We start from the raw sequence: 72,089 nt of genomic DNA, 5'->3' as shown, positions 1-72,089 counted from the left end.
AACTTAGGATCTGGAAAATGCTTGATTCTCTGCATTAGTTGAAGGGGGGGAAAGGGGGAAGACAACACAGATCAAAGTGTGTGAATCAAGTAGAGATAGCGGGGGCTGAAAGGGCATGGAGAGTATAAAAAGAAGAGGCAAAGGGTTGGGGGTGTGCAGGAGGAGGAAACGAGGAGGAGCAGCAGAGGAGTGGTAGGAAGGGCAAGCCAAGTAAGCAGTTTCCTGTCCATTTTTCATCAGGCGGGCTAAATTAGGCCAGGCTCGTCTCTCCTTCTATGCGTGCGAGCATCTGCTCCCACATTCTTGACACGTCTCTCCTCTCTGCAACCCAGAGCATGGGGCAGTGTTGCTCCGAATACTCTCCTCAGCATCCTGCCTTTTCAGTGCGTCTGATTTATTAGTCGGTGGGTGCCGTCCATCACACCATGACGCAGGGAAGCATCATGTTTTCTCTGTGCACTTCACCACTCTCTTCCAACCCCTCCTCTCCCTGCTTTTCTCTCCTGCCTTTCTCCCCTTGTTCTCTGGTTGCGAGGGCATCTTTGTCATCTCGTTTGCTGTTTCATTTGGTGACCCGCTGACTCTTGCTTGACTTCTCCCCTCTGAAGCCTGTCATTTGTAGTCCCATAGTGTCTGCCATTTATATGCCCTTACATGAACTGACTAGGTGCTGACATTTAGATAAAGGAGAAATACTTTGGTCTCGGTGCAGTCTGGAGAGGCCCAAAAGGCTCCATCATGTTTTTTAAAGCAACAGGTAAAATGTTAAACCAGTGACAAACTGGGCAGCTTTTTGGGAGTCCAAAGAGAACATAAATTAAAGATGTGCCTCGCAAAAAGCCTGCCAGATTGTTTCATCTTTGCTCGGCTTGAACAGTTCTCTGCTGGTCAAATCAAATCAGAGACTTCACAGAGGCTTCTGAGCACAGTTCTTGGGACATTTTCCATATGTACTGGAACTAAATTACAGAAACACTTTACTGCACTACCACAACTTTTTTTTTTAAATCAAGTCTTACCTGCAAAGTTGAACTTTTCTACACTACACTGATTTTTCCACTGCACATGTTCCACTCTCTTTCCAGTTTTGATTCTTGTTTGTCTTTATGAACTTCGAGTTCTGTAGAAAAATCTCAGCTTTATTCTACTGAAATAATTCGCTAGTCCTTTTTGGGGGCAGCCAACAGAGGTACAACAGAAAGATTTCCCACTTCTTAAACTATTCACTTGAGTGAGAAGCATAGCAGAGGTTTAAATCAACAAAATTTTCCAGACTGAAGGACAAATTCTGTGGTCTGAATAAGAGAAAATAGTGAGTGAGTAGCAGTTCTCAGGGCAAAAATGCCTTTTTGATGTCAGAGGTCAGAGGCGAGTTATAGAGAAAAGCGTCTTCGAATGTCCAACATGTCCAACATTGAAGCAGATGGACAAACAGCAGCTGACAGGAGTGGCATTCACTGTGGGTGCCACTCCTGTCAGATGATAAAAAACACATTGAGGCTACAGTTTATACATGCTCACTAAAAAGTCCCCTGGCTTGATTGGTCTCAATTTCTACTGTGACATTCAGACAGCAGGGTCAAAATTGCAAAAATATGAAGCCATACTAACTTGTATCAAGTCTTTGTTTAAGCACCTCAGCCTTGCTTAGTATTGTTGCTGACCATGTCCAATGTAACCATCTTCTAATACCTGCAAGATAACACTGGATGTCACAAAGCTCAAATCATCTCAACCTGGTTTCTTGAACATGGCAATGACTTCACTGTACTCAAATGCTCTCAAATGCTGTCACCAGCACTTCATAGTGAGTCTAATTTGGTAGTAGCAGTGTGTACCAACAAATACAGCAATATCCTCATTTTATTCTCCTTAACGTTGATTACAGTACTGCATTAAATATACCCGACAGCTACGCTGTACTTTGATGTGCACCTTCCCATCCATGCAACCCCAACAACTTTGTTACTGCCTTGTAAATATACCATACTTATTAGCAGGAGGACGACAATGCCTCAGTTAACAGGGTGTAATTACAACTAACTTGCACACAGTGTTAATGCACTAGCATTGTATCAGTACAGCCTTATGTTGTTTCTTTTTATTCAAAGATCTAACAATTTTGGTATATTCTCAGTGAGTGTGAAGTAAAATAACTGTTTAACTAATATGATCCAGTTGGAACTGGACAGATCAACCACTTACCCCTATGTTAAAGTCATATGTCCTGCTTATCTAGCCAACTAGCCTGATCTAGTATGTCTACAAACTATGTTGCTCAGTATCATATTTCCTCGTTTGCACTCATAAGACAAGAGAAATGATTCTGTCATTTTGGGGGAGATGAGCACTTATAAAGGCCAAAAGCAATGACGTTTAAACATTGTAAAAAGGTAGTTCCTCCGAAAGTAGCACGGATCAAAAGATGGGGACCTAAAGAACAAAAACAATCATTATTTTAAAATGAAAAGGCCCGGTGTAGTTTGTTGAAAAAAATAAAGTGAGGAAGGTTATGTGTAAGTGTTTGAGTATAGTGTTTGAGTCCAAGTAGTAGTGAGTAGTGTGGAAAAATTGAGGGGCTGGACCCAGGACCAATAAAAGGTACATCGTTTTTTTTTTTTTTGTTGTAAAATCAAAAGGTGAAGAGTCCCATGTATTTAAAACCCTAGTTGTGGTTGTCAGTTGACCCACTGTTGATCATGTGGGTCATTACATAAGCCAAGGTGTGCACAAAAGGTATGGGTGATTCCCACCACAGCTTTCAGGTGAATCCATCATGAGACCTTACCCTGTCATGTGACTTATTGAGATCACCTGATCCAAGGTGTGAGTGGGTGTTGAGGTGCCTAGGAAGTGATCTGCATTGTAGGCTGCATTGTAGGTGATTTTGACCCAGGTGTCATCAGCATATCTGTACCAGTGGCTAGGTACAGTCCCTTTGAAAGAGCAAAGAGATCCTGCGGCACATCTATGCTTTTGTTTCTACAGCAAGAAAGCTCCTTACACAACACAACCTTTGTTACCACTGATCTGATTTACGTCTCCACTGCCTCATTTGTAGGTATACAAGTGAAAAATGAGACATCAAAAGACACGAATCAGCATAGGTTTGCAGGCCTTGTTGGTAAAGTCAATAGAGTTTTTTAAGTGATAGTCTGTGTTCCTTACAAGCATGGTGCCAAGAATAACAGGTCATTTTTAAACTCCCTTTCCTTAACAAAGCACTGATTTCACCTGAACAATGACCCTTCCAGAAAACTGACAGGCATTAAAGTCATTAAACCTAATGAAATCTTAAAGATCAGCTCTAAACTTCTTCAAAGATTAACAAAGCCATTCTGCTCTAATAATGCTTTGTACCTGTTATGTTTTTTTTTCTCCAAAAGTTCAATTATCTGCTTATAAATTCTTGAAATGGCATCTACACCTCCTCCTCTTAGAAGAAACTAGAATTTATAAATATGAAATTATCTTCTACCACTTGAACTCTGAAAAATGAGTCATTCTGAGCATCTGAACATCAAACATCCATCATAAACACATTGCTTACAACTGAAATTTTGGCAGTTTTAACAGTTGTAAGAGGCATATATCAATTATGCTTTGATAACAGAGCTTGATCCTTTGTTGCGTAGTCCAAGAGGTGATAGAAAAATAAAAAATTTTTTTGGGTAATTGGAAAAACTGTTGCCTCTTTTTTTGGCTGGCAGAATTTTTTTTTGATTGTTATTAACTGCTGATTTTAGATCTTATGTTGGCTTCTTTCTCCCATGGCATTAATTAGATACGTACATAGTAAGTTTTGTCACCAGTGCCCCAATGCACTGCTTGTGATACTTGTATATAAAGAGAATGGTCCTCTTTGGTTCTTTCTTTGGATTTCATGCAATTCCTTCAGCTGACACAAACCATACAGGCAAGTCAATTGTCACCCTCTCTCATGTTATTCTGCTTTAAAGCAACTGTTTGTCTGAGATGAGAGAATTACATTACAGTAAGCTTAATCATTCCTTTTTCCTGGTTTGAATATGAGGTTAAAAAATATATGAATGAACATTTCTGGATAAACGTTAAGTAGGAACTGAAATGCTCATTCACTGTTCATTCTAAATAAACCCTTAATATGACAAGTTGTTTAATTTGTTATCACGCTTCTCTTTTACCAGAGGTACATGCTCTGAACTCAGCTCTGATTGCACTCCTGTCATGTCCTTTTCTACATAGGGACTCCCCCATCCAATGAGAACAATGCAATTACCTAAATGAATGAGGGACGCCTCAACTGGCAGGTTACTCCCCTCAATTACCAACATGCTTTCCAGCTGACACCTGGGAAATAAGATAAGCAGGTAAATGTGCTTAGACTAAGTGCTAACAACAAGGTACTCTTGGTGATGACTAAATGCTGCTTCAGGCTTTGGGATAAAGGAGGATTGGCAGCGACTGCAGAGATCTCCTGCCAATGCTGCTTGCACACAGTCAGCATTGGTTTTTAGTTTGAAGTGAATGCAAATTGGTGGAGAAAGTAATGGTACCCTCTCCTCTGCATTATGAGGCAGACTGCTTTTTAGCAGGGTCAAAATCAATCAGGAGCAATACAAAATTATTTTAAATAATGCATGTGAGAGACCTAAGTGTTGCTAATAATAAACTTTGAAAGAGCGTGATTACATAAATGATCAGAGAGGTGTGTGAAGAGATGAGGGAGACCCATTTAAAGATGCTACTCCTGCATTGCTCCCTTAACAAGCCAAAAACATTGACAAAACTCACAAATTATATTCTGGTTGTTATATTCTTTAGATTAGATTCTGGTCCTCTGTTATAGGAATCATCTTTTTTTCTGGTTTATACATGCTGTGCCTTTTTGATAATGTGGCCAATTTCCTAGCATCAGGGGCATTGTTAAATCTGAACAGAAAATTGCATATGTTTGTAAGAAGTAGTTAGGTGTGATGGTTGGAGGTAACTTCTACTATCTTTCTTTCTTTCTTTTTTTTTTACCCCGTGAACATTACCTTGCCCCTTGTGAAACAGGAAGTTCAGAGAGACCAAGTTCTACTCCATTTAGAAATTCTCTGGGAGTATCAAGCTACTAGCCTCAATCAGAAATGAGGCCACAGAGGTCTGGTAAGTTCACTTCTTCTCCAAACCTTCTGATTTTTTCAATTTCACTTACATCACTTTAGGCAATTTATCAGAAGTTATCAGAGCCAGCCTACAAAAAGTGCAAATCAGAAAGCATACTGCCAATTTGCTTTGCCTAAAAAATATTTTCTTCTTTTATTCTCAGGGAATGTAGCTGGTGCCTGGATTAAGGGTCTATTTTTGTGTGCAAGTGAAAAAAGTGCTGAATCTTTCCACGTGTGGTTATAGCAAGTCAAAGCAATGAAAACATCTGAGGTGAAGGTAACTATTAGACTATTAGCGCTCCTTTTTTTCTATACTTGCACTGTTCTAGAGTCACTTTGTATAGTTCCCACCTCTATGTAATCACTGTTTAGCTTACATTTGGAGTTGGTTAGGCTCTTAGTTCATCCTCTGTGAAACAAGCTGCTTTAGCTCCCTTCACTGTCTTTTAAGGCCAACAAGAAGTGGGAGGGACAGCAGCTCTCACTGACATCATGCAGATTTAAGATTAAAACAAAAAAAGAGTAATTGAGTGTTTAGAACAGTCTGAAGCTTGGTTTCTGATTAACAGGGCTTATCTGTTATTATGCTCAATTCATTATTTTTGACTTAATTCCATCATAGCAGTGTGTAATTGACTGAAAACCAAAAGCAGACATCTTTAAACATAGTTTTCTATTGTCGTTGTGTAGTTTCTTTGAAACCCAAACTTAATGTATTAAATTTCATGAAACCCTGAAAAGCCTTCATTTGCCACCTCCATGTTTCCCGTGGTCTTCCTCTGCCTTCCATTTCAGTGTAATGTGACATTTCTATGCACATAACAATATTTGGAATTATTTGAATGGCAACAAAGGGTATTTTCTGTTTCAAAAAACAGACGGAATAGACAAAACATAAATGTAGGAAATGCTGAGTAACTAGCAACCTCTTTTATCAAAATCAAACAAACAAAAAGAAAACATTAATTTTGGTATCTTTGATTGACGGGTTATGAATACAAGTTATCTGGAATGAATAGTGTTTTTCCTCAAGTGCAAGAAAAAGGAACTAAAATGAAAAGAAGGCATGTGTGTCATTTTTTGTTTTAATTTCAGTCCTGTACAACAGCGTTTCATGACTAACTGGTAGCATGGGTTTCCTTGGTGAAAGGACTTGTTATAAGAAATGATGAGTCTTCAGCTAAAATAATTTAAAAACATTGAAATCTCCCACTTCTCCCATTGGCCCTGACTCTTTCTTCTCACCATTTGAAATCAACAACTATTTGAACAATGCAACTATGTGTCAATGAACCTAAGAGCATAAGATCATTCAGGTGATGGGCAAGGACATGAACTATTCTTTATGAAACACGTTTCAGAGCAGACATCACAGTGCCCATTTGCTATCATTAATAAGGACCTCTTTAAATTCCTGTCCATTCTGTCACATATTCTTAGAGATTTGCAATAGTCTGAAGGACAAAGTTCTTGTGTACCACTCAGCTTGGAGCTGTGCGACATGTGTTTATACCTCAGCTTTTACCCATGAACGGCCATGAGTAAACACACATTATTTCCCCTCCCAATGCCCTGCAAGAACTTTTTTCACCTTAAAAAAACAAATGATGAGCATGCTCGTTTGAGAGGAAGGTCAGCTTTAAAAGCAGGCCTCCTCAATAAACAGTGCAGGGGGCACAGAGTGAATCAGTACATAAGAAATCTTCGTTATCTTTGTCCGAGACACATTTTCACAAGAAATATCCAAGGCTAATAGTTTGCCCATTTGCCCCTTACCTTTGTTTTAGGAAGTGTTTTGGATGTATGGCCTTTTATAAAAATTCTGGTATTGATTTGTAAATCAGGTTTTTTGGTTTTGTTTTGTTTTTGGTTGAGGCTTTTGATCTGTTATATTCTTGAAAGATTGTTCCAACTCAAAATTTAGCAAGTCTGACACTATGCAATTCTACCCCCTCAGAAATGGACAGTAAGTTAATATGTTTTATAATAGATATATTCCCTCTTGGGTTTTGCATTGGACAAGGTAACTATGTATTTTTATAGAAGTATTTATATGTTTCCAAGTAGTAAAAAGTACATATTTGCACAGTTTCTTCAAGATTTTATGGTCTTGTATCAAAACATAGAATGTCCTTACCTTTTAGGAAAAGGAATCCCATATCGTCTTATTATGTGTTACCATGGCTTACCAGTCGGGAGTTTGTTTATTTCAGCTGTTAATGAGCCTAGTCTGATACAAATTATTATGCTTATATGAAATGAGAGTGAAACGCAAACACGTTTCGAGGAACATGTACTGCTGTCAGGATCATGTTTTCTAACAGTCAACAAATGTTGTTGATGAGCTTCACAGTTAAAAAATGGTTACCGTCAGTTGCTCATATTTGATCACCCATTATGGCAGCTGATTGGAATGATTACCCTGCCATTCACTAAAGCTGCTTACATGCATCTCATTATAAAGCGAGCCCTCAGTAACAGAAGTCTGTAAATTTAGAGTGAACATTTGATGACTATCTATTCTCAGCCACTTAGTATTAGTAGTGAAATTGTTTGTAAATCAACCATCATCTGTCCATTTACAGTTTATTAATTTTTTGTCATCTATGTTGGGAATGTGTATAAATAAATATATATATGGCCGCAGGTTGAACTCAAACCATGTGGCCACCCGCTCATGCCACTGAGCCACACCTGGACGAGTTTTGAGCAGGTAAATATTGTCAGTGTTTGAATCATGTTTGCTGGATATTTGTAAAGAGGCAGCATGAAATGCTAATGCCAATTCTCACAATGATAAGGAAAGTTTATGCAAATCCAGCCTAAATAATAATAAGCAGATAATCTAAAACATGTAGAAGCAGAGTGAAATAACAACGCCTATCTAAACAGATACTTGAACATATAATGTATATATTGTTATCTACAGACTTGTAGATCTACAAATGAACTCTAAAACATTATTTCCACTGCAGAAGTAAGCAAAAGTTAAATGTCACCCTTCAGGAATATGAAGCTTTGTGTACTTTTCATCCAAGGACATAAGAAGAGAAATATAGAGATTGTCAGACTTTATTGTTTGCATGCAAATCAAGACTTGCTATACACAACAAGTATTGAGTAATTTATAACTTGCAGGTGTACCTAACTGCTGTACCTAACTGGTCACTCCTGACCCTTCTTACTTGATAATGCAATCCAAAGGAACAAGGCCAACTTATATTGAACTAAACCTAATATGTCAACAATAGGTGGGACAACCTATAAGAAGGTGCATTTAGAACCACTGGCATTCAATGTAAACAACAAAAGCTAACTCCTACCACACTCAGTGAGTCTTCATTATCCAACGCCTAAGTTGCCAAGCTTTTAGGCCTATTACTGTAGGCAAACAGGGACAAAAGCTCTCTGTAATTACTCCGCTTCCCCAGTGGGTAAAGCCAGCATTCTTAGGGAGCTGTGCAATGGTTTTCCACGTAGCTCTCACCATGTCTCAGCTGGGGAGATCCAACACATGCTGTTCTTTGCCTTCTTTTTTTGCACATTGCTTCTTTTTCTCCCTCTTGTTCTCTCAGTCCTCTGTCTATTGCATTTGTCCACTGTCTCATCCCTACAGTCATTTAAAAAAAAATAGATAAAATACTGAAAACAAAACAATTTTTATCATTTATTTTTCCAATTATATTTAAAAATGTACATAAAAAGAGCAATTCAACTAGTTACATAAACATTTTTTTTACAGGGCATAAATTATTCACAACTCAATGACAAGATTCAAAGTATGGAAGATAATTTTCAGCAGCATTTCAGCTCTTAATTGTTGCTTCAAAAATGTTCAATATTGAAGGGTAATTAAGTCACTAATGTGTTTTAAGACAGGAAAAAGTAGAGCCAGGACACTCTGGAGAGGTTATTTCACTTAACTAGCTTGTCTTGGTCTCCCCCTGCATGCATTGGAGGTGGTGTCTGGGGAGGAGAAGATCTTAGTCTACTGCGCCCTCAACCTGAACCCAGATAAGTGGCAGAAAATAGATGAATTCATGGGAACGTCTTAATGTCTTGTTTTGCATGACCAGATTTTAAACTACTAGATACTTTACCACAGTAAAGTATCTAGTAGTTGCTCAGGCTGGGACATCCTGCGCATTAGTTCCAAAGATTAATAAATATATAACTAAATATTAATAAAGATTAATTCTCGCTTTTACTATGGTATATTTTTATGTAACAAAACACTAAAGTGTAAGTATTAAACATATTCCAATAACAAAAGGAAGTCTAAATCAGAACATTTTTCTGTTCAAAAATATGTTCTTTCTTCTAATATATTATTATGTTTAACATCTATTAATCAGGTTCTCTATTCTAAAGTTGCCTACACTTCACGCTTTACTTCATATAAATTCAATAGGGCCAGGATTACAATTAACAGACTCTCCTCTTGAGTGCCAGGTTACACCTTGAAAAAGCTAGACATCTTTTGAGATGCAGATGTTGAATTAACATTCAGCTTGATCCTTTTTATTTATGGACCACTTCAAAGATTTTCAAATGCAGCAATTTTTATTTCCAGTTACTGGCCAAGAGCAAATGTACTGACTAAACTTGCTGTCCGGCTCTCAGATCACAAAGCTTTTTTTAAAAAAATGTTATTCAATATTTTGTTCCAACAGTCTCGCTGTGTATTTTTTTTTTGACTGAGTATATAATAAATATATAGTAATCAGATATTACTTCTCAGAAATATTTGTTAATAATAATAATAATAATAATAATAATAATAATAATAATAATAAGAAGAAGAAGAAGAAGAAGAAGAAGAAGAATTGTTAGTATAAACTCTCGCTGTCTTCCCCTTTTCCAGTATCCACTGTGCTATTCTGCGCACTCCTACTGAAAGGTGACTGATGTGAAAAATCTTTGGTGGTGACTCCAAAATGTAGTGGCTCCTACATAAGTTAAAAGAAGTTTAAAGTTGGTCACATTAATGGTTTTACAACCAAAGGTAGGCTGGGCAATATTATTTCAGAAATCTGAGATGGTTATTTCACAGTGTGACTGGTGCTGCAACCTACCTATGACGCCCTAAGGTGGTGTACTTACAAGCACAACACCAGAACGCAAACACAAACTCAAATGGAATAGATGGAGGCAAAATGTGCAAAACAAAATGTTTAGGTTTCCATTACAGCCAGTATAATATACTGTAAATAAAATATCTACGTTACCACCCACAGCAAAGTCCCTTTGTAAAGTTTCAAACAGAGCATGTTTAGTGTTATATTGGTGTTTTGAAACTGGATTGGTTGAGCAATGACAAATCTGGCTGGTTGTGTAGGTTCTCAGTCATGTAGGTCATGGTAGCCTTAAGTACATGAAATGCAGGGAACTTGACTTTGTTTGTGTGAAGATGTTTGACCCCTTATATCCAAGGGCCATCTTCTGCTCTTAGAACTGCAGTTTGTGCTGAAGTCATCTGAGTAATTAAGAGTCACATAAACCAAGGTACTAGTTATTACCATAATTTGGGCCAAGGTGTGAATCCTTTGTGACACACTGGATCACCCTACCATTACATGAGTTATTAAAGTTACATGGATCAAGGTGTGAATGCTGGTTGAACTGAATGAGAAAGGCTCTCAAAATTGCATTCAGCATAGACCTATGTTATACAGACCCATAATGGATGAGAGGTGAAACATCTTTAGAGGAAACGAGATTGTCTTGATCCACTTGAGATAATCTGATAATCTGAGGGATACTGCATGCTCATACGCTGTTGAACTCCACAATGGTCAAAATTTAAAAGATGAAGGCTTGATTCAGTAAAAGGACTAGATGCTACAATCCCTGATAATGTGTTGCTTTAAATGGAGAACATTTTGAGGGATGGCTGTTATGAGGAAAGGCAGCCCAGAAACTTTACCAGTTTGGGACACATAGTCCGTAGTTGACCATGGATTCATCGAGTGTTTTGTCCATTATCATTAGACACCCTCATCCAAGGAGGCCCTCCGAGGGTTGATTAGGCCCCGGAGTGTGTCACTGGTTTATTTTAAATTGTTATTTCTCTTCTGCTTTCTTCTGTTTATTTTTCTACAGTTTATTTTATTCTATCTATTCACTGCAACTAAGAAATAATACTTACCTATTTAACATTTATGGAGCCTCACTTCTTCAAAGGGATAGAAAAGGTGATAGAGAGAAGTAAAACAAAATGGACAAGATAGGAGAGAGCAGAGAGGAGAGCCGGAAGGGGGGTGCCCAATCTGGCTTCCCACACCTCCCCGCCGGATCGGGCTGTACGCTCTACCTCCCCACTGCCTCCCAGAAAAGGGAATAAGAGCAGAGCGGAACACTTTTATTTTATTTTATTTCACTCCTCCTTTTGGTTTCACTACCATGAGGTTAACTGCACAGTCCCCAGGAGTCAACCAGAGAAATTTCGAATGTTATGTTTTACCCTTTTGACGCCCCCTGTTGAGGCAGGCCCACCACGGGTTGATCAATCCTGGGCGTGTGTCTCGCGGTTAGCTAGCTGCCTTATCTGCCCAAGTGATGTCAGCCCTTTTTAGTCATAGCCAGTGACTGGTCCTCTCGGAATTGTTAGCTAGTTCTCTTATAGCCTGCCATTGCGCCTGTCCTCTGATCCCAATCTCTCTAAGCAGTTAAAGCCCCTGCACCCCACTTCCACCGGGCGCACCTTGATCTTCCAGCCTCTGTCCTCTGCCTCAGCTGCCAAGTTGGCATACCGCAGCTTCTTCCACTCAAATGCTTCCTCAATTGCTTCCTGCCACAGTACCGTCAGCTCAATGACGTACGCAAGTTTTTGGGAGATAGACAAAAGGATGAGGTCTGGTTGCAGAGTAGTTGTTACAATCTCTGTGGAAAAAGCCTCTGATCCAAGTCCACTTGCATCTGCCAATCCCTGGCAACCTTCAGCAGGCCCAGGTCCAGGTTTGAGGGGCTTGTCTTCAGCTTGTCTTCCTTACAGACAAATGCTGATGAAAACTGGTTGACCCTCCTCTTGGTTCCTGAAAGGTTGAGCATTGATGGATTTTCTTTTGCACTCAATTTTCTCGGCTAGACACCTGAGGACCTTGTTGTCTCTCCATGTGTATCTGCACTGAGTAAGGCTAGTCCTACAACCAGCCAAGATGTTCTTGAGTGTGGCTGGGACTATACACAGGGGGCAAGATGGGTCCATTCCAAACCACAGCTGCAGATTTATTGGGGAAGATAGCACATCGTATGTCACTATGAGAGTTTACTCTTTTCAATACTCTCCCAATTCATCCAGTGACCCTGCTTGGCCAGTGCTCCTCCTGTTGAGGCACCTCCTCCACCACTATTTTTCGACGTTCAGTTACAGATGCCTGTTGCCACCGAGGTGTTACTGCTCCAAGACCAAATCCTCCTCTGCCCTGTTGGACGTGACCCACCATGTCACGATGCCAAAGAGTAGATTTGGCCTGTAGCACAGATGTGGGCTCTCTAGTCGATTGGCATGATTGAGTGAGACCTCGTACATTGTCAACCGCCACAGTAGTCTGGGTAATAACCCAAACTTGAAGTACCAGAGCTTCAGTTTCCCTGGGAGTACTGTGTTGTTAATCCGCTTGAGGTCATTAGCCTTATTTGTTCTAGTTGCCATGCATCATTGAGGTCTGCATTATACCACCGTCCCAGGCTGTTTATGGGATTCTCTAAGACTATTGGAATTCATTCTCCAGTGATATAGAATTGCTTGGCTGTCAGTTTTCCTTTTATGATGGAGATGCTACGAGATTTACTTGGCTTGAACTATATTCTTGCCCATTCAATATTTTCCTGGAGCTTCTGTAGCAGTCGCCTAGTACATGGTTTTGTTGTTGTAATGATGTTCATGTCATCCATGTAGGCGCTAATGGGAGGAAGACGAAGGCCACTCTTGAGTCTCTCTCCTCCCACTACCCACCGAGATGCCCGCACAACGAACTCCATTGCCATGATAAATGCCAAGGGGAAAAATCGTGCAATTCCCAGGTGTTGCCAGGCTGTGGTGGTGTTCTCAGCTGCCACACAACACTGTAAATCCCGAAAGTAGGTCTTGACCAGGCCAGCAATGTGGTTTGGTAGGCTGAAATAGTTGAAGGCCATCCATAAGATCTCGTGTGGAACTGACCCAAAGGCGTTGGCAAGGTCTAAAAAGACAACATGAAGGTCTCTTTGTTCTTTCTTGGCAGCATGAATCTGGTTTCAGATGACGCTGGCATGCTCCAGACATCCCAAGAAGCCTCGGATGCCGGCCTTCTGCACTGATGTGTCAATATAGTTGTTTCTTTGCAGAAAAGTAGATCGTTTTGGGCCAAGACACTGAAGAAGATCTTTCCCTCTACGTTCAGCAGGCTGATCTGGCGAAACTGGCTGATGGATGAGGAGTTCTTCTCCTTAGGGATCAGAATACATCCTGCTCTTCACCAAGCCTTTGGAATCATTCCTTTCTGCCACGCTACCTTCATCAGCTTCCACAGATATTTGAGGACTCGTGGGGTGTTTTTATAGAGCCTATATGAAATGCTATTAGGTCCTGGGGCCGATGCTACTCTTGCCTGTTTCACTACCTTCTCCACTTCACTCCATGTAGGTCGTCTTATGTCCATTTGGTGTTCAGGTGCCTGGATAGGCGGCATATCACTCGGAATGGTAACTGGCTCATGCCTCGGATCCTTAGAGTAAGTTTTCCTCAGATGATCTTCCAGGTCTTTTATGGGGATTTTGAGGCACCCGCTCTTCTCTTCAACAAAAAGGCCCTTAACAAAGCTGTATGGGTTGTTGTAGAAAAGGGTCCTTGTCCGTTCTTTATTCTTATGTTGTCATGTGAGGTGTTCTGCTCCTTGCAGCATAGTACGTTGTTGCTTTATTTCCTCCTGCCGGGCAGTAAGTCCCTCCCTTTCTGTCTCATAGGCTCTCCTTCACTGTTTCCTCAGTTGTCTTCTCTCTTTCACTAATCTGTCAATTTCCCTCTGTCTCCTGGACTTCAACTGGTTTAAAGGGCATTTCTGCTGTCTCTGAGTCTTGTTCTTTACCCCAAACCACTCGGCCCCATAGCTGTAGATGATGGTTCCCAGGTTCTCCAACTTCCTTTCAAGTGGACCCTTTTGTTGACCTAGTATAAGAGCCAGTTCCGAGTCAATGGTTTGCCACTTTCTTTTCTCACTGGATCTCGGGCAAAGAATCTGATCTTTCCTACCTTCCATCTTCCTTTCCCTTGCTGGTAGTGGTTGCCTAGACTCAGTGTTGGAAGATTCTGTCAGCTGCTTCTGGATGGGCTCTGGGCTGTAACATGGTGTTGATTGTGGCTGGCTTACATCCATGCACTAATGTGTTGCTAGCTGTTGGTGGCTAAACTCCAAGCTAGGGGCTGATATTAAACGGCTGGGCCCTGAGCTAGAATCTAATATTGGGTGTGGCTGGCTAAGCTCTAGACTGGGAACTGCTACTGGCTGGATTTGATGGAGTTCCAACCTGGAGACAATGGGAGGGTCTGTACGACAATGAACTTCAACCTGGGTGCTGATACCCTGAGGACAGTGGGGATTCTCCTGCCTCTGGGCTTCAATCAACTGATTTGACTTCTTAAAAAGTATGTGTCAAGGCTAAGGCCCCTTTCTCAGCTCGCTCAGGCACTTCTTGCAATTGAGACCAGACACCCATCGAGAAAGTATTTACTGATGCCAATGCATAAGCAAAACTGTTTTTTTGATAGACTTTTATATAACCAGATGTTGTTTAGCAAACAAAGAAATAATTCCCTGTGGGCCATGAGAAAGAATGCAGGTTTAAGGCACTTCCAAAGTAGCATTACTTTTTAGACTCAAAAGCTACATCTGCCTTTTTGCATCCACTCTATTGTGGATTGTGGTATTCCAAGTCGATTTATACGTTGTGTCATGACTGAGCAAAAAACTGACATAGCACGAAATACATAGAGGAATACCAGCTGTACATAACAGTTACTGTAAATATGTCATTGTATTGGCTCTCATGGTTTGGGATAGGGATCATGGCTGGGATATTTCTCTGTGTCCACATCGGGTTGGGCTCCTCCCTCCAGGCAGAGTTGGGTTCACTTACCAAGCTTGTCTGTTCCTGAAAAGCCAACAATCAAGGAGCACCATTTAAGAACAAGCTCGAGCCTCCACTCCCCGTCGGATTGTTTTCTCATCTGCAGTGGTAAATTGATTCCCCATGTTTCGGTTGCAGCATCCAGTTGTCCTATATATTAACTATGCTGTCTCTATGTGTTCTCGGCCTTTGTCCAGGTTTCACAATTCACCTGTTCAGTCATGTGATGCTGGTCTGCTCCACCTTGCTCTTCCAACTCAAACCGCTGGACCTTTTCCTGCTTGCGCCCCCCCTTCCCCCGTGTCTCATGCTTCCCATGTTTCAGAGAAAGAAAACCAGAACCCTCTTCCCTCTGGGACTCCCCATATGGAAAAGAAATAGGAAAAACTTATGAAAGACTTGCATCAGCTTTAGCTTGCTTCATATAGTAAATGGTAAATGGCCTGTATTTGTATAGCGCTTTTTACTAGTCCCCCCTAGGGACCCCAAAGCGCTTTACACACCCAGTCATCCACCCATTCACACACACATTCACACACTGGTGGAGGCAGCTACAGTTGTAGCCACAGCTGCCCTGGGGCAGACTGACATATAGTGAATCATATAAGGCTTATATGATTTACTCATGAAAGTGGCCACTTTCTCATTATTTTCATATATTGTTTTAGGAAGTATCCAAAACATACAAGTTCCATTTATATAATTTTTCAAGGGATCTTATATCTGTTTTCACTCTTTTCATACACGTTTCACACAAGACAGATACAAACCTTTATAAGATTTTTTTCCATATGGGTCAACTGGCAACCTTCACCTTAACCTGAACCTCACCTCTCAAGTAAGCTCTCCTTTTGCATTACCACCAACTCCCCAGCAGTAACCTTCATCCCCACCTGTGTGAAAACCCTGGATTAACACTACTGTCCTCTCTTCTTAGAAACCCACTTCTGGTGATGTCCACTCCCAGTGCTTCCTTCTATCCGAGTTCGAGCTGTAAATAAACTGTGTTTTAAACTGTCAATTTTTGTTCATGTGTGCATTCAGAACCCAGTACTGGCCTAGTAGCCCTGTGACATTAGCTGCATGAATTAAGCTGTCCTGTTTAGTTTTATTTGTATGCCTTGAAATGAACACATAAGATTGCTGTAGTCTAAGTCAGTAGGCATCCTCAGACTCTTAGTATTGTGTATTACATTTAATATGGATTGCACAAGATGTGAACACAGGTATTGACTAAGAGCAGTTCAGAGTGTTTGACCTTTCTGTCTTCATTTTCTTTCTGAAACTACTTACTCAAAAACATGTCTGATGGCTGTATAAACGCTTTGGCTTCTGAAGGAAGAAAGCTTAAGCTTTTGTTCAAGTGGAAAAGTTTCTGTCCGACATTGCGGAAAGAGTCTGCTTTTAATATCTCAGTAATTTGAGGGTGCTATGATTTAACCCTCTTTGTTGTCAGCACTTGCAATTCAAACCCACACTGCTGTGGATTTAGACACAATCATGACAACCTCAACAGCTGGCAACACAAATGAGAAACACATTTCTTTTCTCTTGACTGAGGAAGTCATTCTGTTATTCAAACACTTTCTTTCCATGCTAAGCAAATCTCCAAAGTGTAATTTGTGCAATTTCCTGGGTGGGCTTACCTTGGTACCTGTTTCTTTTCTTTTTTCTTTTTTTTAATACTGGGTTAATCTCAACCGGTGGGATTTCTGTGTATGCAAGCAATGGATACAAATAACCCTGGCTGGCTGGGTAATGATGAGGACTTACAATATCGGAAGTAAAGCCACCGTGACGACTCTCCAATCTAGGGGAACCTTCAAAACCTCTACCATCTGTGTCTCTTCTCTTCATGAGCTGTAGTTTCATCTGTGAAATGAGAATGCAAATCATATTTAGTAGTGTTTGAGTGTGAACTGGCAAGGCAGAACATTCAATTCAGTCAGATATTACCAACATGGAAAAGGGAGTGGGAAAAGTAAAGCCTTACGCTGTATACTTGTCACAAGTCCAACAGTACAATGTCTATAAAACAGGATGTATAAAAGGTTTGTTCTGCCAATTCCCACACTCATTTTCCCCATGAAATCATGTTGAACAAAAAAACCTAAAAATTTATTTGCCACTACTTACACTGTAATATTTTGTAGGACATTTGCTGGGACAATTGTTCTAGACGCAAAAAAAATTAAAATAGTAAGGATAGTCTACTGGTCTTTCGTCATTTAAGTCTGCTACATTCTGTGACACAACAGAAAAAAAAATATTATAAGAGGATTTGTTGATGATGAACCTTTGCGTTATTGAACTGTTGTCGATTTTATTGAAACAAGGTTGAAGCTTCAAGCAAGCTGTGCTCACTGATCTATTATGCATTTAGGGAGAAAGAATTTTTTTTTCTTTTTAAATTTTCTTATCAGCTTTCCTTTTTTAATGTTAATTCTGTTTGGCGAATACCAGCCAATCTGTCCAAGCCCATTTAAGTTCCTGAAAGCTTATCTTCCAAACAAATACAACAAATTTTTCTGTCAAAGTCAGAACAATTGGGGTTATTACACATGGGATACGTCTTTGTAATGTTTTAATAACTTTGCTTACTTTCTTATGTGTGTGTGTGTGTGTGTGTGTGTGTGTGTGTGTGTGTGTGTGTGTGTGTGTGTGTGTGTGTGTGTGTGTGTGTGTGTGTGTTGGACTCAGAATTGTCATGCGGTGATTGTGTGAAGGCAAGAGAGGACCCAAATTCACGGCTCTAGACACACGGGGATGAACTCAAAGGCAGGTCTTTATTAACAGGAACATAAGCAGTCATACAAAGCTATACTGGGAGAAACTAAAGCTGAGGTGCTGGGAAGACACGGGAAATGCACACAACCTAGAGGGACGACGCAACATGGAACAAAGGGATACTTTGACATAAATACACAGAAGGTAATGAAGGAAGTGGGAACACACGGGGAACGCAGCTGAGGACAATTACTCGTGACAGAGCGGGGAGCACACGAACCTGAAAATACTGACACCAAGATGTGGACCTTGAACACAACACAGTACACAGAGATGAGCACAGAGAGAGAGGCAGAGAACAAGGATGAATACACGAGGGGATGAGGAGAACACAGAACACAAAGGACGGGAACACGGTACCAGAACAAACACCACAATAACAGCATGGACACGGGGGGGGATCCAAATACCAAACCAAACAATCCAATGAACATAAGGAACAAAATACAAAACCACAGGAAAACTAAGAACACTGGGTCAAAATGACCCAGGACCATGACAAGAATAATGACAGCAGTTGGGCAGTGCTATTTCCAGTGCTGTCAACCAAATCAGATTACAAAATGTCCACACTTAACTTCACAGTAGTGTTTAACTCTACTAACCTTTACAAACTTTAGCTTTAAGGCCTAATGGTTAATATTAAATAAGAAGCAGTCAAAGATACAGACGGATTTGTGGTGGGGTTTTTACAGCATGTAAAAGAAAGAAAAAAAAGAAAAAATACATTTGAAGGTAAGTGCAATATAAGACGAAGGTTTTAACAACATACAGTGTTGAGCAAATTAATCAGACCACTTGTCATAAAAGGAAGAAAGCAAAAATATTTTAGATATTTGTCTAAGCATCTTAATCAAAACTACTAACGTTACTTGCTTTTTTTTTTTTTTTCTTTGAGGGGGGCATACATAACAGTTCTTTGCATTAAAATTAAAGAAGTTGTGCATTATAGTTGTTGTGCACAAACTTTACATTGGGTAGTGGTCTAATAATTGTGTTAAGCACTGTACTGTGAATACGTTCCACAGTGTTTTATACAGGATGTTTTCCCTGATGGTTTCAAATAAATTTTTAACATCCATGTTTTCAATTGTATGGGGGTCAAAGTGAGATTTGAGGAGGGCAATGGGAGAAATGACTCTTTTTCCAGTAAATCACATGTAATTTGCAATCCCCCTTCTTCCCCCTCTTCTTTGCATCTTCCTTAATGTTTGAGAGCGACATAATCAAAGATCTAAATTATCTAGCAGGGAAGTATATCTGGCTTCCTAGTATCAGCACAGACAGACACAGAAGTTAAACATTGAAAATAGCTTGTCTGTGATGTATGCAGACACGACAAAATTACGCACATTTGTCACTTATGTAGAAGTACAGATACTTTGTGCTAAAAATACTCTGCTGAAAGTGCAAGTACTGATTCAACTTCTTTCCTTAAATGAAAGTAAAAATGTACAGCCTTTTCACCTTTCAAGTACAGCTGTTGCCTACGTTGTAGGTGACTTTGCCTCCATGCCTAGGCAAAACAAAAAGATTGTATAATCAGGGCTTATAATGGGATTCCACAGTTGGGGGAACAATAGCATCAGTTGTAATGGTGCAGAGAGGGGAGAAGTATCAATAAATAAAGGCTGTGATCACCTGATCTGTGCTGCTGCTTTTCATGAATTTAGCTTATTGAATTAAATGAGATAAGAGGATGTTGCATGAGCTATCGTGGTGGATTTCAAGCCCCTAAACAGTACAATGCTAGATTAAAGGTGGAATTCAGTGAGTGAATCATCAGCTTAAACTTAAATTGATACCTGTTATCCTGATGCACTGACCACGAACACCACAGCTTTACTGCAACAGTCCAACATAGTTTGTTAATGTAAACTTCACCACAGCAGTGCAAGTTAACCAGAGTAGCCCACTTACTTCCACTTACTTAAAACACAAAAACATATCTGTTCATATTTGAAGGTTCCAAAAAAAAATTTAGTCTTTTTCATCTCTGTGATTTTTTTTTTTTTTTTTGCCTTATTCAAGTGATTTCATTTCAGAGGTTAAATAACAAACTCTAATAGCTCATTGGACAGTCTTTACCTCTGATGATGGGACATACTGGCTGCGGCATTATCCAGCTCAATCCTAGCACCGTCATATTGGAACACACATCAAAGAACAAAAAAGGACACAGATGGAAAAATTTAATCATTCTATATACTCAACTAATCAGCTGACTTTTTTGGGGCAAAGAACTTGTCTAACAAACTGAAGAAACCAAAGCTCATAACACTTCCCCATAGACTTGTACAGTAGGCAAAAGGTATGCAATAGATAAAACATGACTTACCTTATAATCCCTTGAATTCTCTTTGCATGTGAGTAGATGTGTGTGGAAACGTTCTTACTTTTACTATTAAACATAGAGACAAGTTATGCTGTTGATCTTTTATGATTTCATTTCACCAAATGTTTAAGTTGTCTCTAAATACAGTAATGGGATGTGGATTTTTTTCCAACCACATTTCTTCCTTCAAGATGCTTCACCACCACTTCTTTCAACACTTTTTAATTTGTTGAACTGTATGTATCCCAACCTAAATAATTATAAGAGAGGAACTGAAAGTACTGAACAACTGAATTTAGTGTTTATACTCTGATGGCAGAATAGAATCCCAGCAGTGATAGGATTTAGGACAGGAACCCGTGGAGTCTAGACACTGAAGATGAAGTTAGAGACTTGGATAGAGCTCTGACTGAGGTGCCTGTGGTCGTAATAGAGAGGAGGTGGGTTGCATGAATGCAAATCTGAAAGGGAGAATGATGGAGAGCACAGATTTAAACTACACAAAGTGAAGGCTGATTGGCTTGAAGAAGCCAGGCAAATATGTGATTGGATTATTATTATTTTAACATTTTGTTGCCACAGTTTTTTCTTAATCTTTATCCTAAAGGAATGGAAAGCCAATTTTAACATAGGGGTTACCTATACAGATAATGCAGCGAGTGATAGGGAATGTTTTTGCTTATGGAAATGAACGTAAAGATGAGTAGAAACTAAAAAGATTTCAGCTGTTGAAAAACTGTCTCTGCGAATAATGTAAATGAGGAGACAGTTAAAAAGAAAACTGGGGGGGAAATTACAGGAAGTGATTCTCGGAATGTTATAGTTTATCAGGTGGGATAATCACATACTACCAGAAAAACCTACAAAGATAATACATTTTACTTAACATTAAATATAAGCTTTTAAATCTTATAATTAAATATTTCAGCAGCAATTCATTATGTATAACAATACAATATAGTCTGTTGTTTTGTATTTGAACACTGGGACTATAGATGACAATCAACTTCAAATGGTGCAGCAGGTTCATTGATGAATTTCAATGGTGTGTACCATCAGCAGCTCACAGGGGATATTTGTGAACACACTCGAAGCCTGTGAAAAGCTTCTAGGTAAGTGTTCACACCTTTTTAAGTGGAAGGTACTTGGAAAAAAACAACAGAAGAGAATGGAAAGGCTATAAAGTGTGGTGACTTTAAAATAGTTCAAAACTAACAACCAGATTTCTCCACTTTTTGCCATTCAGTGCAGCCACTTCAAAAATCAGAACTCATTCAGTTTTGATTATCGCTCATTTCCTGGTTTGATAAATAAAACTCTCCGTTTGAGAGCAGCATGATTTGCTGCTGCCGGTCAAAAGAATAAACTTTGTTGAATTTTTCACTCACAAGTAATTGAAGATTTTAGGTGTTTCATCTCAGTCCAAGTGAGTTAACGCTTATTCCCTCCAAACGCCTCATTTGTGTCATAAAATGACAGGATTTTTTTTTTAGAAAAAGTAACCACTTAGAGTTTTCCATGTATAGTATTATAATAGAGTATAGTATTATAATACTGTAATGACAGAATTAGTTTTTAAGAATAAAGACTGAAGTGAAAAAGACCTTCAGGTGCATAAAACCATTAATAGTCAATCAAAATTGCAACTTGTGTCAACAAATGGACCTCAAAACCAGGCAAGACCTTGAGATGACAGAAGTCATGTTACTTCTTTTGCTTTGTATAGTGGGTTCATTGGAAACAGGGCTATATGCTAACAACTCATCCATCCATTTTCTTCCACTTATTCAGCTCTGGGACACGGGGATTGAACCTATACCAGCTGTCATAGGATTAAAGGCAGGGTACACCCTGAAAAGACTTATCGCAAGATTAGACTTGAAACAAGAAGAGAAATATTAATGGGATTTGCGTTTTCCACACCAAAAGATACTAAAGTCCATGTCGTATCTCATTTTTTGTTTTCATTGTTTAAAGCAATTCCAGTTTTGGAATTTCTAGACTGATTGTGGTGTTGACAAACGGATGTATACCACTTGGTTGACTGACCACAGCCACTTCATGTAGGTTTCCATCCCTTTTTCATTCCACTTTCATCACACTCCATGTAGTTTAGTTTCTTCGTGCGAAAGAAAAACTGACCTTCCAGCTTGTCCTGGTTTTTGCTACCTGTATGCTGGTCCTTGCTCCTAAAAAGGTAAGATTTACAACTGTGACCTCCAGACTCACTATGTCTGCCCATGTGTCTTTGGTAGCTTGTAAAGTGCCTTCCTTTGCAGGCAGGCGACATCCATCAGCTTGTGTGTCTTGACCTGCTGACTTTAACCTTTTAAAGCCGGTCGGAGCGGACACACTCCATTTTGCGTAACTATTTTAAAATCCCGGTAGCACTGCAACCACGTAAGCTAGCGCAATAATTTTTTTTGCATATGAAACCGGAGAAGTTGTACTTACATCTTATGCCATCAGCTTGTCCAAGGTCACAGTTTCCATCCACATATAGCTTTGCAAAAATTGCATAAAAAGCACTTGCAGCAACAAAATCATAATATTCCAGAAACACGCTTTGCCGATCCGATCAGCTGTTCGTAACACTTCCTACGTCCATCAGCGCGAACTGTCGCATGTCCGCCATGACCTGGCCGAAACCGGAAGTGACGTCATTTTGCGGAAATGTAGTTTTTTACCATCAAGGCCTCATGAGCCTATACTGGTGTTTTTAAAAGTTATGTTTGACTTTATGACTTTCTGTGTCGTTTCTGGGATGCTTAGGACTCATATTGCACTGCTGGAAAAAGTTTATTTTGATGCATATGCTGTTATTTTGCAAATTTGCATTATAATATTTATTTTCGTTTTCCTGCAGTATATGAAAATTGGTGTATTTCAAAAATAAAACTATGAAGACACTCAAAATAAGTTTCCTGTGGTAGGAAACTATTTTGTGCAACTTTTTTGTATTTACAGTTTTGAGGGATAAGCCTCTTCTTTTTTTTTTTCTTTTTTGAAATGCTCCCAAAAATGGCTCCACAGCATGTAAAAATACAATATAAGCTCTGGCGGACTTGGTTCTATGGTAGGTCTTAAAGGGTTAAATACCTTGACAGCCAAAACAATTCTGCCCTCTCAGTCAACTGTAGGTGCTTTCACGCAAAATGGTGAGGAGGAATGTGCATTTAGTAACCTTTTAAAAGGCAATTTAAACACTGCAATAACTCCTTCAGATGTAGCAAACCATCACAAGCATGGGCTGCCTTGAAATTTTGCTTGTTTCCAACCAGAAGTGAGTGCTGTAAGACAGCCCTGGAGGATGGTTTCTTTATGTGGCACTCAACTATATTATAGAGAATCTGTGGTGCTGCTTTTTTTCCAGAATGATAGTATACGACTAAGTGAGTCATAAAATAAGACATGGAGAAAGACAGAAGGCACTTAAAGCACTCCTCAGCATAAAAATCCTACATCTACTGTTGAATCATTTTACCTATGTGATATTCACTGAGTTGATGATCTAGTCAGCAGACAGGACAGAGTCGTTCTCTATCTCAAAGAAACCTTTTCAGCACTGGATAAAATCTTGGGAATCCACAGTGCCTCAAGTACTGGACCAATTACTGGATGTAACATCAGCTCTTTGATGATGTCCTTTTCAATAACTTCTGACTCCACTGACAGGCTTATTTTTATAATGAAGTGTGTCTTTTCAGACTTTCTTTTGGGTTTTCTGATATTTCAAAAACTGAGCTTGTGCTTATTTGTCTGAGTTTGAATATCTCGAGCGTACTTTTGTTTCATGTACTGATAGTCCTGACCTTATTGAATCGTTCGGTCATTTTTTTTTTCAAAACAGTTTATGTTTGTCCTCACTCAAGCAAGATGTAGCTCAATGCCCAGACGAATTTTATTTGTGCTGATTATATTTTTTTTTTACTTAGTAGGTACATATATACATATGTGTACATATATACATATACATGTACACACAACAACTTTATAGAATTATATTTGTTTGCAGATGTTGGCCGCTATCAGCGAATAGTTCTCAGCTATTTTGAAATAAAAAAAGACACTTTTTATCCATAACAAGAACTCCATGACAGCAAATGAACTGTACAACAGAAAATGCAAATGCTATTTATGGTCTCCTCACAACAATAATAAGAAAAATAAACTGGGCCAATATGGCATGCTTGTTAATACAGAGATACACATGTTAATGTGATCTCTGGTCTCCCACTCAGAGACACAGGTCTCCGAGTGTCCAGCGTTCAGACGGCTACCTGAGGACAGTCTTCATGTGAGAGAAAGTCTGCTCACACAGATGTGTAGAGCCAAATACTGTCAATAAGGCCTCTGCAATGTTCTGAAGACAGTTAAACTTGTCAGCTAGTGATGTCCAGCAGGTGGAAATGCAAGCTACAATAACAGGCACAGCTATGGGTTCCAGCTGCGTTTGTAGTTCTGCAAACTTTGACCCTCACAGAGTTGAGGTTTTCAGTTCAATCAGCTGCATTATGATGTCCTCGCATTAACTGGCTGGACACCAACCAGTTAATGCGAGACAAATCTAGCTGCTCATTAAAGCTTTCTGGTTTGATCAGAAATGAAAAAAAAAAACTGCCAGCTAGCAATGTCCCTCTCACTGGTAGGCTAGGTTATTTTTAGCCAATTACAAGTTGAATCTGGTAGTTGGGGTTGTTAGCTAAGATACCATCATTAAGAAGAGGCACAACTAATGTGTCTATGCAAGCTAATTTGCGATGTGCACCACTGGCCTGGCCATTTATTTTTCTAATGCACCTTCTCAGATAAATTCACTGCGTGTCGTGCCCAGGGCTGGACTGGGACAAAAAAAAATTGGCCCGGTCATTTTGACTAGAGACCGACCCACCAGTTATTAAAGCCATAAAGCCTTTGAATGAAAACAAATGCTGTGGTGACAGTGATGTACAGTCTTGTTGGTATATGTATGATTTCTATACATTTTACATCAGATAAAAACTTTGGTTGTAAGATTCAGATAATTATTTATTAAAAGCCAGACATTTTAAATGAGAATAAGAAAGAAAAGTATTTCTTTGTGCCCCCCTCTCCCTGTTAATGCCCTACCTGCCCCCCTGGCAAAACTTTGCTAGACGCGCCCCTGCACAGTTACTTAGCTAGCTAAGAAACTTAGAAAAGGATCCTGGTGTTATTTGTCTCTCAGAAACAGTTCATAACTTTCCTTCAACTCATTCATGTCACCTAAAAGGTAAACCTGTTTCTCCATCACCTGTTCAGCTCTGATGGTTCAGTAAGGACATCTGTTACGTTCCCCCCGAAGGGGTCTAGGCATGCGAGTGAGGGGATGTTGTGTCCACACATACTATTGCATTTGTTCTGTAGATGCATTTACCAGAAGCGCTAGAGGGCGCTAGTGAGTATGTTGTTCTGGTTGTGGTTTTGAAGAAGAAAAAAGAAAAAGAAAGAAAGGAGTCAACTCCGGTAATCCTCTATTCCTACCTGTAATGCTTGCTGAACTAACACCACACAACAGGGGACCAGTAACAAATGAGTCCGGAAACAGAATGAAAAGGAAAACAGACAGAGTTGTTCTGTATTAATATAGTTTCATTACGAATGATATAGGTTTATTACAAACGACATTAACTTACCAATTAACTTACCAATAATGCCAAAGAAACAAAGGAAACACTCGTAGCAACAAAAGGCAAGAAGACTACTAAACAAAAAAGGGAGGCACTTCCCACACTTCCTACCCTACTCCTCACCACGGGGAGACACTCTCAGGGCCCACAAGCCGTCTACTCACTAGTCGGAAGGAGGCTGTCCGGGGGGGGAGAAAAAAACAAAAAAAAACAAACCACCCTGCTCACACAGGGTCAACATTGCAATGAAATGTGTTTGACGAGCAGTGAAAATGTGTTTGAACAAACAAAGAAAAAATCGGCCCATAAAAATGAATAATTACCATTGCAATGCCCGGTGGGCCTATGGCCAGTCCAGCTATGGTCGTGCCATCAGTTATCCCTTCCCATGCCAGCTGTGGCACGCGTGCCCAGGGTTGCCGACCCCTGCTTTAGACTCTAATTCAAACCCTCTGAAACATCTTGGCTTTCCCTCAAATGTCATCATGAGATTCATGCTTTTAGCAATTGTTACACCCCAGCCCTGGGGAAAACCGGCCTGCAACACAAGGAAAATAAAAAAAGGAAAATGCCCCCACACTCCCTGCTCTCAAGGAAGACAAACCAAAAACAACTGCCACGGATGTTGCAACAGCCAGTCAGTTTATTAAGTCCCAAAATGTAGCATGGCCAAAACAACAAACAAAACTCTAGAAATGAAATGCAACTGGCTTGCCTACACGGAAAAACCCAAAAGAAAAACACAGGTTTCTTACCTGCCTCCCTAACCAAAAGCAGGAGAAAAGGTTCCAAAAGAAAATGGCTTCTCACCCCTACAGCTACCAAGTAAAAAATATTGACAACTATTTACATCTATTTACAACAAACTATTTACAACACAGCCAAAAGCTTTCAGAACACATGTACAGTTGGGAACAGGAAGTAAAAGAAGAAGGGTCCTCATTTATAGCCGGCCTCTCCCAGTCCTCCAACAATGGTCAGCCTCCACCTGGAACTCACATAACAGCAATAACACAGGACACAAACTATGCCACCCTCTGGTGTGGCAGACAAAAACAGTGCAAAACATCCATAACACTGAATCATAACACAATATTTCATATAAAAGTATTGATGTAATTTTATGTCCAAGTTTTAGTATAGTCTCATACATATATCTCATATATGCTAAGTATGTAGACTCTCAGGCTGTACAAGCTAAATGTGATCAACATTTTATGAATATATAGTACAGAGTATAAAATGACTCTTTCAAAGTTGCAAATGCAGTACCCAGCATACTAAAGAATTCACTTTTCCATCCTTTTATAATTTTCATGTACCCACTTAGTTTAAACTCCTCTTCTCTAGAAACATATAAGCAACCATCTATGTTGTCTTTGTCAGTATGGTTTAACAAGGTAACAGTCCTCCAGTGGATTGACTAGACATGCTAAGGAGGCTTTCAATAAGCACCTGTGGTTGACATGCGTTTAATTTGTCAATCACCTCCTCAGGAAACACTAAGAAGCTGGCATGTTGTTAAAGAGCTGAAACGGTGAATTATGGTACTTTCCCCAGTAGTCAGAAGCCATGTGCAGTCAAGTTACTCCAATACTGAGAGAACAGGGTTGTGTGTAACACTTCATTAATGCTACTTGTGCAAATTCCAGTCAAGCCTGTGTGATAGTTGCCAGACCTCTTGAGAATCCATTAGCAAACTCAATCACAGATCAGACAAGCTGATAAACCAATGCCTCAAGTAGGAGATTTCTTCATGCCTTGTTTGCACAATTATGTGCATACATTACAGCAGTGAGAGACACAAAAAAGAGTCGCAAAAGAGTAAAAATTAACCAAACAAGCGGAAATTCAACTTATGCAATTGCGACTCCATGACAATAACTGCACCAGCTGGCTGAGTAATTTTAATTCCTGCTCATATTTCCAGCAGAACATAAAACAAAAGCTTTGCTGAAGATACAAAGGATGAGTAAGCACATAACTCTACAGAATACAAAAAGGAGGAGAGGCGGAATACGTCATGTGGGTGGCCTGTGGCTTGCTATTGAAACTGTGCCACTGGCAGGAAACTCTGTGCAGATTCATCGACATATGCTGGGGGAAACTGGGGTATTGCTTTGTGTGAGTGTGGTTGTGCTACTGGTTTGGAAAGGCACAGTGTGATTGAACAATAATAATAACAAAAAAAAGAGAGATCAAGGATACCTAAAAACAAGATGTCCTTGTCAAATTATTTTCAGCAGCATTATAATTCCACCACATGATTTATGATTTCATATAAAAATTGACTTGAATTTGAGCCCAGTAGTAATTTGCTATCAGTCATGTTATCAATCAGAAAACAGGGGATTCAATGCCTTGTGTCTCAGGAATAGATACTGAACCACAAATTCCTTACTGTGCGACTCTGCATGACAGCGTTGTATGAATGTGAGTGTTTTGAGTATTCATAGAAAAAGAAGTGTATCCTGTATCCACAAAACCAATCCAAGTGAAAAAATAAATAAATAAACAGCTTTCCAGTTGTCAACACTCCTGTCAAGAATCACTGTGTGCAGGCAAGAGATTGGACCCAAAATGCAGGACTCACAACACATGGGGATAAACTCAAAAGGCACGGCTTTTTTTAACAGGAACAAAAGGAGCTATACAAAACTATACTGTGAGAAACTAAAGCTGAGGCACAGGGAAGACATGAGGAAATGTACACAACCATGAGGGACAATGCCATACGGAACAGGGGAAGATTCTGACATAAATACCCAGAAGGTAATAAGGGACGTGGGAACACACGGGGAGGATCTAACAACCAAAAGCTAAACATAACAACCTAGGGACTAGGACTAAACTTTAAACTAAGAAGTGGACTCAAACCATAATACAAATTGACAAAACACAAGAAAATGAAACCCCTGGGTGATAAGACCCAGGATCGTGACAACTCTACTTTTAACTTGATCACATCTTATCCTCCAGCTCCAGGAAATGACAATACTAAGCCTCAAATGCAATGGTTTCAGCCACCAGCTTGTGTGGACTTTTCCATTTTGTTTGTGCTTTTGGTGCTTTTTAATGGATTATCTGACTAATATTGCAGTTTGCCAAAGAAGAACTGTGAATAGTCAAAGGGTTCTAAGATTGTAATTTCTAAGATTGAAAGAGCGATCAACACAGTTGTCCCTTGTGTGTATCGGCACATAACTGAGTGCATGTGTGTTTTATTAGGTTGCTACTGCAGCTCTCTCTGTCAGGCTGTCTTGGCCCTCTGTATTAAACTGTAAAGGCACCACAGGGTGCTGACGGGGCTCAAACATTTAGCTGACTCAATGTTTCACAACCAGGCCTCCCCTTGCCAAGCGCCAGACAGATGTATCCTCTCCCCTGCCCGCTTTCTTATCACCTGACCAAAGCAAAACTGCTCTTGGACCCATAAAAACCAATCCGCAAATAACAGAGAGAGCAATGGCTGGAACATATTTTATGAGTGATATTTCTAGTATTGAGCTATTCAAACAACAGACCAGGAAAAAAATAAGAAAAAAACCCCCAAAGGTCTTAGTTTCTTTACAAACGTTAGTTTAAGTGTATAATTAGCTCAAATAGCTTGATCATGTAAAGGTTTTTACAGTAATGATTCAATTATAGTAACATTAAAAGCCAGGATAACATAACCTATTAATTAAGATACATTTATCAATTTATTCAAATTTAAGCTTTAATTAGTGGTAGAGCATCTTTAAAAAACCTTGTAAGGATGGGGTCTAAGAGACATGTTGATGGTTCGGATGAAGTAATCCTTGAAATTCAGAGAGAAGCTCAGAGAGATCAATAGTTGTATGTCATCATACATCTATGTGAATGTTGTGATTATTTTTTTATTGAAAATTTTATTGGTAGAGAAACTAATTAAGTAATTACTTAATTGGAGTCAAAGGAAATTATAATTAATTAATTATAGCAAGGAGCCAAAAGTCTCTGATTTGCTGCCTTCTATTTCAGTCGAGCCACAGTATCCACTCAGTGAGGCAGACGTAATTCCTGCAACAGTTTGTTGTTGCTATCTTCTACTGCTCATATGATCATAATCACATACGTTTTGATAACTATGAATGGGGATGGGGGTCTCAGCTTTCTGCCTTTCTCTATGTAAACGTGACAATACACTGCTGGAGCAAACATTCATGGAAATTTAGTATATACAATTTAATGATCTTGATAGTCAGTATTTGGTATGATCACCTTTATTCTTCACCACAGTCTGAACTTTTTTGTCTTTTCTTTAAGTAGTCTTCAGGAATCGATTTCTTGAACGGCATTCAAAATTCTTCATTGGATGTTAGCTGTCTTTTGTCAAGTTGATCCTATAGTGCTTCATTAATGTTGGAGTGATGAATGAGTCATAACTCAGTGTGAACTAGCTCAAACAGGAGAGAAATAAACAAGAACTGACCTTCAACTGAGTCAATCAGTCACTCTCTAGGGCAAATCTTCAGAAAGCTTACTGCTCACGACCACTTGAAAATAGAAGAAATTCTAGCTCCTTGGAAGCAAAATATAAAGAAATAACAGGTGACTTGAAAATTCTGCACAGTTCTGTACCCATATGTGGAATATACTATCCAGACCAGAAAATAACATAAACATATATTGAAGAGAAATTAAGTCATTCCATTTTGAAAACAGTATGATAATAATGTAAAAAGTAAAGGAAAAGAGCAGTGAGTATGAATATTTATGTACTTAAGGGCAAAATGTGAAAAACATAATTAGAATCTATTCTTTCTAGTATATTTTTCATACTGGCATTTGCATGGCCATTGCACAGTTGTAAAGCCCAGAGAGTCTATTGAGGTTAATGAGTGCCACAGCTCTGGGAACAGAGCGGTTGGCATATCTTGTTGTGTTGGCCTCGATGGTTCTGAGTCTTCCACCAGATGAAAGTGGAAGAGGTATTGCTCAGAATGAGAGGGGTTTGCAGAAATCTTGCACGCTTGCTTGAGCTTCTCTGAAGTGCTGGCAGAATAAACCTTGCCTTTGTTGACCATGCCCTTAAGTTTGTTTCTTTTCTTTGCGATTCAGGAGTCAGACTAGATGGTCAGATGAGGATTAACACATTTAATGATTTAATGATAAATTTGTGAAACGTGATCATTGGGAGTTTTTTTCTCAGCAGTTATTAAAAGAACAGCCGCTGCCATGCTCTCTACGTGATGTAGAGATAAATTGCATATGTTAGTAGCCAAGAACTTGAGTAACTATAAACCTCAGGGCCAATGTGGATAAGCGAGGAGGAGTTCATCACATTCTCTACTGTTTTCAGCAACAGGTGGCTTTGACTGCATCTGGACACCAGCTGTTAAACTTCCTCATAACAGACTCATTACTGTCAGTTATTAGACCAACCACAGTGGTGTCGTCAGGATCTTCACAGCCGGCACTCTTGAGATGCAGTCATTAGTGTGGAGGCTGAGGAGAAGGGGTGAGAGAGCACATCCTAGTGACATTCTAGTACTGACAGTCCGGATGTCTGAGAAGTGTTTTTCTAGCCACACCTGCTGACGTCTGTTTCTCAGAAAGCCTGCAGATTGAATCTGGCACAGATAGCTGAGACAGTTGCACTTGCAGGACCCCTGGACATTGTTAAAGGCTGAGCTGAACTCCACAAACAGTATGCTTGCTGAGCTGACTAGATGCTGTAAGGCACAGGTCATAAGATAACTGACACGAAAAATAAAATAATCAGACATCCATCATGCTTTTCTCCAACACATAGGATGAGGGTTACCTGTTAATAAAGTAAATATGAAATATTATTTAATTAATTTGTAAGTTACCCTTTATTACTCATTCTAAAACACAGTGGCCTGTTCACTTTCTCTGTTTCCAAAATGCACACTGATGTCAAAGCTAGCCATCAAAGACCAGCGGACTTTGATGCCTATGCATTCAGTTTCCAGAAAAAGCTTCTGCCCTCTCAGGTTTACAAGCTCCAACAATTGTTAACAGGAATGAGATACGTCCATGGCACTACAGATTCTACTGGAATTAGAGGCAAGTGGAGTTAAGCCAGCTTCCAGAGATAATAGTCAACTGAGACCACAAGATGGCGGTCATTTAAAGAATGTGCAAACAGACAATGAGACAAATGTATGCAACAGAATGCTGTTTAAGATTCAAGGAACGAGATTACTTTGAATTTGATTTTACTGAGCAAGCAGTCTTTTCTTCCTTACCCTGTCAGAGCAGAAATAATAAACTTAATTATTTGGACACTTTCTTAAAATACATAAGAAAAGAAAACTTTTTAATGAAACCTTTGTTTGCATCACTATATCATGCTCAATCAGAGTGGGGTAAATGTCCAAATTTGATAAGATGGAGTCCATGGGCTCAGTTTTGGGGTTTTTTTGGTTTTTTTTTAATGCCACTGTAGATTACAGTGGGGCAAAAAAGTATTTAGTCAGCCACCGATTGTGCAAGTTCCCCCACTTAAAATGATGACAGAGGTCAGTAATTTGCACCAGAGGTACACTTCAACTGTGAGAGACAGAATGTGAAAAAAAATCCATGAATTCACATGGTAGGATTTGTAAAGAATTTATTCATAAATCAGGATGGAAAATAAGTATTTGGTCACCTCAAACAAGGAAAATCTCTGGCTCTCACAGACCTGTAACGTCTTCTGTAAGAAGCTTTTCTGTCCCCCACTCGTTACCTGTATGAATGGCACCTGTTTGAACTCATCATCTGTATAAAAGACACCTGTCCACAGCCTCAAACAGTCAGACTCCAAACTCTGCCATGGCCAAGACCAAAGAGCTTTCGAAGGACACCAGGAAAAGTATTGTAGACCTGCACCAGACTGGGAAGAGTGAATCTACAATAGGCAAGCAGCTTGGTGTGAAAAAATCAACTGTGGGAGCAATCATCAGAAAATGGAAGACATACAAGACCACTGATAATCTCCCTCGATCTGGGACTCCACGCAAGATCTCATCCCGTGGGGTCAAAATGATCATGAGAACGGTGAGCAAAGATCCCAGAACCACACGGGGGGACCTGGTGAATGACCTGCAGAGAGCTGGGACCAAAGTAACAAAGGTCACCATCAGTAACACACTACAACGGCAGGGAATCAAATCCCGCAGTGCCAGACGTGTTCCGCTGCTGAAGCCAGTGCATGTCCAGGCCCGTCTGAAGTTTGCCAGAGAGCACATGGATGATACAGCAGAGGATTGGGAGAATGTCATGTGGTCAGATGAAACCAAAGTAGAACTTTTTGGTATAAACTCAACTCGTCGTGTTTGGAGGAAGAAGAATACTGAGTTGCATCCCAAGAACACCATACCTACTGTGAAGCATGGGGGTGGAAACATCATGCTATGGGGCTGTTTTTCTGCCAAGGGGACAGGACGACTGATCCGTCTTAAGGACAGAATGAATGGGGCCATGTATCGTGAGATTTTGAGCCAAAACCTCCTTCCATCAGTGAGAACTTTGAAGATGAAACGAGGCTGGGTCTTCCAACATGACAATGATCCAAAACACACCGCCCGGGCAACAAAGGAGTGGCTCCGTAAGAAGCATTTGAAAGTCCTGGAGTGGCCTAGCCAGTCTCCAGACCTCAACCCCATAGAAAATCTGTGGCGGGAGTTGAAAGTCCGTGTTGCTCGGCGACAGCCCCAAAACATCACTGCTCTCGAGAAGATCTGCATGGAGGAATGGGCCAAAATACCAGCTACTGTGTGTGCAAACCTGGTAAAGACCTATAGTAAACGTTTGACCTCTGTTATTGCCAACAAAGGTTATGTTACAAAGTATTGAGTTGTATTTTTGTTATTGACTAAATACTTATTTTCCACCCTGATTTACGAATAAATTCTTTACAAATCCTACCATGTGGATTCATGGATTTTTTTTCACATTCTGTCTCTCACAGTTGAAGTGTACCTCTGGTGCAAATTACTGACCTCTGTCATCATTTTAGGTGGGGGAACTTGCACAATCGGTGGCTGACTAAATACTTTTTTGCCCCACTATAGATGAGTAGATTTGAAAATGCACCTGTTTGAATTGTGCCAGTTAAAAAAGAAACTGGGAAAATAAAAAAAAAATAAAAAATAATATATATATATTGTTGAGAAATCAGTTTTACCCCGGTTCTTTTTATTCCTCGAGCATCCAGAGATGGCACCGGACTCAGTAGTCATTTTCACAAAACCTTTATTCATCTTTATTCATCTTCATTTAAGCATGCACTTCTAGAAGGGAAGACGAGGCCGGTGTGTCCCTCTCCAAAATCTTCACCCCTTTGTTAGTTACAGCCAGCTTTATAGAGGCGACCCCATCATAAAACCCCCTACGGTGTGCTGCAAACTCTGTCTGTGTCTATGTGCACGAGCACATGAATGCCTACATGTGCGCGTTCCCACGTGTCTATGTGAGTGCTCGTGTGTGACTGTGTACGCATACCTGTGTGTATGTGTGAGTGCACATGAGTGAGTATGCGTGTGGATGTGTGTGCGTGACAGTTAAAACACTGTGGGTGTAGGTGACTCCCTAGAGGTCATAAAAACCCATCTCCCTTCCAGACCACAGTTATCCAGTTACAAATGTTGAGACCCCCACCCAAACATTCTCTGGGAAATTTCCACTCAGCATTAACTCCTCTCTGTTTTACTTTCACAGTTCAAGTGGGGGAGGGGTCTCCTACAATCTACTCCTAAGTTCACAACACAATGAGGCCTTTATTATATTAAGGGCAGTGTCTCTACAATAGTTCTACATTCTATGTTAACACATTTCTAAACTCTAAAATAAGCTAAACACTCCTACAATATATTTATCAGCCAGTGTGGGATATCAATATATCACAATATCAATAACAAGCTGTCTTTGTTCTAGTCCCCCCAAAAAAAGCCCCTCTCACCCCTGTGGGTTTCTATCCACCAAGCTTGGGTCCTCTGCCAGAGGCCTGGGAGCTTGAGGGTCCTGTGCAGTATCTTTGCTCTTCCTAGGACGCCGCTCTTCTGGACAGAGATCTCAGGTACTTGTAGGTGTCTTCAATGTCTGCAATGTTCCCTTCTAGTAGCGTCATCCCCTCAATTCTGACTACTTTCTTTCTCTCTGTTATCATCCGACTACACTTCTTCAGTTGGAATGACATTCCAATGTGATTGCTGTAGATCCTGGTGGCGGTGATCAGTAAATCGATGTCTCTTTCTCTCCTGGCATACGGCTTGATGTCATCCATGTAGAGGAGGTGGCTCACGATTGCTCCATTCTGTTGTCGGTATCTGTAGTCAGTCTTGTCAATGGTCTCACTGTGAGGGGGGGTGACTCAAAATCCCTGAAATGTCTCTGTCAATGCAAAGTTTGTCCATTCTGCGCTCCAGATGGGTTAAATGCGTTAAAATTTTTAATCACATTAATCGTGATGACGCGTTAAAGTGTTAACGTTGACAGTCCTAGAAGATAGATCATCATCTGAGGGCATGTAAGCAATTATACAGTATGTGTAAAAACACATTTGATGCTGAGTTTTGATAGTGGTCATCTATCTATCTGTCTATCTGTCTGTCTGTCTGTCTGTCTGTCTGTCTGTATAATGTATCACCGTAGTATCTATGTGTTTTGACAAAGAGGGTCTGTAAACCGAAAATACGTATATAGATGATTTTCCCTTCTACCATATGTTCACAGAAATGGTCACAAGATTGTAATAAAAGATCACTGGTATACATGTGTGTATTTGAAAAAATACATAGAAGTCGAATAAGAATACGGAGACTTTTCACTCATGCTTATGGAGCTTTTTCCCTTCAACTTGTAGATCTATTCAACAAAATTCCAAGGTCTCTTGCTGTTTTACCTTTTATGTTCAATCTGTTTCATGTTCTTCTTGCAATTCTCTCCATCTGATAACTATTTGACCTTGTGGTAGAGGTATTTTCCTCTGGTTGGGACAGACACGCCATAGCTTTTTTTTCAAGATGGACATAAATTTCAGGTTTGAAAAGAGAAGCTGATATGAAATGCCTAAACTTCATTTCTAATTTCTTTTTTTCCTAATGGTAAGCAGGGGGTTGCAAAAAGAAATCTGATCATACAGAGATCGTAGAGGAAATGAACCTAATTCTCACATTTATTTATTAGCCTATTTAGAATTAAAATAATCTGCTAAAATATGATATTGGAATAGATAATGAGAAAAACAGTCACCTCCTCAATTTTTATTTATTATTTTGGTTAATTTTTGTATGTGTAGTAATGCCATAACGATAACCATAAGTACTATGTGGGATAGGCGAGTACATAGTCTACTCAACAAGACACTACCAGTGTATAGTGTTCCCGTTTTTCTCACTCAAACCAATCAGAATAAGACTACAGCAGCAAAACTGTCAAACTCAAGGCAATGAAGCATTCAAAAGCCAACCACGAGATATCATGTCTCCAGCATGTGGTGGGTCTTTCCTTGGATCTCCTTCCGGTACAACATGCCTAAAAACATCTTCCCGAAGGTGTTCAGGAGGCATCTTAGCTGCATACCCTTACCATCAATCCTAATTATGAGGTGAAGAAACCACTCCAAAATGACTGAGCCCAGGAATGCCTCAAAGGATGCTTATTTTCATGAACAAAGCTGATGATTTACTGGCAGATCTACAATCATACCCTCACCCATGTCTTAATATTCAGTGCTCCTTTTGCGACAAGAGAATAGTAAGGAGTTGGTATCACTGTAGACACCTCAACAAACCACCTGTCAGTCTCCTGTTCCATTCTCCCTCCACAAGACCCTGAGATGGCATCTTGTTTACTACTCTGAGATACTTGACCTTCTCCACTTTGGATAAAAACTCATCGTTAACCATAATTGGACACTACAACCTTTTCTGGCTGAGAACAATGGTCTCACAGTTGTAGGTGCTAAGTCTTAGCCCTCACCTACATATGGCCCTGCACATAGCTGAAGCTAGCACAAAGCAAAGGCCACTGAACCGAAAGCATTCCCCTCTGGGAATTCTGCCCATAATAATAATGAAAACTCAAATAAAAACTAAATAGAATGAGGAGTATCAAACATAAAGTGAACAAATGATTTTATTCATATGTTTCTAACTTGCCTTCTGTTATTGTACTTTTTGTTATTGCTGATTTCGTTTCTGAAATGTAAGATAGATAGATAGTTGATGGATAGATGGGCTGAATTTTACATAGGAGTATATCCGTTCCTAGATGATATGATCATAAAGTTTTTTTATTATTATGCAAAGAGAAAGTTTGCCACTGTGTTTAAAACTAGGAAAAAAACAGTTGACACTTTGTGCTTCCAATCAACAGCCCCTTCATGAGTGGAGTAGGAAGGTGATTCCTATAAGGAAAACATATTTCCTGTGTCATCATCATCAGCCCAGATGTCAGGGTGTCTAGACAAGTGGGATGAAATGGGAGTTGGTAATGATATTAACCAGAGGCTGTCATTACCTAATCCAAAAATCAAATACTCAAAATCATCAACATCTGCTGTCGACTATTAGAAAAATGTAACAGTTGCTGAACTTTGCTCAGCTGGATTAGATGGGAGGCGAGAATCATTCACAGTGAGCCAGAGGGCAGCATGTTCCTGTACAGCACTGAATACTGATGTCAAGTTGAGGAGCTGCTTCTCAAGGTCAAATTTGTACACATATATGAAGAGATCACTATGTAAAGGCATAAAAGTTGACTTAACTCTTTCATGGGTATGCTATTAGAAACTGACTTTTGATTATTTTTAAATTAATACTTCAAACCAAGGCTTTTTCCTTTCAATGGGATGGCATGGGGTGACCAACAACAAGACAGAAATCTGCAAAAAAACAAAATATTTCATCAGAAACAAACACAGCGCACAACACTGGCAGGAAAAAAACGTTTTCTGGCTGATGTGATGCCAGGTTCCCTAAAAGAGATTCATTAAATTCAAATTCCAAATTCAAATTTTATTTGTCACGTACACAGTCATACACAGTACGATATGTAGTGAAATGCTTGGACAACTGCTCGTGACCTAAAGAAAACAAAAAAGGAAAAGGCTATGAATAAGATAGGAAATAAATATGAAAAATTAAAAAGGGTAAATTTTACTAGGAAGGAATAAAATATAAATTAAGGTTAAAAATGAAATAACTGTACAACACAAATTAGAATGAAGGGTAAATTTAACTGGGAAAGAATAAGATAAAATATATAAATTAAAGTTGAAAATAAAATAACTGTACAACAAAATACACAATATAGAACTATATAAGAATGTATGAAGAAATATAAATATAAATAAATATATACACAATAACATCAGCTGTACAAGTATTAACTGGAAATGAAGAATGTAGTGACCAGTGTTGTGCAATCCACATTATGTCTTGTGCAGTGCAAATATGCTTAAAGTGATTTAAGTGATGAAGTGAAGTGTGTGTGTAAGAACTGTATGTGTGGGTCAGTACTGTGTGGTGGTGTGATTGAGAGACCATATCGCCTGCGGGAAGAAGCTCCTCCTCAGTCTCTCTGTGTTGGTCTTCAGGGAGCGGAATCGCTTTCCTGACCTCAACAGAGAGAACAGTCTGTTGTTGGGATGGCTGAGGTCCTTCACGATCTTCCTGGCCTTGGTCCGGCACCGCCTGCTGTAGATTGAGTGCAGGTCAGGGAGCTCGGAGCGGATGGTGCGCTCAGCTGACCGCACAACCCTCTGTAGAGCTCGTCTGTCCTGCATGGTGCTGTTCCCGAACCAGGTTAAGATGTTTCCCGCCAGGATGCTCTCTATGGTGCACGAGTAAAAGTTCCTGAGCACCTTGGAGGGCAGTTGGAAGTCTCTCAAGCATCTGAGGTGGTAGAGACGCTGACGGGCCTTTTTCACCACGGTGTTGATGTGACAGGACCATGACAGGTCCTGCGTGATGTGAACTCCGAGGTATTTGAAGCTGTCCACTCTCTCCACTGGGCACTCGTTGATGACGGGGGTCTGGTAGTTCCTCTCCTGCTTAGTGCTGAAGTCCACTATCAGCTCCTTTGTCTTACTGACGTTTAGAAGGAGGTTGTTCCTCTGGCACCAGTTCTCCAGATTCCTAATCTCCTTCAGGTAGGCCGTCTCGTTGTTATCAGAGATCAGGCCCACCACGACGGTGTCGTCAGCAAACTTGATGATGGTGGTGGAGCTGGTAGTGGCCACACAGTCATATGTGTACAAAGAGTACAGCAGGGGGCTCAGAACACACCCCCGGGGGGCTCCAGTGCTGAGAGTGGTGGAGGCTGAGACATGTCCGCCCATCCTTACTGCCTGTGGTCTGCCAGTTAGGAAGTTGGAGATCCACAGACACATAGATGAGCTGAGTCCCAGATGCTCCAGCTTGGTGGTGAGTGTGGAGGGAATTATGGTGTTAAATGCAGAGCTGTAGTCTATGAAGAGCATTTTAACATAATTCCCCCTTCTAGTGTCCAAGTGAGTGAGTGATGTGTGGAGGAGATGAGAGATGGCATCGTCTGTGGAACGATTTGGACGGTAAGCGAACTGTAGTGGGTCCAGTGTGTCTGGTAGTGAAGAAATGATGAAGTCTCTGACCAGGCGTTCAAAGCACTTCATCACTACTGAGGTGAGGGCTACAGGGTGATAGTCATTGAGAGAAGCAGGGTGGGGTTTCTTCGGGACAGGAACAATGATGGACTCTTTGAAGCATGTGGGGATCACCGACTGAGATAAAGAGATGTTGAATATCTCAGTGAACACAGGAGCTAGCTGGTATGCGCAGTCTCTTAGGATGCGACCTTAGGATCCCTTAGGATGCGACCATTATGCACAAAGTGGTGCCTATTGGTTGGAGATCTTGAGTCTCATGCAAGCTGTTTCATATTCAGTTGCAAAGGTTCAAAAGGTCTCCAGACACAGACTCCCTTCTCACATCCAGCTATACTTTTAGATCCATGTCACAAACAAGATTTAAAACATGGAGCAAATAGCCCAGCACCGGCTGGTTAAATTTATGTCTTCAGTGCTGACATTTCCAACGCCATTTATATTCCTGATGTCATATTTCAGGGTTGCAAATAATCATACAAAATATGAAAAATAAGGATTTGGAGCTCACCCTGTGCTATATATGAATAATATGGTTTTAGTTTTGAATGAGTGGTCACTGAAAGGGTTAAATAAAGTGTCTACCTTGAGCTACCCTTCATTTATGTATTTTTTGTTTCCAAAGAGCCGGACATTCTCATAATTTAAAAAAAAAAAAATGGTCCTGAGGTTTTCTAAAGGTCTTTTAAAGGGTTTTTCAACTGTTTTTGGTCCAATCCTTGTACTGGATCACTTTCACAGGAATGTTATTTTTGGCTTGTTTGTTTGTTTTTTTGTTAAGACATTTGACACTCAACTATGAATTATTAAAGCATAAAAAAGGTGTGTAATTTAAGCAATGAGCCAGTGTCCTGTCTACAAATAACAGACAACATGGCCAAAAACATTTTTTATTGTATCCTTAAGCAACTTGTTACTAGCAAATTGCCTGACATTATCTGATTAAATTTTAAACAATTTTTTTTATTGTATCTTATACCAAGTAATGCAATTTGACAGCTAGAAAAGGTTATTTTTGCATCAACAGGGTGATTTCCAGAATTATTAGCCAAAACTTGGCATGTCTTAGCATGGTGTGCAGCGTGTCCTCAGAAAGCTGGAGGAAACTGAACAAGTGGAGGACAATAGAAAAAGCAGCAGGCCTAAAAAAGAAAAAAAAAGACTATCTACGGCAGATGAACGTTACCTAAAAGTCATGTCCTTATGAAATTGGAATAAAATCCACTAAAGATCTTACACAATACCTGAGAGATGCATCTGGCCCTTCGGATAATCCCCCACTCTTTATGGAAATCTCTCTGTATGGAAGAGTGGCTGTCAAGAAACCATTGTTAAGGAAATATGAAGACAAGGCCAGACTATGCCAAAATACACATAAACTGGACTGAAAATCAGTAGCAACAGGTTTTATAGAGTGTGTCTAAGCAAATTTGAAATGCATGCTTGATTAACGTATGGAGGAGGAGGTCAGGAGAGATACTACAGTGAGTGTCTACAGCTATCTGTAAAGCATGTTCTAGGTGGTGTTGTGGATCTTTTTTTTTTAAATTTTGCAGTCAGACTTGAATCTACCTTGTAATAGTTCCTGAAAACCATTTCTTATTTTTCAGTATAGCACTGATTCTCAATAGGCTGCCAATGCAGTAAAAGCATCCATATGATAGAATCAGTCATGGACTGGTCTCCCCAGAGCCCGTACCTCAACATTATTGAAGTAGTGTGGGATCATCTTGAGAAAGAAGGGAACAAAAAGCTGCAGCATCCAAAAAAAGAGTCCTTCAAGAAGCCTAGAGAAATGTTCCTGGAGACTACTTAGAGAAATGACAAGAGAGTTTAGACTGTGTTACAGAATAAAGAAGGTCATATAAAATATTGGATGTAGCACTCACTAGATTTGTGTACAGTTTTTCCCATTTTCCAGCAAAATATAGAGAAATGAAGGATGGCTCAAGATTTTTGCACAGTGCTGTATGCTTCAAGCATCTGAAATCCCCCAGTGATGGGAGGGCATTATCTGAAAATAAGTGCACACTTTGGACATGAGGAGAAGAGGCTATGTGTCAGAGATTTACAGTTAACAAACAGTCAGGTGAATAATCAACACTGAGACACTTAAGATTGACAACGTGCGGCACGGGTGAAAAGCTCAGAGCAAATCACACCGAACTGCAGTATTCGTTTATTTTTATAGGTTACATCGTCAATATGCAAATATAATCACATTTCCTGTTACGCAGGTCCTGATGCTGTGTGTGTGTGTGTGTGTGTGTCACAAAGTATGTGTGTTGCAAGTCAATTTCTAAGAATAATATAATGCAAGTCAACTTCTGCGGATATGTATTTCTGTACTGGTCTCTTGTCAGTGTCACAGGGTCAGCTTCCTGTTTCAACAGAAAACTGTGTCTGGTGAAATATGTGTAACATAACTTTTGAAGCATAAGCAAGTAAAACAATAAAAACTCCCTAACACTATGACATGAAGTATGTCCAAAAGTTTTCTATCTACATTTTTGAGGATTAGGCATCTTTTGCCTAATTTTCATTACATATACTAGTTAGTTAAAAATATATCACGATAAGAGGGCTATGGATGTATATGCAGAAGGCCAAATTTAGCTTTAATTTGCTGCTGCTTTCACCACTAACACGGACACACTGACACACACTGTCGACACATATCAGTAATTACCGAATATATTAGAAAGATCAGAAGACTCTGCGTGATCCTTGGTGAGGCCTGGCCAGCTGTTTGCGCCTGGAGCTTTCTTTGGTCTCTGCATAATCATCACAGCTCTTTTGCATAGGCGGCTGCTGAGGCTGCACTTCCTGTGATGAGCCGAAGGGAGGTGAGCATCATATTTTATACGATTGTTTCTTTCTTCCTCTTTTAAGCTTGCCTGCACCCCGTGCCCCGAGGTGAAGTGGTTATTAGTTGGGATGTGCCAGGACTTTAGAACAGCTGGCAGCTTGTAGAATATGAGTGGGGGTTACACTTTCTCCAGCACACAAAAAAGGATCATCTGACACTTCATCTTAGAGGTAGATAAGGCTAGAGCGGTGTTGTTGGAGATGGATTACATCTCCAGCAGGGCTAAGATATAAGATAGGAATGAAGTGGCACTTAATTACCCTTGACTTACAAAGAACAACAGATATCCACTTAAGTTTTAGACAGGCTGGAACATTGCCACAAAGATGGTATTATCAAAAAACAAACAGACATTGCAGCAATATTTTAAAAGGGGGTATGAAGATACAGCTAAATGCTACTCTTTATTTTTGCCAGTGTAACAAATAAAACATAGCTGAGAAGCCAGAGTATGTTCATCACACTGGATTAAAAGCCTTATTTGACTTTGAAACTGGAACTATGCTGGTTGATTGTCTCCTTTGTCAACCAAATGCAAAAGAAATCATAGAAGTGTCTGTTTTTTGGTAGAGTGGAATTGAGTGATAGGGCTGTTTGGCCTGTTATTGAAACAGGGAAATTGAAATACTGTGGGATGAACAGCTTGGATAGGGGGCTGTATGGCAGAATTATCGGTGCTATGACAGAGCTCATAGCCAGTAATAGCTATTGTGACTGTAATGGCTCAGATGGTTGATGGGGTGAGAGTAAAAATGACCGGCATTTGATATTGTGCATCACATATTGTCATCATCATCAGATTTTCATTGCAACTGCTTGTCAGATAAGTCTGATGCTTGCTTTATTTGTTTAATATACTTTATTTCATTTTTTCCCTAAAGATTCAAGCAAACATCTTTCGGTTGGGATATTAAGGCATTTTTCAGTGCTTAAAGCACTGAAAGTTTGCATTTTCTCTGTGCCACAAAATGGAAGTGGAACCAAAATAATGACAACAAATTCATCAACATAGCTTTGGTCTCAAGAGGAAGTGGAACCTTACGAATTTCTCGAAAAGAAAGAAAAGAGTCCAAAGAGAAGACAGATGCTTTTATCCACTTTTCTAAAATTTCTAAAATAAAAAAAGACAATAAAAAAACAACGCAAATTGGTAACACTTTATAATAAGTGCACACTATTAAACATTAGTTAATCATCTGTTAAGCATTAGTTAATGGTTAGTTAATTCTCTCTACAGCATCTACAAAGTATTTCTCATAATCAGTTTATTCTCAAACACCTTATTCATGATTAATAAGCTAATGTACAACACTTTTTATTAATTATGTTTTCATGTTCTAAAACTCATTGATTAATCATTTATAAACGCTACTCTGCATCAGTTACAAACCAGTCATCTCAGGATGTTCAATGGTATACAAAATTTCTGGTAAAAGGTAAGTAGATGGTTAACATACCCTACATAATACTATAAACTCTACATGTACTACATATAGTAGTTTCATACTAGATGTTTTATAAACACTGAATATCAGGGTTACATCAGTCAGCTGCTATATCTTAACAGATGTCTTACAATACATTTATAACTGTCACTTAAAGGCTGCCAAAGCTGTAACTCACTATCGACCAACTTCTTTTTCGATAGATTATCTATAAATACCCATAAATACCTTAATAAACTTATTTAGGAAGTTACAAACCATTTGCTACCTGTTAGTAAAGTATCTTGAGTGAGTCCATCTAAAGTGGGGACCATATATACCTTACAACCTATTTATAGATGTGAACGTTTTTAAAGTACATTGTAACAAAAAATAAATGACAACACACAGGGTAGATCCAGAACGCACTGTATTTTTAAGATGCCAATCACAAAAACATGAGAACAATGCTTACAGATTGGACACACAAATTTTGATACACAAATAAAAACTGTCATAAACTATCAGCCAATATTTGAGGTAATACAGAACACAGCTGGACGCAAACTATATGACCTGTAGCTCTTTACATTAAGTTTTCAAATAACATTTTTAAAAAGAAAAAAAAAAGCAGTAGCATCATTAACTTTTAGAATTATCTGTATTTTTTGGAAATGCCATATATCAGTCTCCCCAATGTACCATTTTTGTGCTTTTTTGTGAGCCACTCGTTCCACTCAATAACTGTAAGGTGTTCTGACAGTAGTCTATCATTTCTGTTACCCCTGAATCTCCAGATTTGCGCCTTGTAAGACCTCCAGGCTCTCTCCAGATTTTGGGTACAGTGGGGCAAAAAAGTATTTAGTCAGCCACCGATTGTGCAAGTTCCCCCACCTAAAATGATGACAGAGGTCAGTAATTTGCACCAGAGGTACACTTCAACTGTGAGAGACAGAATGTGTAAAAAAAATCCATGAATCCACATGGTAGGATTTGTAAAGAATTTATTCGTAAATCAGGGTGGAAAATAAGTATTTGGTCAATAACAAAAATACAACTCAGTACTTTGTAACATAACCTTTGTTGGCAATAACAGAGGTCAAACGTTTACTATAGGTCTTTACCAGGTTTGCACACACAGTAGCTGGTATTTTGGCCCATTCCTCCATGCAGATCTTCTCGAGAGCAGTGATGTTTTGGGGCTGTCGCCGAGCAACACGGACTTTCAACTCCCGCCACAGATTTTCTATGGGGTTGAGGTCTGGAGACTGGCTAGGCCACTCCAGGACTTTCAAATGCTTCTTACGGAGCCACTCCTTTGTTGCCCGGGCGGTGTGTTTTGGATCATTGTCATGTTGGAAGACCCAGCCTCGTTTCATCTTCAAAGTTCTCACTGATGGAAGGAGGTTTTGGCTCAAAATCTCACGATACATGGCCCCATTCATTCTGTCCTTAAGACGGATCAGTCGTCCTGTCCCCTTGGCAGAAAAACAGCCCCATAGCATGATGTTTCCACCCCCATGCTTCACAGTAGGTATGGTGTTCTTGGGATGCAACTCAGTATTCTTCTTCCTCCAAACACGACGAGTTGAGTTTATACCAAAAAGTTCTACTTTGATTTCATCTGACCACATGACATTCTCCCAATCCTCTGCTGTATCATCCATGTGCTCTCTGGCAAACTTCAGACGGGCCTGGACATGCACTGGCTTCAGCAGCGGAACACGTCTGGCACTGCGGGATTTGATTCCCTGCCGTTGTAGTGTGTTACTGATGGTGACCTTTGTTACTTTGGTCCCAGCTCTCTGCAGGTCATTCACCAGGTCCCCCCGTGTGGTTCTGGGATCTTTGCTCACCGTTCTCATGATCATTTTGACCCCACGGGATGAGATCTTGCGTGGAGTCCCAGATCGAGGGAGATTATCAGTGGTCTTGTATGTCTTCCATTTTCTGATGATTGCTCCCACAGTTGATTTTTTCACACCAAGCTGCTTGCCTATTGTAGATTCACTCTTCCCAGTCTGGTGCAGGTCTACAATACTTTTCCTGGTGTCCTTCGAAAGCTCTTTGGTCTTGGCCATGGCGGAGTTTGGAGTCTGACTGTTTGAGGCTGTGGACAGGTGTCTTTTATACAGATGATGAGTTCAAACGGGTGCCATTCATACAGGTAACGAGTGGGGGACAGAAAAGCTTCTTACAGAAGACGTTACAGGTCTGTGAGAGCCAGAGATTTTCCTTGTTTGAGGTGACCAAATACTTATTTTCCACCCTGATTTACGAATAAATTCTTTACAAATCCTACCATGTGAATTCATGGATTTTTTTTTCACATTCTGTCTCTTACAGTTGAAGTGTACCTCTGGTGCAAATTACTGACCTCTGTCATCATTTTAAGTGGGGGAACTTGCACAATCGGTGGCTGACTAAATACTTTTTTGCCCCACTGTATTTTTCTTGGGGTGGCTGTAGCTCAGGTGGCAGAGCAGGTCAGCCACTAATCAGAAGGTCGGTGGTTCGATCCCAGGCTGCCTCCTGGCTGCATGCCAAATATCCTTGGGCAAGATACTAACCCCATGTTTGCCTACTGGTGGTGGTCAGAGGGCCCGGTGGCGCCAGTGTCCGGCAGCCTCGCCTCTGTCAGTGCGCCCCAGGGCAGCTGTGGCTACAATGTAGCTTGCCATTGCCAGTGTGTGAATGTGTGTGTGAATGGGTGAATGACTGAATGTAGTGTAAAGCGCTTTGGGGTCCTTAGGGACTAGTAAAGCGCTATACAAATGCAGGCCATTTACCATTTCTTTTAAGTAGCTTTTTTATGGGCAGAAATCTGTGCCATCAGAAACTGAATACGAATAAGCTAAATTTGAATTTGAATTGCTCAGATTGAATCTGAATTGTAACTTGAATAAATGCTTTTAAAAACTGAATATGAATTATCCTAATTTGAAATTCAATTTATTGGTCTGAAAATGATCATCACTAAATTGAAATTGAATTTTATATTTTGAAAATGAATTAATTTGCTTTGAAACCGTATTTTATCCTTTAAAAATTTAGCTCTCGAATAATTTCAGATTCACTTCTCACCATTCAGTTTCAGTTCTACAATTCAGTTTCAGTTCCAAAATTCAGATTAATAGAACTACGTTTTACTAGCAGACCGAAAGTGTTACTGACGGGAATCTAGAGCGTCTTGAGCTGAATTAAGACTTCAGTAGTCATTCGTCATGTCGAATGACCAGCGGATAAACTCTCAGGTTGGTAGTAAATGTATTACATGTATAAGAACAAGCGTCATGTTAACAAATGAATGTAGAAATGTAACGAGTGCACTGTAAAAAAGAAAAAGTTGAGAAAACTTAAAATTTCAAGGCAACATGATGCAAGAGATTTTTGAGTTTTCTCAACTTCTGCCAACTGTAGTTGACTTAACTAATATTTTCATGTTCTGCCAACTTGGATCTACTTGTTCACCTAATTAGGATAATCCTGTAAGTCTAACAAAGAAATTCTGGTTTCAATGCCATGTATTTCTGCCTTCACCAAACAAAGATATTCCTGTTGAATTAACATACAATTATTCCCTCCAAGGCCATGTATTCCTAAATTCACCAAACGCAGATATTCTTGTTGAATAATCATACAATTCTTACTCCAGTGAGTTGAAAATTTACCAATATAAATAAAGAAAAATGTATGCTGTTATCGTACTTGAAAAAACACTCAAACAGATATAGAATAAAACAAAGCACAACTGAATGTTATGTAAAAACGTATTTATTTTTTTCAACAGTGCTTTCAGTATATTTCAGAAGGTCATGGGCAGTGGGGTGAATTTCTGTAAAAAAGCAAACAAACAGAAAAAAACGTGTTGCCAGTTTCTTTAGGGTGCTTTGAGCACCCCAGCAGAGACATTAAAATTCCAGAGTCCAGAAAAAAAGAAAAGTGTCCAGCAGCTTAGTCATTCACGTTCACACCCTGACTGTCCTGTAAAAGCTTAACTTAACTATTGCACACTAAATAGGGTAGTGCAACAAACAATTGCCTATGTACCCAGACATCGACATTTTACATGGGCTTACTATGATGAACTACAGAAGTCAAAAGTTATTAGAAATGTTACCATCAATGAACAGCGAACTATCAGGTAAAATACCAGTTCCATACTTCAGGTGGAGTGAAAAACACTATAACAAATCTTTTAAAATCCTACAAGACAAAATTTCACCATAGATTCTCAATAATACAGATTCATCTGACTAATATTTACATTTCAAATAATCCCTTATCCACTTCAACTTCATATTGACCGACCAGGTCAAAATGAACCATTCTGTTTTGACTGTTCCTTCTTTTCTCCCTTCTTCCTTTCCTCCCTCTTTCCTTCACTTATTCCTAATTAATTTTAACAGTTCAAACACTAAATATGCAACTCTTTGTAACAGGTGAACGATTATATAGAGGGAAAGGGGTTGAACTACTGGGTTTTTTTTTTTACATGACTCTACAATGCACTTGAACATGTTTAAGAACAAGTTAAACTCATGTCTGGCTTCCCCATTAACAGTCACAGCAAAAGCTTTGTTTTTAGAGACCTTATGCGCTGTGAGCATCGAGAGCCACCGAGTTCAAAAAAGATGCCCTGAATTGCTTCAAAGGTATAACTCATCTGCTTTGGATAATCAATGTTGAGGGCATACAGAAGGCCAAAGAGGTATGCCAAGGCAGTAGAGAGGTCTGGAATGTTATGTAGCACGATGTCCCCTTCCAACACAACAACATGTTCTCGCACAGACGTATCGGCATCGTCATCTTGCAGGATGGTGAGGATGGCAACTGATGCACCGTTCAACACTGGTTCCAAAATGTCAGTGTCCTGAAGAGAAGAAAAGTAAAATATGAATTATTGAAAGCTAAGAAAAATTAAAGACAAAATACATTTCTAAAGATCTTAACTTTAACCTCTATACCATGATGCTCATTTGACTCATGGAGGTTTTAAAAAGAAAAAGCTTATTTTCCTTTAATTAACAGCACAATATCTTTCACCAACCAACCTTGTGATGAGTTTTGTACAAAAATATTTTCTGCTGTTGAACACCCACTAACAATGCCCAGGTGCTCCTCAGCAGAAAAAAAAGCAGCGAGAGTTATGACAACTGCAATCCTCACCATAAAATTATCTGGACTGCACTGAGGAAGTGGACATTTCCATTTTGGATTAAATCATCTTTTAAAAACATCTCATAGCAATTAGTTTTGCTTGCATTACTTTTTTGTACTTACTAAGCACTTCAGGAAAACCTGTGTTGCATCCTCTCTGAGGAAAATGGGCAGGCCTCTCAGTGCTGCTGTCTTTCGGTGGGACACAATGTCAGATGTCTAAAGAGCATTCAGTGGAAAACAAGCATTTAAATTAGTATAGTAACGTGGTGTACCTACACACAATGCAAAATCAGAACTCTTATAGTAATGAAAATAAAATACAGATCAGGCCCAGCAACATGTAAAACTTAAAAAAACAAAACACCATTTTAACGATTTTACTTTCTTTTTACAAATTAAATAAAATACCGCCAAATAAAAACAAAGTAATGACTGATTACATTCATTTCCATTGATGTGTTTTGGCTGAAGCCAACATTTTTTTCTGTTATGACAAAGGTATACTCTCTTCTAAAAATGTCAGGTAAAGGAGCACTTACCTGTTCATCAAGTTTATCCAAGAGGTCTTCCATGTCCTCACCAAGAGCTCCCTTCTTAGACCGGTATAGTTTCAGCAGGCCAGGCACAAATTTGTTGAGGGATGCATTGAACGTCCCTAGGAGGTCTTTGCTTGTGATCCGATGAAATTCTTCAGATATCTAAACAAGACAATAACCAAAATATTGCCATTTATTCAGCACAGAAAATTTCTGGGTAGCTGCCTTGTACAGTCTGCACCATGTTATATGCCTGACTGTGTTATCAACCGCAAAACCTACTTCAAAAATCTCTCATGAATACACATTTTGCACAGGAATAGAAACACCCTCCACAAAAAACAGTATCAATATGCAAATACATATTATGTTCTACGTTGCACCAAAATCTGTGACGAATCAGATTATGTGACCTGCCTTAGTATTCTTTCCCTAAAAATCTCAGTCTATAGAAGTCCTATTTCCAGCACTAAAATAAAAAAAACATACATGCTAAGTCAAAAATTATGTGATTGACTTTCTGTTTCACAGGAAGAACAATTTTGATTTAGCATGGGGACTCTTTTCTTGTACTGGCAGAAATGTTCAGGGTAAGAATATTATGACAGGTCAAATAATCTAATGGGTCACAGATTTCAATGTGGACTGGTTGCACAAGGTATAATAAAGTTGGCCAATGCATTACACCAGCAAATACTGTACTACTTCAATAATAGTCCATCTAGTATAAGTCATGCCCAATTTGAATAATAATTAAATTATAAATAAATTTGGACACTCTTACCTCCTCAGAGGAAAACAGCCCAGGCCATCTCTCCTGGACCTCAGATACCATAGGTTGACACTCCACAACCTCTCTCCGCCTGAGAGAAAATGTCAGCGCCATCTTCTGCTGTATGACTTTCAAGTTCTTTTGTTTCTTCTTCATTTCACTGACCAGAGCAACTCTTTCCTCTTCAAGAGTAGAATCATCATGGTGCTGTGGATAATCTGGGACATGATTGACCTCTCCACGTTTGGGCTTTTTAAGGGTGAAAGGACTGCTAGCTTCATCTTCTCCTTTCCTTTTCCTGTTTACATTTACTTCATTGCAGCCTGCCCGACGAAGCTTTGATCTGTAGTTTCCAAGTTTGTGCTTGATACTTGCTTTCCATCCCTCGTAGCCTGTGATGCTACCTGGCTCCTTCAGGCATGGATATTTGAGAACCAGTGCAGAAGCCACTGACTCAACCTCATCTTTCTCAGGGTAGGCTTTAATTTCAAACACTGCCTCTGCAATTTTATCCAAAATCTCCATCTTCATGTCTCTTGTTACTGCAAGGCCCTTCTTAGATTTTTCATATGTCACATTAGCCTTACACAATTTCAGTTCAACATCATGTGAAAACTTGGGAATAGAAAATGGAGAGGGCCACTCTGACACATGTCTTAAGTTCATCTGGATAGTATCGGTCCAGCTAGGCCTGAAATCATCAGAGTGCACACTTATTGTGTCCTGGGAAGAGACTGAAGCAGAGGACACTGAAGCAATGGATTGGTTAAGTGTAGATGAATCACAGTTCCACATTATATGCAGGACTGCACGCTCAGCTGGTAATTCAGATATTGCTGTAAGATTGCATATTGCATTTCCGAAATCTGGATCCTCAAACTGTAGTGAGAAGTCACCTGCAAGTTCAAGTCTTTCTTTAAGTATATCAATCAATTGTCCCACAGATGCTGGTACTTCAGGAAGCTGGACTCGCCGGGCTTCTCTGGAGGAAAGAACTACCCGAAGTAACAAAGTCTGAAAAGAGGAGAAAAAAAAGTTGGCAGAAAATCAATAGCCAAACACAATTAGAAGACAGTTGACACCTATACCATACAGCTGCCTTTTTCCAGATGAATCTGCTGACTACATTTGATTTGCAAATGATTTAGTCTACAAATGTAAAAAACACACACACACAAAATTTTTTTAAATAAAGCTCAAGTCTATATCCAAGTTTTCATTTTCTTCAGCCACTGTACTCAACTGGCCTACACTTGGGAAAACCTTCAATTCATTCAGCACAAAACTAATGCTTAATGAGGAGAAAACAAAGGAGAGAGAGATAATTTGGTGAGGATAGCAGAGTGATAGAAGAAAGAAGTGTGTGGAGAAGAAAAGAAAAAGCAAGGGGAAATGAGTTTTGAAGTAGAGTACAATAGAGAAAAAGGGTGGGTGAGAGGGGAGATCAGAATAGGAGACAGGGTGGAGGGGAGAGAACATACCATTATAAAGTTGCTTTAATAGAGAAGGTACGTCCTTGGGGTCACCATCAGCTTTCCACCAACTGTGTATGCTGTTAGAGGGTGATAATCCGTCAGCACATCTGGATCCAGCACAAGAAGGTCTGCACAGGTGTGTTCAACAAGCTCATAGGACCTGAAATGTTCAATGTACCAGGAACTCAGTCTTTTACAAATGAATGTCACCTCCTCTGCATTGACAAGAATGGTCACAATCTTGTGGAATTCTGGGAGGCCACTGCATTGCCCAGCAGATAAAATCATGCCCGCCACATACTGTGTCCCAAAAAAATGAACGGTTTTAGACAGAGACACACTGTCTAGATGAGGGTACTTCTTTTGTATTTCACACTTGATTGATGGATCCAATTCTGAAACCCTGACCACTTTCACATTGTCAACATAGAGCTTTGGTTTTAAAAGGTTCCCACTATCCAGATGGTATGCCATCATTTGCTGGTGTTTCAAGGAAAGAGTTAGCAGCACATTTTTCCAGTTGTGAGTGTCATGGACCACCTTTTTAAAGAAGCTATGTTTTGCTTCAAATCTCATCGTCCACAATTCCACTAACGGCCCATAGCAGCGTATAAGATGTGGGTAGTGGTCAATGAAGTGGTGTTTTGGCCTTAGTCTGAAGTCCGGAAAGGTACTGGTAAGCAACAAGCGATGATCCAGTAGTTTGCAAGATAAATAACACAATGCTTCCTCAGTGAGTCTGTTTGAGACAACAATGTCAACAATTTCCTTGAGGTCCATTAAAATCTCCCAAGCTGGCTCCTGTTCTGGTATCTTACATCCAATTATAAAAGGAAGTAAGCGCAGCAGTGTCCAATTTTCATGTCCATTACCAAAAACTGTTCCTTTCTCAAAGCTTGTTTTTGGAATTTTTTGAGGCTTGTTTACTTTGTCCGAATATTTGTAGGGAAATGATTTTATGAAGTTGTTTAATGTATCAAATGTAATGAACCCTTTTGAGATCAGCTTTTTTAAACATAAGGACAACTCCAAAGGAATGACGCCTTCAAAAAGGTCATGCAAAATATCTGGAGGAAATCCGGTTATTGGGTGAAAGAATAGTAAATGTTTGCTCAGTACACATTCCCTTTTTACCCCATTAACACTTTGGAGGTTGTCAGTTTGCCTAAGCTCTTCCAGAAATGAATTGTGTTGATCAACACCCCTCAATTGGAAGTCATTAACTTCAGTCGTTGCAATTTTGTCCCGACTTATCAAACAAAAGCGACAGAACTTGTCAACAGTAAAACTTTCATAAAAGCCTGCCAGACCATGTGCACCAAGGTTATCTGCGCTCACACAATATACAGTGCCCTTAATAAACTGGCTTACAACTTCCACAAAAATTCCCTCTTCTTCTAGACACCTTATATCTTTAATCAGTGGCTCAAAAAACTTTTCATAACCATATTGTTTGACATCCACACTTTTACCTAAGAGAGCAAGCTGAATTGAACAAAGATTAGATCGAAATCTGGGTGGTAAATTAAGAACTACCCAATATACTGCAGTAATCTTGTGACGTTTTCTAGAGGTGCCCAGTGGGTTACAAACTTCAAAATCATCAATATACAACCCCAAACTGATACATAAGTTTTGTTGTCCCAGTAACTTATTGCCCTTGTAGTACTTGCCGTCTTGAAATGACTTAAAGTGTCCAGATAAAGCTTCTTGATTAAATACAATTTGGTCCAAAAAATCTGCCCGTCCCAGTAAAGTCTCAAGTATCTTAGTGACAGATATATAAACAAAAGAGTTTTTATGAGCTGTGTTGTACAGATACTCTGTGGGTTCTACAACAGAAAACTGCTCTTTGAAATATATATTCCTTCTGTGATCTGTAGATAGGGAACCTTTCTCCGATGTTGTTAAAAGCAGTGGATTAGTTTGAACTAGGGCATTAGAAATGTCTTGCAAAACACAATCATTTACTTCTATTTCATGCTTTGAAAGGATCTCTTTTACACTGGTGAGAGTATGAATGTTAGAGAAAGAGAGCAGGTTATGGAAATCCTCTACAATCTTTTGTGTTGCAGCTCGAGAAACATGCAACACTGTTTGCATACACAGAAAGAGAGATGCCAGTTTGTGTTCAAGTGTCTCACTATCCACATCCTTTACAATCTTGTCAAGCTCATCTGGTCTCACAAAATTATAAGCTGATGTTCCTGCTTCACAATCAGATTGCTCACTTTCAATTATCTCATCTTCAGAAACAGTTCTTGCAATTGTTCGAAAATCCTCAAGTGTACAATTTTTATGGTTTCGACTTCTGTGAGAACTGAAGGTTGGGCGAATGTTTGTTTTAAAATTACACCTTAAAAAGGGACATTGTACGGTTTCTCGGTTCTTTAAATGATGTCCAAGATGGTTCCAAAAGGTTTTCTCACTGCAAATCTCCTTAAAGTCACACAATTCACACTGAAATGTGGAATTTTTGTGGATTTTTACTATTGAGTGTGACCTTGAGAGGTGTGATCGTAATGCTCCAGGTGTTTTAAATACACATACACAGTCTGTGTGAATGCATGGCCAATGTGCACCTTGTCCGTGATGAAGGCGGAAATGTTTCAAAAGAGTCTCTTGACTGGAGCTTGTGAATTTGCAAAATCGGCACTGCATGAAATCCACCCCTGAAACACAAGAGACATAGTCAATTTTGCCAAAAGCACTTTTGCAATGGGATAAAACATCCATATCTAACACACAGAAGGAATCCATAGATGCAGGAGCTGAATACATCAACAAGCCAAAACCAGAGACATCATGAAAAAAATATGTAAGGAATCATATTAACTTACATATGACCACTTGTCTACTATATCAAGTATATGATTGATAACATACATGACATGTAACATAAATGCAAGCTTGAATTCAAACATTTTTTTGTTACTATGATAAAAAAAATGCAATAACTATAGAAAAAAATAATACTATCTGTAACACAATATACATCAGCAACACACAATCATTCCTTAAATATTGTCTCCTTCCCCATTATGTAAAAAGCTCTGAAAATGTAGCAATCTTATAATACAGAGCATGAAGTACAACTTTAATTTGCGTGTGACATTAACTTACAGTACATTAGGCAATCTTACACCAGCTGACAAACTGTCAAGTCAGCTTTAAACATTACTTTAAAGTAACAGTGCTGCACCGGATAAACGGTGACTATTGAAAAAGTGAAAAAACAATATTAGACAATATGCAAGTTACTTATATCACTGTCATATAATTGGCGCACATATCCAACACCGACCCATGAAAGCGTCTCCATGACAACGCGTGCTTGGCCCAGTTTGTTGTCAATGTTAACATAACGTTTTCATGCAAAGATAACATTGAAACTGGTTACAAAACGGGTAATAAGCTAATAAGTTTTACCATGGCAGAAGTGCTGTAAAAAGCCAGTGTGAGATACCGTCATTTAGTGATGTCTGTCTAAATATCAGAGTGTTTAACATTAAACATTACTTTTTGCGCTGGCCACTACTCTGAGCTAAAGCCTTCAGAGGCTGCTTGTAGCCCGATTACGACACAGCGGCGCGACGAAGGCTGCCCAAATTCATAGTGGACTCCTCTAAATTTGTCCGAGAAATACGTCCTCCTTATAATAAGCATCTCTTAAAATGTTTGCAATATTGAAACATTTCAATATAATGTAGAAAAAAAACGAGAGAAAAAAAGTTACGGATCGGACTCCCCGATCCTTATTGCGCATGTGCAAATTCTACCTGTGGAATTAGTTTTAATATTACTCTTTCTGGGTCACAAAATAAACTTTTAAGATATTTTCAGGCGTTAATGTAGCTATGTAAATTGCTAATATCTGTTCAGTTTATTAAGACAACATATACTTGCAAGAGTGCGCCGACGCTTTCGGAGACGTCTGTTACCCACCAGCTCGATAGCTAGCCAAGGGGGGGGGTCAATTAAGTCACTTAGATAACTTAAAAATGCTATTGTTGGCCTTTTTCAGTGTTTTACTAGTTCCATTCTCCCGGGTCCTCAGGAGGATGCAGCCTAGGCGCTTGTAGAAAATCTTAATAACACATGTAGTTAGCTTACCTGCTAGGGTAAATGGTCGGCAGCTCCAGCACCTGTCCAAAAGAATTATACACTCCAACTGCAGAAGTGAAAATCCTCAATGGTCGAAAAATTGCAATTTGCATCCAAATCCAGCCACGATGGTTCAAATTTTCTTAGGAGGTTTTTAGTCTAGAACACATGGTAAACCACTATCACACAGCTCAGGTCTGCTCAGGCTCAGTTGAAAGTCCGTTTGGTTTAGTTCAAACTTGTTCAGACCACATGTGCCAGTCATCTACGGGGTTTCCCACTGGTTCCCAACTTGACTCAGAAACTCTGCTCAAAAGTTGATAATCTTTGTTATGCTGTCTAGAAAATCTTAGTTAGGACAACAATGAAAGAAATTTGTTGGGTAGACAAGCTTTTTTAGGTTGTAAATAGAAAGTTTTATTTCTAAGTCAGTTTAATTTAAAAACTTTAGTGAAATCAACAATTGCTAGTTATCGTTTTTACAGTGTGGGGGACAGAAAAGCTTCTTACAGAAGACGTTACAGGTCTGTGAGAGCCAGAGATTTTCCTTGTTTGAGGTGACCAAATACTTATTTTCCACCCTAATTTACGAATAAATTCTTTACAAATCCTACCATGTGAATTCATGGATTTTTTTTTCACATTCTGTCTCTCACAGTTGAAGTGTACCTCTGGTGCAAATTACTGACCTCTGTCATCATTTTAGGTGGGGGAACTTGCACAATCGGTGGCTGACTAAATACTTTTTTGCCCCACTGTAGCTACAGTGATAGATATAATTTAGATACAATTTAGCATAGTTATATATACAATGGGTGATCAACTTTATCAGTTTCATATTCTTCCAAAAGCAGTTTTCGAAACATCTTTATAAACTGACTAATGCTTGAACATTGCTGTAGGTCCACAGGAAAACTGTTCCACAGTTTTACCCCATAAATAGTAACACAAAAGGTTTTAACCTTTGTCCGTGCTTTAAGAGTCTTCAGATTAAATTTTCCCCTCAATTCATAGTCCCCTTCTCTGTCAAAAAACATCCTCTGTACATTTCCTGGTAACATATTGTATCTGGCTTTGTACATACTTTTTGCAGTTTTATATTTTATAAGATCCATAAACTTCAGAATTTTTAATTTCAAGCACATGATGTTAGTATGGTCTCTAAATCCTGCTTTAGTAATCATCCTGATTGCTTTTTTCTGAATTTTACATAGGGGTTGAAGTGAAATTTTGTATGTATTTCCCCACATTTCCGCACAGTATTCCAAATATGGCAATATAAGTGAACAGTAAAGTACCCGGAGTGATTTGGAAGGCAAAAAATGTTAAACTTTACTCAGTACAGAGATGCTTCTTGACAGTTTAGCTTGTATATGCTTTATGTGAGGTTTCCAGCAGATTTTGTTATCTATTATCACACCCAGAAATTTTGTATCAGAAACTTGCTCTACTTCATACGGTGGCTGGGAAGTGCAAATCGCAACAAATTAAAAAACCACAACAAATTAAAAACCCGCAACAAATTAAAAAAACCCACAACAAATTACAAAAACCCACAACACATTACAAAAACCCACAACAAATTAAAAAACCCCACAACAAATTACAAAAACCCACAACAAATTAAAAAACCCCACAACAAATTAAAAATTCTTGACGGAAAGGGATTGTCTGAAATACCGGAAGTGACGCAACAATTAGCCTAATAGGGCTTTTGGAGCGTCACGAGAGGGGGCGTGGCCATGATTTTTGGTTGAGGCGCCATGTTTCTGGGCCAAACAAAGTGCTAGCGAAAGAGGAGCGAAAGTACACGGATAACACCAGCTATGGTTCGTACTTGCTGTGCGGTCGGTTGTAAACTTAGATCGCACGACCGGCAAGGGAATAAGGTTGAAAATGGTTTATCTTTTCATTCTTTCCCCACCTGGAAGCAACATGAGGCAGCTCATGTATCGGATGTTACCAAAAGAAGGCGTCTAAGATAAGATAAGATAAGATAAGATAAGATAACCTTTATTAGTCCCACACGTGGGAAATTTGTTTTGTCACAGCAGGAAGTGGACAGTGCAAAAGTTATGACGCAAAAATTAGAATACAATAAGAATAAATACAGTACACAGCTGTACAGAATAGAATAAAATAATATACTATATACAGTAGAATAAAATAGAATAAAAATATACAATAAGATAAAAATAGAATACAAATGCTATATACAACTGAGTAAAAATACAACGATGCCAGAAAAGATTATTGCACTTAGTGTTATTGCACATGTGTGGATGTGTGTGTTTGTTCAGTTAAAGTCTTTGTTGTGGAGTCTGACAGCAGTGGGGAGGAAAGACCTGCGAAATCTCTCCGTCCCACACCGTGGGTGCCGCAGTCTCCCACTGAAGGAGCTGCTCAGTGCTGTCACAGTCTGCTGCATGGGGTGGGAGACGTTGTCCAACAGGGATGACAGCTTAGCCGCCATTCTCCTGTCACTCACCACCTCCACTGGGTCCAGAGGGCATCCTAGAACAGAGCTGGCCCTTCGGATCACCCTGTTCAGTCTCTTCCTGTCCCCAGCAGAGATGCTGCCGCCCCAGCAGACCACACCATAAAAGATAGCAGAAGCCACCACAGAGTCATAGAAGGTCTTCAGGAGTGGGCCCTCCACCCCAAACGACCTGAGTCTCCGCAGCAGGTACAACCTGCTCTGCCCTTTCCTGTAGAGGGCGTCTGAGTTATGAGTCCAGTCCAGTCTGTTGTTCAGATGAACACCAAGGTACCTGTAGCTGTCCACAGCCTCAATGTCCATACCCTGGATGTTCAGTGGTTGCAGTGGAGAATGCTTGTGCCTGCGGAAGTCTACCACCAGCTCCTTGGTTTTACTGGCGTTGATCTGGAGGTAGTTCAGCTGGCACCAGTCCACAAAGTCTTGAGTCAGTCCTCTGTACTCCTTGTCGTCCCCATCAGTGATGAGGCCGACTATTGCAGAGTCATCAGAGAACTTCTGCAGGAAGCACTGGGTGGAATTGTGGGAGAAGTCTGCAGTGTAGATGGTGAAGAGGAACGGAGCCAGAACCGTTCCCTGTGGGGCCCCCGTACTGGAGACGACCCTGTCCGACACACAGCCCTGAGTCCTCACATACTGTGGTCGGTCGGTGAGGTAGTCCAAAATCCAGGTAGTGAGGTGATGGTCCACTCCAGAGTTCTCCAGCTTGTCCTTCAGAACCGAGGGAAGAATAGTGTTGAAGGCACTGGAGAAATCAAAGAACATGATTCTCACAGTGCTTCCAGCAGTCTCCAGGTGAGCGAGGGAATGATGTAGGAGGTGAATGACGGCATCATCCGCTCCAATGCCAGGCTGGTAGGCAAACTGAAGTGGGTCCAGTGATGAGCTTGTTAGGCGCCGAAGCTGAGCCAGGACCAACCGCTCCAGGGTCTTCATCAGGTGGGATGTCAGAGCCACCGGCCTGTAGCTGTTGAGGTCCTTGGGGCGTGAAGTCTTTGGCACTGGTACAACACAGGAGGTTTTCCAGAGCTGTGGGACTCTTACCAACCTCAGGCTCAAGTTGAAGAGGTGCTCCATCACCCCACACAGTTGGTCCGCGCAGGACCTGACGACCCTCGAGCTGATGCCATCTGGGCCCGCTGCCTTCTTGCCATTAATCCTCCTCAGTTCCCTCCTAACCTGGGTGGTTGAGAGAGACAGGCTGGAGCCTTGTGTTGAGTGTGTATTGGATGCTGTTGTTGGGGGTGGGGAGGAGTGAGCAGGGTGGATAGAGGAGGTGTGAAGTGTCTGAGGTGTCAGAGGTGGAACAGCAGCAGTGGGGGTGGGTGAGTCTGCAGCCGATGTTGTAGACTGTCTCATGGTTGAATCAAATCTGTTGAAGAAATGATTCAGTTCATTTGCCCACCTCACATCCCTCCCAGGCAGAGAGTTCTGCTGTTTGTGGCCTGAGATGGTTCTGAGGCCTCTCCAGACTTCACCAACGTTGTTTTGCTGAAGCTGGTTCTCCATCTTCTGCCTGTAGCTGTCCTTCCCATTCCTTATCAGTCCCCTCAACTCTCTCTGCACCCTTTTCAACTCCTCTTTGTCTTTGGATTTGAAGGCCCTCCTCTTCTGCTTGAGGACAGCTTTCATTTCTGGGGTAATCCAAGGTTTGTTGTTGGAGAAACACCGTACAGTCCTGGTAGGTACGGTGTTATCCACACAGAAATTAATATAGTCAGTAAGGCTGTCGATGTCCTCTCCATGGTCGTCACAGATCACCTCCCACACAGTCGACTCAAAACAGTCCTTAAGAGCCTCCTCGCTCTCCTCTGACCATCTCTGCACTGTGCGGGTGGCTGGTGGCACCCTGCGCACTAAGGGCTCATACACAGGGACAAGGTGCACCAGGTTGTGGTCAGATTTGCCCAGTGGAGGGAGAGGTGATGAACTGTATGCCTCTTCAGCATTGGCATACAGTAAGTCCAGTGTTTTATTGTCTCTGGTTGAGCAGGTCACATACTGGGTGAAGGTGGGCAGTGTGGAGTCCAAAGAGGCATGATTGTCTAGTCTGGATAGCAGCTGTGAGACGAGCTGATATCCAGTTCTCTTCCATCTCCAAATATCTGTTGGTGTGCTCTAGACATTTTCATTCCGGTAAGTTATAGATATGTTCTTATCACTCTTTATCCGGTCTTTAAGTCTGACGTCACTAGCATGGGCTCAAACGCTGCTGCAGGTCCATAAATCACTGAGAGTTGAAAAACTATCTAAAGTCTTTCATCTGTAATAAAATGATTAGCGTTCTGCTCTACCATGTGTAACAATTGAGTTTATCATCCAGACAACCATGAAAACGAAACGGAATTTGACATTTAACAGAGTTAGAAATTAGCAGGAAGTTAGCTCGCTAGCTTCCATCTAAATGAGGGATTTTGGAAACAAATTAAAACGTACAGCTCTGTTATCACTTCCAACATAAATGAAGACAGAAAACTAAACAGCAGTGACGTTTTCTAGGGTTACTGAAGTTTGGCTAGCTGGTATATAACGATGTGCTACGTGACCGCTAGCGACACAGCTATGTTAGCATAATATAAACAGGCTAACTTTTTTCCACTTGATAAAAGTTATCGTGAGGATTCTCGGTGGCCTGGAACAAATAATTTCATGGCAGGTTGCTGTAAACGGACGTAAACGTGCTGTAAACGTTCTATTTATAGACTTGCTAATTGTGTGGCATTATTGCAGGCAAACCAACCTTATGAAATGGATGAAACATCGTGACTGGGTTCCAGCGCTACACAAGGGACCTGCTTCAAACATACCACCATGCCAATCAGATTACTTCTTCCATGTGAGGGTGAAGAGGTGACCCTTCTGGATAAAACGGTGAAGGTTTGCTGCCCTTTTGGTGAACAGTGTGGTAGTAAAACCAGGGAAAAATGAAACTTGCTCCTGTTAAATATTAAGTCTTGTGCTGTATAGATAGCGGTAATTTTTCAAAAGATAAATTGAAGTAATTGATAGTAAATAAAGTAATGTTAGTAGTGGGTGATATCGTGTAAATGCTGTCATGATTTTGTGTAAACATTTTGTCTTTTATAAACTATAAATGACATGGATTCTACATTGTAACTGATGTGATGTTCTATAAAGTGGTTTTAATAAAAAAAATTTTTAAAAAAGAGGCAAAAATTAGTTTGTTTCTTTATTCAACTTTTTAACAGTGGTACTCAGTCAGTACATATTCAGTAAATGCAAATTTTTTTACATGGCAGTGCACTTCAGGCATAAATCTAGACCCATATATAAAACATTATGGGTCATTCCCACAACCCACAGCTTTACTGTGTTCCAGCAAAGTATCCAATAGCAGTGACAACTCCTCCACATTAGCAGGTGGTATTCTTTGTTTTTGGGGACGGCTCCTTTTACCTTTAAATATGGATGGTCTGTTTATGTTTTGATCCAGAGCTGTTTTTGGGCAGCTGAAGAGGAGAAGTCTCTTATGGCCAACCTCTGGCTGTATCTTGGTCATATTACCCAGCAAAACCCAGTATGCAGGTTTATCTGTAACAGTTCTTCTGCCACGGATCCGCACTGCTGCTTCTACTTTAAACAGAAGAGCAGTGACATGGCTGCAGGTCTCCACGACTCCGGCCTTACAGGTGCAGTGGACGGCTTTAACCTTCCCTGTGATGCTCACAATGACCCATGGCTGTAATGCTGGTTCATTCAGTCTTTGAGAGTGCAGTACCTGAAACATACAAAGTTAATTTAAAGACAAGGACTAATGAGCCAAGGCCGACATAAATGTGTTTTATCTACTTTCAAATCCATTTATCATAAATGTAACAAAGTATTTAGAAACTTAGCACATACATGTAATTTTTCATTTTTTTATGTATCCATCTATAGAACGTTGCATGTTATATTCCAAATCTGCCTGTTCTCTCAGAAACCTGCCTTCAGAAAATGAACCTAAAGTATGTAATGCAAGGATGTCATCACTTTCAAGATGGAGAAAGCATAAAGTTTGACTTTAGGTGACAATTATGGACACGTAATATGATAAGGAGATTCTGCAGGTCATTAATCAATGTATTATAGTAAAAAATGTATTTTTTGTGACACAGGACAAAAACATGGAAGCAAGATATATAATTAGGATTATTTATAATAAATATGAATAAATAATTGCAATTTCTTTAACCATTGAGAATAACTAAATCCTTCAGGACAATGTCACATCAATGCACTGAACTCACTATGGCTACGTTCACACTGCAGGTCTTAATGCTCAATTTCGATTTTTATATTTAAATCTGATTTTTTGTGTCTGCTTTTTCACACTACAAATAAAATGTGACATGTACTGACAGTGCTCCTTTGTGAACCCTCAAAGTGGCCCGCATGCGCAAAAGCAGACGTCACACACAACACGCTCTGTTCAGACCCAGACCAAACAGTATTGTTTGACTGATGGCCCTTAATATAAAGACTTGTTTCAGACTTTGGGTTCTCCAATTTTTCTTTAAGTTATTTTGTTATTTATATATGGCCTAATAATTATCCTCATTGCTGTTTTAGAGAGGAGCGGTGCTTCAAAGGATAGTTGCAGATTTCGGTCAGAATCTGCAGATTATACAGTACAAATAAAATGTTCATGTTGTCTTCCCAACACGGGATGGACACGAAGCGCTCATGCGCTCAATGTCTTCTCGGGCGCTTCTCCAGCGCTGATAATTGGCATATGTTTTGTGTCAGCGACATAAAAGACGATTTATTGCGACATGACCATTAAAAAAGCAATTGCTTTCTAAAACATCAGATACGTATCGGATCCAGTACCACATACGAAAGTGACCCAGATCGGATTTGTGCTGTTTTTACACTGTCATACCATGATTGGATATGGGTCGCATAGGGTAAAAAAAAGTCGGATTTGATGCACTTTCACGTGCAGTGTGAACTTAGCCAGAGCCTCCACATGTTCTCACTGTAATTTGCCCCTCATGAATGAATTTATGATTGCACTAATTTGAATGTTCAAAAGAAAATCAAACGCATTTTACTCACAGTACCCTACAAACGTCACTGCTGTTTAGTTTTCTGTCTTCATTTATGTTGGAAGTGATAGCAGAGCTGTACGTTTGAATTTGTTTCCAAAATCCCTCATTTAGATGGAAGCTAGCAAGCTAACTTCCTGCTAATTTCTAACTCTGTTAAATGTCATAAATTCCATTTCATTTTCATGGTTGCCTGGATGATAAACTCAATTGTTACACATGGTAGAGCAGAACGCTGATCATTTTATTACAGATGAGAGACTTTAGATAGTTTTTCAACTCTCAGTGATTTATGGACCTGCAGCAGCGTTTGAGCCCAGACATGGCTAGTGACGTCAGACTTAAAGTCAAGTCAAGTCAAGTCAAGTTGGCTTTATTGTCACTTCAACCATATACAGTTTAACAGTACACAGTGAGGCGAAACAACGTTCCTCCAGGAACCAAGGTGCTACATGCAACATAAATTTACAACATAAATTAACAGAAAACACTAAACTAGCTAACTAAGAGGCCTAGTTAGCTGGCTAGCAGAGACAAGACAGACTGACCTAACATAAATTACAACATAAATTAACAAAGAAAAAAACTAACTATCTAACTATCTAAGGAAGACTTTTTTTTTTGTTATCAGACAGCAGACAACAAAGTGCACGTGCAAATGTGCAAACAAGAGCAGCAAAGTGACAGAATGATAGAAAAACACAACGTAACATAATAATAAGGTTTTGTGATGATGAGTTGAGGTAGTGGAGGGACAGTAAACATTCCTTACTGTAGCAGCAAAAATTAGGAAGTACAGAAGTTAGTGCAAAAAGTCCAGTAATAATATTGTGCAAAAGAGCATTTACAGGTTGGTGTATACGATGGTTTGGTGGTGTAGGTCAGTGTGTTTGCGCTTGTGTTGATTAGTCAGTCCAGTCACAATGTTTTGAGGTAGTTGAGTTAACCTGAGTGATAATGTTTGTGTGTGTGTGTGTGCGTGTGTGTGCGTCCGTGTTTATCAGTCAGTCCCTTTTTGCTGAGGAGACGGGTGGCTTGTGGAAAAAAGCTGTTGCACAGTCTGGATGTGTGTGCCCAAATGCTTCGGTACCTTTTTCCAGATGGCAGGTGTGTGAAGAGTGTGTGAGAGGGGTGTGTCCGATCAGCCACAATGCTGGTGGCTTTGCGAATGCATCGTGTGGTGTAGATGTCCTCAATAGAGGGGAGAGAGACCCCGATGATCTTCTCTGCTGTTCCTACTATCCGCTGTAGGGTCTTGCGGTCCGATATGGCACAGTTCCCAAACCAGACAGTGATGCAGCCGCTCAGGATGCTCTCGATAGTTCCTCTATAGAAGGTGGTCAGGATCGGTGGTGGAATCCGGGCCTTTCTCAGTCTTCTCAGAAAGAAGAGACGCTGTTGGGCTTTCTTGTGCAGGGAGCTGGTGTTGAGGGACCAGCCGAGGTCTTTCTCCAGGTGGACGCCCAGGAATTTGGTGCTGTCAACGATCTCCACAGAGGAGCCGTTGATGCTCAGCAGTGAGTGGTCGCCTCGTGTCCTCCTAAAGTCAACAACCATCTCTTTTGTCTTGTCAACATTCAGAGACAGGTTGTTGTCTTTACACCAGTCTGTTAGTCTCTGCACTTCCTCTCTGTACGCTGACTCGTCGTTCTTGCAAATGAGACCCACCACGGTCGTGTCATCAGCGAACTTAATGATGTGATTTGAACTGTGTGTTGCTACACAGTCATGAGTCAGCAGTGTGAACAGCAGAGGACTGAGCACACAGCCTTGTGGGGCCCCAGTGCTCAGTGTGGTGGTGCTGGAGGTGCAGTTCCCGATCCGTACTGACTGAGGCCTTCCGGTCAGAAAGTCCAGGATCCAGTTGCAGAGGGAGGTGTTCAGGCCCAACAGGCTCAGCTTTCCGATCAGTTGTTGGGGGATGATCGTGTTGAATGCTGAGCTGAAATCTATGTACAGCATTCGGACGTGTGAGTCCTTCTTGTCCAAGTGTGTCAGGGCAAGATGGAGTGCAGTGGAGATGGCGTCGTTCGTTGAGCGGTTATGGCGGTATGCAAATTGCAGTGGGTCCAGTGAGGGGGGCAGCAGGGTCTTGATGTGTCTCATGACGAGCCGCTCAAAGCACTTCATGATGGTGGGTGTAAGTGCAACAGGACGGTAGTCGTTGAGACAGGACACAGAAGACTTCTTGGGCACGGGGACGATGGTGGTGGCCTTGAAGCACGCGTGGGAACGACGGTACTGCTCAGAGAGATGTTGAAGATGTCGGTGAGAACATCTGCCAGGGATGAGCACTCTGCCTGGGATGTTGTCTGGTCCAGAAGCTTTACGTGGGTTGACTCTGCGTAGAGTTTTCCTCACCAATTAATGACTGGTTGTGCCACAATTTTCTCCAGCTAAACAAAAACAAAACTGAAGTAATAGTCTTTGGTGCCAAAGAAAAACGATTACAGGTCACCAGAGAACTTCAATCTATACACCTAAAAACCACAAACCAGGTGAGAAATTTGGGTGTAGTGATGGATGCAGACCTAAACTTAGAAAAACACATTAAGACAATAACAAAGTCAGCTTACTATCACCTCAAGAATATATCAAGGATAAAAGATCTGATGTCTCAACAGGACCTGGAAAAACTAGTCCATGCATTCATCTTTAGTAGGCTTGACTACTGTAACAGCATCTTTACAGGTCTACCTAAAAAATCAATCAGACAAATACAGCTCATTCAGAACTCTGCTGCTCGAGTCCTCACTAAGACCAAAAAAGTGGACCACATCAGTTCAGCTCTGAGGTCTTTACACTGGCTGCCTGTCCATCAGAGGATAGACTTTAAAGTTCTAATGCTGGTCTATAAAGCTCTGAATGGTTTAGGACCAAAATACATCAGTGACCTCCTGACCCAGTATGACCCTTCCAGATCTCTCAGGTCATCTGGATCCGGTCTTTTATCAGTTCCCAGAGTCAGAACCAGACACGGAGAAGCTGCATTCAGCTTTTATGCTCCTTATATCTGGAACAAACTCCCAGAAAGCCTCAGATCAGCTGAAACACTCAGTTTATTTAAATCCAGGTTGAAGACTCACCTGTTCTCAGCTGCATTTGAATAAAGCACCAAATCCACACTTTTAAGCTTAAATTTCAAAACTAACATTTTAACTACTGATTTTATCTACTGTTCTGATTTTATCTGTTTTGATTTTATATACTGTTTTGTTTGTTTGTTTGTTAATTAGTTAGTTTGTTTTTTTGCTTGTTTTAATCAATTTTAAATCATGCTTTTTATTTGTTTTTGTTTCTAATGTCTCTGTAAAGCACTTTGAATCACCTTGTTGTTGAATTGTGCTATACAAATAAACTTGCCTTGCCTTGCCTTGCCTTGCCTTACCTCAGCTGTAGTGAGACACAGGACCTGGTCGTTCAGAGGAGGGGTGGTCTTCCTCGCCGCCACGTCGTTCTGCCTGTCGAATTTGTTCAGCGCATCTGGGAGGGAGCCGTCACTGTCACAGGCAGGTGATGTCGTCCTGTAGTTAGTCATGGCTTGTAAGCCCTGCCACATGCGCCGTGTGTCGCCGCTGTGCTTGAAGTGGTTGTGGATTCTCTGGCCTAACCCGCTTCGCCTCTCTGATGGCCCGAGAAAGTTCAGCCCTAGCTCTTATAAGTGCCACCTTATCTCCCGCTTTGAAGGCAGAGTCTCGGGTCCTCAGAAGTGCACGCACTTCCGCAGTAATCGTGAGATGATGGTCTTGGAGACAGTGACGTCATCGGTGCACTTGTTGATGTAGCTGGACACTGATGACGTGTACTCCTCCAAGTCAGTGAAGTCGCCGTAAGTTGCAGCCTTCCTAAACATGTTCCAGTCAGTGCTCTCGAAGCAGTCCTGAAGAGCAGAGATGGCTCCTGCTGGCCAGGTTTTCAACTGCTTCAGAACCGGTTTTGATCGCCTGACGAGTGGTCTGTATGCTGGAATTAGCATAACAGAGATGTGGTCTGAGTAGCCGAGGTGGGGGTGGGGCTCTGCCCGATATGCGCCGGGGATGTTTGTGTAAACAAGATTGATAGGTCTGTAGCTTGAACCTATCTGCTGGAACGTTGAGGACAATATAATTACACAGCAAAGCAAGACACGAGTAGGCAAAGTTCTTCATGTTTCTCGTGCACGGGAGATAACCGTACAGGCGCCGTTCCTTCGCTTGACCCCAGTTGCTCTCGTTCGTTCTCCCGTAACACTGCGCTTTTATTGAGGTTACATGTATATGCATAGGTTCATTAACATATGACGTCTACATACACACAAAGAGTACTTTGCCTGTGTGTGTGTGTGTGTGTGTGTGTGTGTGTGTGTGTGTGTGTGAGTGATTTGTGTGAGGTCAAGATGTGACCCTGTGAAGAGTCTAGCGGGTCCATCTGAACAAAAGGCTCTTATACTTAAACAGATATACGTGTGTTTGCTAAACCATATATCAGCAAGAGAAGATACGGCCTCTCCTAGGAGGTGTGTGATCTATGCCAGAACACTCTGGAGAGGAGTGAACGCACTCCCCTCTTCATGCTACACAGAGTTGTTACAGACCTCCTAGGATGAGACATTCTTTCAATCTACAAATGATTATACACCTCTAAGCATATATGGTTAAATATTTCTAAGCATAAATGACAATGAACAATACAAAACCTAACAAAGATCCAGCGTGCTTTCCCCTCTCGTTGCAAAGTCCACATACTGATGGAATCTAGGAAGCACTGACTTCAGATTTGCATGGTTGAAATCTCCAGCAACAATAAACAGTCCATCCGGGTGTGTATTTTGCAGTTCACTGATCTTTGTATACAGTTCCCATAGCACTTCATTAGCATTAGCGCTAGGTGGAATGTACACTCCGATAATGAAAACAGTGGTGAATTCCCGTGGTAAATAAAAAGGTCTGCATCTAACAGTCACAAACTCCACGAGCGATGAGCAATAACTAGAAACTAGCACAGATATTGTGACGATATCCATACATAGTGCAAAATCAACACGCTACACACAAAAATGTAAACAATAAACAATGTAGCACCACTTTGGCTCCGGAGTGGCCGCTGCGTGCTATTGCCGCGCCGCCATCTTTGTGACAATGACCGGATAAAGAGTGATATGAACATATCTATAACTTACCGGAATGAAAATGTCTGGAACACACCAACAGATATTTGGAGATGGAAGAGAACTGGATATCAGCTCGTCTCACAGCTGCTATCCAGACTAGACGCCTTCTTTTGGTAACATCCGATACATGAGCTGCCTCATGTTGCTTCCAGGTGGGGAAAGAATGAAAAGATAAACCATTTTCAACCTTATTCCCTTGCCGGTCGTGCGATCTAAGTTTACAACCGACCGCACAGCAAGTACGAACCATAGCTGGTGTTATCCGTGTACTTTTGCTCCTCTTTCGCTAGCGCTTTGTTTGGCCCAGAAACATGGCGCCTCAACCAAAAATCATGGCCACGCTCCCTCTCGTGACATCACGCTCCAAAAGCCCTATCCGGTTGTTCAGTCTGACGTCTGGGTCTAAACTCCGCTGCAGGTCCATATATCAAACGATCACTATGGCATTACTGAGAGTTGAAAAACTCTCTAAAGTCTTTCATCTTTAATAAAATGATCAGCGTTCTGCACTACCAGGTGTAACAATTGAGTTTAACATCCAGGCATCCATGAAAACGGAATTTATGACATTTAACGGAGTTAGAAGTTAGCAGGAAGTTAGCTCGCTAGCTTCTATCTAAATACAATATAGCATGTCCTGACTGCGGGGTTTTGAAAACAAATTAAAACGTACAGCTCTGTTATCACTTCCAGCATAAATGAAGACACAAAACTAAACAGCAGTGACATTTGTAGGGTTACTGAAGTTGGGCTAGCTGGTATATAATGATGTGCTACGTGACCGCTAGCGACACAGCTATGTTAGCATAATATAAACAAGCTAACTTTTTTTCCACTCGATAAAAGTTAACGTGAGTGTTCTCAGTGGTCAGAAACAAATGTAATCGCATGGCAGGATGCTGTAAAAGGACCAAACTTCAGCCAGGAGAACAACTGAGATAATCCATCCACAATACGAGGTTAGTCATTCATATACTGCTGCATGGGCTGGGCTGTAGTTACATCCTAAGGTTTTAAAAACTGAGCTTAAATAAATGATTAGTGGTAATAAAAGCCGAGGGAGGTCAACAGGGATCACTGACTGTTTTAGGAGCTTTTTGAGATCAAATAGAAGAAAATACATAACATTAAACATGTTAACAACACAAAAGCCATATTAAACGCAGACTACTTTAGACCCGGAAGTAGGATCTGTTGCGTCATCACTGAACAACCGGATTAGGCTAATTGTTGCGTCACTTCCGGTATTTCAGACAATCCCTTTCAATTTGTTGTAGGTTTTTTTTAATTTGTTGCGGGTTTTTGTAATTTGTTGCGGGTTTTTGTAATTTGTTGTGAGGTTTTTTAATTTGTTGTGGGTTTTTGTAATTTGTTGCGGGTTTTTGTAATTTGTTGTGGGTTTTTTTTAATTTATTGCGGGTTTTTAATTTGTTGTGGTTTTTTAATTTGTTGCAATTTGCACTTCCCAGCCACCGTAACTTCAACATTGTTTATTAACAATTTTGCTCCGTCATCTTTTTTACAATTTCCAAATAACATAAATGTAGTTTTTTTTTCAAATTTAGTGATAACTTGTTCCTGTCAAACCATGTTTTCAGTTTAATCATTTCTTGTGTGACAATTTCCAAAAGCTGCTGTGAATTCTCTCCAGCACAAAAAATATTTGTATCATCTGCAAATAAAGTAAACTGTAATATATAATGAGGATTACAGTCAATGAGTTTAGTTTCTTTCTCTGCAGAATCTGTTATATCAGGAATTGTATCAGCCAAGTCTGGCCCAACACTTACAAAGAATTTATTGAACTCATTAACCACATCACTCATGTTACTAATATTTCTATCATTATTAGCGAAATACGAAGGATAATTTGACTGCCTAGAACCATTTTTAATGATGGTATTTAATGTTTTCCAAATCCCTTTAATATTATTTTTATTCATATTTATTAATTTCTCATAATATTCCTTTTTACATGACTGTAGGGGTCTCTGCAAGCATACAGGGCTCTGACAGGGTACAAGATGACAACTTTGGAATTCTACTAGAAACAGTCGATCATATTTGTTCGTCAAAGCTGAATCCAACACAAACTACGCTAAATTAGCGTTTTGAGGTAACAGCTACAATAAGCATAAAAGTTTTCGTACGGTTATCATTTGTTAACATGACGCTAATAATACATTTATTACAAACCTGAGCGTTTATCCACTGGTCATTCGACATGACGAATGACTTCTGAAGTCTTAATTCAGCTCAAGATGCTGATGTAAGTCCCAAAAAACTGAATTTTGGAACTGAAACTGAATTGTAGAACTGAAACTGAATGGTGAGAAGTAAATCTGAAATTATTCGAGAGCTAAATTTTTAAAGGATAAAATACGGTTTCAAAGGAAATTAATTCATTTTCAAAATATAAAATTCAATTTCAATTTAGTGATGATCATTTTCAGACCAATAAATTGAATTTCAAATTAGGATAATTCATATTCAGTTTTTAAAAGCATTTATTCAAGTTACAATTCAGATTCAATCTGAGCAATTCAAATTCAAATTTAGCTTATTCGTATTCAGTTTCTGATGGCACAGATTTCTGCCCATACACATGGTGGACACGTCAAACAAACCTCCGTCAGACACAAGTCACTTTTCAGCCGTTCTAAAGTCTCACTTCAACGCTGGATGCAATTTATCTACAGGTGAGCTTAAACACTACAGAAAAAAAATAATGAAAAAGATTTTTGTAAGGATGTTTTTTTTCTCTCAAAATTTTCTCAGGGTCTGCGATTACGTCAAATTGACATGATAGTTGACACCATTGCAGGCAGTACAACAACAATTAGTAAAATGTCCAAAAAAATAAGGAGGGTATGTGTGGCTGCAGTTCAAAGATTGAGACATCGTACAGGTCAGCAGATTGGTGACCGAAGGGAGTTTATTGTGATTGATGAGAGTCACTTTCGTCACAAACGAAAGGTAAGTTTTTGTGACTGTAATTTAATATTACATCTATATATTTATCAACCTTTCATAGTATCATTTAGTCTTTTTTTTTCCATTTTTTTGTTTCTGCATCAGTATGGGAGAGGAAAAATGGCTGGGGGATAGAAAAGAAGAAAGTGGATCTTTGGAATGCTGGGCATAAAACATCGAGGGAAAACGAGGCCTATCTTGCGACTTGTGGAGAAAAGATCTCGAAGACATCTTGTTCCTGTGATTACCCTTCATGTCCGGATTGGTTCCTCAGTGATAAGTGATGAATGGCGGGCCTATCGTGTACTCCCAAATTTAGGGTATGACTGTTAACCACAGCAGGTGGTATGTTGACCCTCGTACAGGTGCCCATACCCAACATCTGGAGAGAGCCTGGAGGTCTTACAAGGAGCAAATCTGGAGACTCAGGGGTAACAGAAATGATAGAC

General features: G+C 40.1%; 1 protein-coding gene across 1 annotated transcript; it reads right to left on the bottom strand.

Annotated features, from left to right (window-relative positions):
- Positions 1-35,025: 35,025 nt before the first annotated feature.
- LOC308394471 (uncharacterized protein) lies at positions 35,026-56,240 on the bottom strand (the record flags this gene model as incomplete). Its single annotated transcript, XM_080878829.1, has 8 exons — positions 55,980-56,240; positions 54,449-54,538; positions 51,873-52,026; positions 50,404-51,405; positions 49,623-49,781; positions 49,204-49,299; positions 48,513-48,793; positions 35,026-35,335 (listed from the first exon to the last, which is right to left on the bottom strand). Exons 3-8 carry the CDS (start codon positions 51,873-51,875, stop codon positions 35,026-35,028), a joined length of 1,851 nt encoding a protein of 616 aa, XP_080734955.1. The 5' UTR covers positions 51,876-52,026; positions 54,449-54,538; positions 55,980-56,240.
- Positions 56,241-72,089: the final 15,849 nt, after the last annotated feature.

The sequence above is a fragment of the Rhamphochromis sp. 'chilingali' genome (genome assembly GCF_963969265.1).
Source record: "Rhamphochromis sp. 'chilingali' genome assembly, chromosome: 3".
NCBI lineage: Eukaryota > Metazoa > Chordata > Actinopteri > Cichliformes > Cichlidae > Rhamphochromis > Rhamphochromis sp. 'chilingali'.
The sequence above is the reverse complement of the archived record's forward strand: the minus strand, read 5'-3'. Positions and strand labels throughout refer to the sequence as shown.